Here is a 72,089-nt window from a genome sequence, read left to right as displayed (position 1 = left end):
TACATTATTCATTCTGGGGATGTGGGCTTCTCTCACAAGGCCAGCATTTATTATCCATCCCTAGTTGTCCTTGAGGCAGTGGTGATGTGCATTTTTGTGCGCAAGCAGTAAATTACAATAAAAAATCGTTCATTTTCCAAAACAGAGGAAAATATAACCCTTGTTAAGACTCCAATGTTCAGTCATTTTTGCTTTCTTGTACCTGCTAATAAGTATTAAAACTCATGGAAGGATGACACTGCTACTTATTTCCTGATATATATATAACAATCCATTAGAGTCGCTTTGTGTTATTCTGCTCTGCTGCGTAATGCTGTTTACAGGGATTCAGGTATTATTTCCAGCTTACTTGTGCTTCATGTTTAAAAAAAAGTTCCCAGTATTTTGAAGCTTTCAGTTCTTTTGATGCTGCAAAGAGAGGCAGGCTGGTGAGCTGTCCCAAACTGCTCTGTGTCTGACCGGACTCTCAAACAAACTCAAGAGAGAGTTGTTTGGTAGTACAGCACTTGAGTATTGCTGAAAAAAGAGACATGTCTAAGCTTTTCGTCTTGCACTCATCAGGACACTCGCAAAAATACCAATATAACGGGTGAAACACCAATTTACACTGTATCTAAAGAGAGTGCTGGTTTGTTGGCAAGTGCTGTTGCCATGAAGAATGCACTGCTGATGGTGACTGGCAGTTAACTGCCAGGCATTGTTTGAAATTTAAACTAGTCAGCTTGTTCCTGATTGACCAAACCATTGCGCTGAGGAATGAGTCAGCGAATGGCTAGTCACTTACCTTGTTTAGCTGAAAGAGGCATAGTGTGAGTACACTAAGATAAAAGCAAAAAATTGCCGATGCTGGAAATCCAAAGCAAAAACAAAAATAGCTGGAAAAATTCAGCAGGTTTGACAGCATCTGCAGAGAGGAACACAGTTAACGTTTCGAGTCTGTATGACTCTTAGTGTGTGTACATGTTCTTTCCGTCTGCAAGGAACAGGGCCCCTGTGTATTAATATACGTAGCTTTCAGAACACACAAATGTGTCACACTGTGAGCCCGAGTGACAATCTTAAATTGGTTGTCAGTGTAATTCTTACCGCACTGAGGATTATTTAGCAAACATTGTCCAATCGCAGAATCACATCTAATGTTGGACACTGTGTTTTACAAGCACAGGCTGGTTGGGTGCAGTCTGTACTCTGCCCGTTGCGATCAGCGACTGGGACATGCTGTTTGATATGATCTTTGGGACGTATGGGCCTACATACCTTGCATCCCACTGACAGTGACATCCAACATTAGACGTGATTCCACGATTGGACAACATTGGCTAAATAATCCTCAGGGTGCTAAGAATTACACTGACAACCAATTTAAGATTGTCAGTTGGGCTCGCAGTGTGGCACATTTCCGTGTTCTGGAAACTACATATATTAATACACAGGACCCTGGTCTTTGCAAACAAAAAGAACATATACATACGCTGCACTCATTTCAGCTAAACAAAGTAAGTGACAGCCATTTGCTGACTCATTTCTCAGGGCAATGCCTTGACCAATCAGGGCCAAGCTGCCTGGTTTAAATTTCAAATAATGCTTGGCACCATCAATGTTGCATTCTCCATGGCAACACCACTTGTCAACCAATCAGCACTCTCTTCACACAAAGTATAAATTGTTGTTTCCCCTTATATTGGTATTCTTGTGAGTATTCTGATGATTGTAAGAGGAAAAGATTAGACATGCCTCTTCTTTCAGCAATACTCAAGAGAAATCATTCAGTTTACAAGATTATCTATATCGCTTTATTCAGTGCCATGTAGCTTCCAACCAATAATTCTACAGATCAACTTGCATTGTTACTGGGTAGCTAATTCCATGGACATTTCAATAATTTTAATCAATTTGTTTTTGTGAATGGTAAAAAGACAAACAGAATATTTAGTTTACCATGGAGTGGAAGGTTATGAATGGGCAAGATTTGCCCCATTCACTATGAGGTAGAATTTCGGATGGGGGAGAGGTGTGGTTGCTTCCCTGATTTTTCACCATGACGTCAGTGGAAGGCAGATTGGGAGAAATAGCGGCAATCGCCATTTCGCCGGATATCCAATTGTCTTCCACCAAAGTTGCGAAGGAAGAGAAGCCAGTCCCCGCAGGAACGTTTCCCCTTATGTGTAACCAGCTGACACCAGAGTTACCATTGCAAATCAGGACCTGACCCGTCCCTGGAGCGGAACAGTGAGATTCCCTCCTTCCACGGAGTCACTTTGCTTCACTTGCGATTCTGCTGCAGGCACTGCCTCTGCTATTTGCTGCACTTGTAACATATGCATGGCCTTGTGCTGTCACCGGTATGGTGCCGAGATTTCCCTGTTTGTGATTAATGCTTTCCAAAAGACAGTTTAATGATTTTATCAGGACAAGCAATCAGGGAACATCCTCCAGCTTCTATACCTCTTTTGAAGAGCCCAAAAACAATTAAGTGCCCCCCACTGTGACAAAAAAGGAATGAAACTTTAAAGCAAACCTAACAACTCGAATTTAAATAACATTTCCAGCGCTGATGATGCACTGGAGTCCCCAGCCCCACCCCGATCCCCATTGCAACTAGAAGACCTCAAGTGTACCAGTGGACACGAGGTTCTCCCTCTCCAGGGACACTAGTTAGGCCTCATCTGGAGCACTGCGCCCAGTTCTGGGTGCCATCCTTGAGGAAGGATGTGAAGACATTGGAGAGAGTACAGAGGAGATTCACAAGAATGCTTCCTGGGATGTACAACTGTAGCCATGAGCATAGATTGGAGAGGTCTGGGCTGTTTCTCTTACAGAAAAGAAGGCTGAGAGGAGACTTGAAAGAGACCTTCAAGGTCCTGAGGGATATGGACAGGGTAAATAGTGAGAAACTGTTCCCACTCAAGAGAGCATCAAGAACTAGTGGGCACACATTCAAAATAATTGGCGAAAGGATTAAATGTGATGTGAGGAAAAATGTTTTCACCCAGAGGGTGGTTGGAGTCTGGAACAAACTTCCTGAAAGGGTGGGGGAGGCAGGTTTGATCAAGGTATTCAAAAGGGAATAGGATTGCTTTCTGAAAAGAAAGAATGTGCAAGGTTATGGGGATAAGACAGGGGAGTGGGGCTAGGTGGAACGCTCTTTCAGAGCAGACTCAATGGGCCGAATGGCCTCCTTCTGCACTGTAAAGATACTGTGATTCTGTGATACCAGGACGTGGGTATAGATGCAGAAGAGAGACAGGCAGTCAGGCCAAATGACCCCCTTGACCATCTACTGCCGGGAGCTGTTAGTAGTCACCTTTCCAGGCCCAGGAGCAGACCTCCAAAACGGTCCTCCACCCTGCCTATCATCCCCCTGAACTGGGTGGCCAAAGACCGGGAGCATGGGGCTGAAGTGCAGCCAGAAATTGAGGAGCAGCCCCCTCAGATAATGTCCTCCAGCCTACTGGAACACAGGAAAAGGAAGAGGCCATTTAGCCTTTCGAGCCTCTTCCACTATTCAACTGGATCATGGCTGATCTGTCACCTTTGCCACCATATGTGAAGTTGATGACATAGTGACAACATCACTCATTATTGAGAGCTCTAGGGACAGGAATTCAAATCCCACTGTGGTAGCTAGGGAAATTTAAATGCAATTAATAATGCCTGGAATTGAAAGCTAGTCTTAGTAATAGTAACTGTGAAGCTACCATCAATTTTTGTAAAAACACATCTGGTTTACTAATGTCTGTTAGCAAAGAATATCTGCTGTCCTTATCTGGCCTGGCTGTCATATGATTCCTGATGCATAGCAATGGGGCTGATTCTTAATTTCCCTTTGAAATGGCTGAGAAAGCCACTCAGTTCAAGGGCAATTAGGGATGGCTAATAAGTGATGTCCTTGTCAGTGACACCCACGTTCCTTTTTTATTTATTCATTCATGGGATGCAGGCATCGCTGGCTAGACCAGCATTTATTGCCCTGACATAAATGCCCTTGAGAAACAAAGAAAAGAGAACATGAAAGAATAATAAAAAAACTACCTTTGCCCCACTATTCCTTAATATCTGGATAACAAAAACCTTTCAATTTCAGTTTTAAAATTAACAATCGATCTAACAACAATCGCCATTTGTGAAAGAGATTCCCAAAGTGCTATCACCCTTTGTGTGTAGAAATGTTTTCTATATTCACTCCTGAAAGGTCAGCCTCTAACTTTTAACCCATACCCCTGGTTCTGAGGATATTGTTTCTCGCTATCTACTCTATCTGTTCTCTAATGCTGTATCTGAAAATCTTCAGTCAAATTAGACTTGCGAGGGACACTCTTCTGAAAGTGGATTTTTTTTAAAAAGCAGCTGATTGGTGAGTAAATCCTGGTGAGTTTTTTTTTCAATCTATTAAAGCAATTCATTGCTTAATACTGATTTAAGAGCTAAAAAAAAGTATAGAGTATTACTGTAGTAGTATAATTAGTCAAGAAACAAGGTTCCTAGCTAACATAAATAAGGCCCCGAGCTAGCCTATTTTTCAAGGGAGTAACTAGCTTAATCAAGAGGGACATCATGGCAGGAGAACTCAGACCTGTGATATGCTCCTCCTGCAGGATGTGGGAAATGAGGGACGCTTCCCGCGTCCCTGGTAACCATGTGTGCGGAAGGTGTGTCCAAATGAAGCTTCTAGCTAACCAGATTTCAGAGCTGGAGCTGCAGGTGGACTCTTTGTTGAGCAAGTCATGGATAGCACGTTTAGTGAGGTGGTCACACCGCAGGTTTAGATTACACAGGCGGAAAGTGAATGGGTGACCATCAGGAACAGTGCAATACTCAGGAAGGTAATGCAGGAGTCCCCTGTGGTCATCCCCCTCTCTAACAGATATACCGCTTTGGATACTGTTGGGGGGATGGACTCTCAGGGGAAAGCAACAACAGCCAAGTTTACGGCACCGTGGGTGGCTCTGCTGCTCAGAGGGGCGGGAGGAAAACAAGTGGCAGGCCTATAGTGATAGGGAATTCAATAGTTAGGGGCACAGACAGACGTTTCTGTGACCGCAAACGTGAATCAAGGATGGTATGTTACCTCCCTGGTGCCAGGGTCCAGGATGTCACGGAGCGGCTGCAGGACATTCTAGGGAGGGAAGGTAAACAGCCAGTGGTCGTGGTACACATTGGTACCATCGATATAGGTAAACTAAGGGATGAGGACCTGCAAGCTCGGTACAGGGAGTTAGGAGATAAATTTAAATGCAGGACCTCAAATGTAGTAATCTTAGGATTACTCCCAGTTCCATGTGCTAGCGAGAGCAGGAATAAGAGGATAGATAATGAACATGTGGCTGGAGAGATGGTGTAGCCAGGAGGGATTCAGATTCTTGAAGCACTGGGACCGGTTCTGGGGAAGGTGGGACCTGTACAAACCGGACGGGCTGCACACAGGCAGAGCTGGGACCAGTGTCCTTGCAGGGGCTTTTGCTGGTTCTGTTGGGGGGTATTTAAACTAGTGTGGCTGGGGGATGGGATCCCAGGAGTAGGATCAGATAGGTCAGATTCAGATCAGAAAAATGGAGGTAGAACATTAGCCAGGGACGTTGTGATTGACATGGAGTTACAGGAGAAGCAAAGTTTACTAAGTGTCCAGCAAGGGATTGACGGGGTTAAACTGTTTATACTTCAATGCAAGGAGTATTACAAACAAGGTAGAGGAGTTAAGGACACAGGCAGACACACGGCAGCAGGATGTCATTGCTATAATGGAGACCTGGCTAAAAGAGGGACATAACTGGCAACTAAACATCCCTGGTTATAGAGTCTTCAGACATGATAGAGTAGGAGATAAAAAAGGAGGGGGGTTACACTAATGGTTAAAGAATCAATTCCAGTTATGAGAAGGGATGATATACTAAATGGGTCAACAAACAAGGCTTTATGGATTGAGCTTAGAAATAAAACAGGGGCAGTCACGCTACTGGGAGTATACTACAGACTCCCAAATAGTGAAAGGGAGATAGAAGAACAAATATGTAGGCAACTTTCTGCTTGTAAGAACAAGAGGGCAATAATAGTAGGAGACTTCAACTATCCTAATATCAGCTGGGATTCAAACAATATAAGGGGCACTGAGGGAGAAAAATTCATGCAGTGTGTCCAGGAAAATTTTTTCAATCAATTAATGACAAACCCAACAAGAGGAGATGCAACTCTAGACCTAGTCTTGGGGAAAGAAGAAGGGCAAATGGGTGAAGTGACAGTTGGCAACCATATCGGGGAAACAGTTATCACAATTCAGTTAGATTTAGCATCACCATGGAAAAGGACAGAGACACAGCAGGAGTAAAATTCTTGAACTGGGAGAAGGCAAATTTTGCAGAAATGAGAAGGAACTTGGCTGAGGTGGACTGGATAGCACTGCTGGAGGATAAAACAGTGGGAAGCACTAAAAAGCGAGATCCTAACTGTACAAAGTAGACATGTCCCCACAAAAATAAGAGTGGTACTGCCAAATCTAGACCCCACTGGTTGTCTCGAGGAATATAGGGGAAGATCAAACGGAAAAAGAAAGCGTACGATAGGCACAAAGAACTGAGAACTGCAGATGGCCTAGACGGATATAGGAAGTGCAGGGATGAAGTAAAAAAGGAAATAAGGAAATCAAAGAGAGGGCATGAAAACAGAGCAGCAAGTAAAGTTAAAGATAACTCAAAGATGTTTTACCAATACATTAATGCTAAAAGGTTAGTTAAGGAAAAAGTGGGACCTATCAGAGATGAAGATGGAAACTTGTGTGTAGATGCAGAGGCTGTGGGAAGGGTTCTGAATGAATATTTTGTCTCCATGTTTGGAAAGGAAAGGGACGATGTAGATATAGTAGTCCAGGAGGAACACTGCAAGATATTAGATGGGATAGTCATAAAGAGAGAGAGGAAGTACTCGAAGGGTTGAAATCCTTGAAAGTTGATAAGTCTCCAGGACCAGATGGATTGTTTCCGAGGCTGCTGAAGGAAGCCAGGGAGGAGATAGCAGATGCTCTGAGGATGATTTTCCAATCTTCACTAGATACAGGGGAGGTACCGGAGGACTGGAGAAATGCAAAAGTAGTCCCATTGTTTAAAAGGGATCAATGGAAATGCCAAACAATTATAGGCCAGTTAGTCTTACATCGGTGGTGAGCAAGTTAATAGAATCAATCCCGAGAGATAGGATTAACTGTCATGTGGAAAGGCATGGACTAGTCAGGGATGGTCAGCATGGATTTGTTAAAGGAAGGACTTGCCTCACAAATTTGATTGAATTCTTTGAGGAAGTGACAAGAAGGGTTGATGAAGGTAGTGCAGTGGATGCTGTATACATGGATTTTAGCAAGGCATTTGACAAGGTCCCACATGGCAAATTGATCAGGAAAGTAAAAGCCCATGGGATTCAGGATAATGTGGCAAACTGGATAAAAGGTTGGCTTTGTGACAAGAAACAAAGGGTAATGCTTGATGGATGCCCTTGCGAATGGAAAGTTGTCTCAAGTGGTGTTCCACAGGGCTCAGTGTTGGGACCCTTGCTGTTTGTGTTATATATTAATGATTTGGACATGAATGTGGGGGGCTTGTTTGGGAAATTTGCAGATGACACAAAGATTGGCCGAGTAGTGGATAGTGTAGAGGATAGCCATAATCTCCAAAACAATGTAGATGGGTCGGTGGAGTGGGTGGTAAAGTGGCAGATGGATTTTAACATAGAGAACTGTGAGGTCATATATTGAGGGAGGTCAAACAGTTACAGGGATTACACAATAAATGGGAGTTTACTAAGAAGGTTAGATGAAGTGAGAGATCTTGGCGTACAAGTACACAGGTCCCTGAAGGCAGCAGTTCAAGTAGAGAAGGTTGTAAAGAAGGCATATGGAATGCTCTCCTTCATTGACAGAGGTATACAATATAAAAGTAAGGATATAATGTTGGAATTGTATAAAACACTGGTGAGGCCACAACTGGAGAATTGTGTGCAGTTCCGGTCACCACATTACAGGAAGGATGTAATAGCTCTGGAAAGAGTGCTGTGGAGGTTTATAAGAATGTTGCCAGGATTAGAAAAGTGTAGCTATGAGGAGAGATTGGATAGGGATTGTATAATAGAGAGTGGATACAGCTAATAGAAGTGAAAAAGCTGTGTCAAATCAGTGGGAGGCATTCAAAGGCAATATTCTACAGGCACAGTGTAGACGTGTCCCCACAAAGAAAAAGGGTGGCGTGGCCAAATCTAGAGCCCCCTGGTTACCCAGAAGCATAAAGGCCAATATAAGACAGAAAAAGAAAGCTTATGAGAGTCACAAAAGACTTAATACTGTAGAAAGCATAGAGGAGTATAAAAAGTACAGGGGTGAAGTAAAAATGGAAATTAGGAAAGCAAAGAGACCATATGAAAAATATTGGCAGGTAAAGTCAAAGAAAATCTAAGGAAAAGCTATAGCCTATCAGAGATGTACAAGGTCACTTGTGTCCTAATGCAGAATGTGGGCAGGATTCTCAATGAGTACTCTGTCTTATTCTTCACTAAGGAGAGGTGCAGGCATTCTAGTTAAAGAGGAGGAGTATGAAATATTAGTTACAATAAGCATAGTGAGAGAGGAAGTACTGGAGGGATTGACATCCTTGAAAGTGATTAAGCCACCAGGGCTGGATTAATTGTATCCTAGGCTATTGAAGGAACCCAGGGAGGAAATGATGGATGCTCTAAGGATCATTTTCCAATCCTCACTAGATACAGGCAAGGGCCCAGAGGATTGGACGTCTGTGAACATTGTACCATCATTCAGAACATGTGCAAGGCCTGACTTCAGTGGTGGCCAAGTTATTGGAAATAATTCTGAGAGACAGGATAAACTGTCACTTAGAAAGGCACAGACTGATCAAGGATAATCAGCATGGTTTTATTAGGAGAAGATTGTGTCTTACTGAGTTGATAGTTTTCTGAGGAAGCAACAAGGAGGAATAGTGGGGGTAATTCAATGGATGTTATCTCCATGGATTTCAGTAAGATGTAAACGAAATGTCGTGTTTTCCATAATATTACTGTGGGATACTCAAGCAGGCTTGTGTGTGTATGTCTGTACATGTGACTAATTTAATTAAACTAAAGATAGGCACATTGCAAGGTTTAACTCATCCACAAGGTTAAGTGTAAAACAGGTATTTTGAAATGGAGATGGATGAACTAAAATGAGATTTCAGCAGGTGCAGTCTGAATGGAATTTGCATTTGTAAGTTAAGAGGGATCTGATTTTCAAAGGGACACGATAAGATGTTTGCAACTGGCAAGATAAATAAGACAAAGTTATTAAGTTTATTTTTCCTGAAAGTGCTGGCCATAAGGACAACATGAAAGGTTTTTATATTCTTGGAAATGTAACTTCCAAAGCAAGGGTGAAACAATGGGATTTGCAGATCAGAAGGGAGGAAATATATTCAAAGAAGGATGGAAAGCTGCTTGGGGAGTGGCCCTGTGCAATCTTGAGAGGTGGACTGTGTGAAATAGACCTGTGAAAAAGCAGCCTCTAACCACCCCAGAGAAGATACTGGTTTGATCCAGAGTGCAAGTTTTTGTTATAAGTTCCATTGTCGAGTGAAAGGAAGAGAGAAGATGTGAAATATCTTCCTTATGGCAACAGTGGGTGCTTGTCGTAATAGTGCTGGATGTTTTATAGATTAAGGGCAGAATTTTGACCTTGTCGGGCAGGCTCAGCGGGGGGGCCTTGCCCACGATCGAAAGGCAATTTCGCACTAGTGGGCAAATTAAGGCCCGCCCAGCGTGAAACACGGACAGCAACGCTCAGCGCTGCCTGTACAGGCGGGGGTTGGAATGCGAGCGGGGCAAGGATGAAATTCGCACATGTACACGTGTGCACATTTGATAATCTCCCTGAGGCACAGAGCTACCTCAGGGAGATGAAGAATTTTAAAAATAATACTAAAGAAATAGAAAATGTTATGAAATATGTCTCCTCGTGTGACTCTGTCATATGAGCAGGGACATGTTATTAATTACATTTTAAAATTTTTATTTTATTTTTATTTGCTTTAGGAAACCTCATTCCACCTGTGAATGGGGTTTCCTAAAAAGTGCAAAGGCCTCTTGGCCTTTTTGTCTTTTTGCCAGCCCGTTAAACATAAAATTGGATGGGCAGCGAGAAATTTCTTTTAATAACCTTGTTGATGGCCTTAATAGGCCTGTTAATTGTCGGTGGTGTGCTGCCAACTCCGGCATGCACCCACCACCAAAATATCGCATGACTGCGCGTTGATGTGGGGACGCTCACCTGACATCAACTTGCATCATCTTACGCTCGAGCGTGTCGGGCTCCGCATCCGCCAAGGTAAAATTTTGCCCTAAGATCCATTTGGACTGTTGCCTGAAAGGGGAATGTGATTGGGAGTCTAGTTAAGTGGAAATCTTTTGGAAACTGTTATAAGACTAAGTCTAATTGTGTAACTGTAATCTTGTCTGTGTGGCTTTTCTTTTCTTTTGTTAATAAATGTTTTCATTTAATCTTTAAAATCTCCAAAGGTGGTAGCGGATTCTTCTGACTTCAGTATACATAGCTTCTCATAATAAATGCAAATTGCAAAATCGCTGTGATAGCTTGATCAAGTTTCCCTTTGGGATTTGGTCAACCTGGCAATTACCATCTGTCATGTTATAACAAAGGCAGTTGACAAGATCTCATGTGGCAGACTGGTCAGGAAAGTGAGATCTCATGGGATAGAGGGACGGTGGATGGTTGGATCCAAAATTGGCTTAGTGATAGGTAACAAAAGGTAATGCTCGATTGATGTTTACGCGAATGGAAAGCCGCTTCCAGTGGGGTCCCACAGGGCTCAGCGCTGGGGCCCTTGCTGTTTGTTGTATATATTAATGATTAGACTTAAAAATGGGAGGCATGATTGGGATATTTGTAGAAAACACTGAAATTGGCCTTGGAGATGTTAATAAAGAGGATAGCTGTCGGCTCCAGAATGATATCAATGGTTTGGTTGAGTAGGAGAACTGGAAAATGGAATTCAGTTCAGAAAAGTGTGAGGTAATGCATTTGGGGAATGCAAACAAAGCAAGGGAATAGTCCATAAACGGGAAGTTATTGAGAGGGGCTGAGGAAGTGAGAGACCTTGGAGTGCATGTCCACAGATCCTTGAAGCTGGTAGGAGAGGTAGACAAGGTGGTCAAGAAAGCATATGGAATGCTTTCCATATTGAATACAAAAGCAGAGATGTAATGATGTAACTGTATAAAATGGTGGTTAGGCCACAGCTGGAATTTTGTGTACAGTTCTGGTCAACACGTTACAGTAAGGACATAAAAGCAAAATACCACGGATGCTGGAAATCTGAAACAAAAACAGAAAATGCTAGAAAAACTCAGCAGGTCTAACAGCATCTGTGGAGAGAAGAAAAGTAGTTAATGTTTTGAGTCTGTCTGACTCTTCTTCAGAGACTCTTCTTCAGAGACTCTTCTTCAGGAAGGACATAATTGTTCTGGAGGGTACAGAGGAGATTTACAAGAATGTTGCCAGGGCTTGAGAATTGCAGCTATGAGGAGAGATTGGATAAGCTGGGGTTGTTTTCCTTAGAACAGCGGAGGCTGAGGGGTGGTCTAATAGAAGGGTACAAGATTGTGAGGGGCCTAGATAGGATAGACAGGAAAGACCTGTTTCCCCTACCTGAATGGTCAATTACCAGTGGGAATAGATTTAAGGTGATTAGTAGAAGGATTAGAGGAGACATGAGGAAAAACTTTTTCACCCAGTGGGTGGTGGGTGTCTGGAATTCACGGTCTAAGTTGGTGGTTGAGACTGAAACACTCCACTCATTTAAAAGGTACTTGGATCTGCATCTGAAGTGCTGGAACCTGCAAGGCTCAGGTGCTGGAAAGTGAGATTAAAATGAGTGGCTAGTACTTTTTTTCACTTTTTGACCGGCACAGCCACAATGGGCTGAATGGCCTCTTTCTGCACCGTAACTTTTTTATGGTTCCATGAAACCTTCCACTTGGATTAACACTAAGAACTCTTACTCACCCAACAGTGGCCTAAATCTTCTGAAGAGCGGTATGCACCGTCAGAGTGCCACTCTGCTCCTCCTGGTCTGCACCACACCTGATCTTCACATTTCTGGCTGGGACCCCTGATCCTGACTTCACCGTAAACGTAGAGTGTACCTGAAGTTGAACTGCTTTCTCACCGCGCTGGATCATTGGGGCGAAATCAAGCCATGCTCCCTTTTTATGGACTAGCTGCCATTTCCTGGTAAGTGTTCACGAACGCACTGAAACCTTGAGATACTTAAAGAGTTTTTCAGCATGTTAATGAATGGGTGAGTGAATGGGTGAGTGGGTGAATGTGTAGGGTGGGTGAGGTAAGGGGGTAGGATGGCAGTTGGAGAGGGTGGTGGCGTGTAGGGTGGCAGAGTGACAGGTGGATAGGGTGGTAGCTGGGTGGGGTAGTAGGGGCCATGTGAGTACGGCAGTGAGATCAGGTCAGCTCAGGTCGGTGGCGGGGGGGCAGTCAGGTAGTCAGAAGGGAGTCGGGGGTTAGGGAGTGGGGGTCGTGGAGGGGGGTGTTCCGTGTGAGCAATTAGAGGGTCAGTTGTATAGCTACCCATGAGTTAGGCAAGAACTTTTCTAACTTTCCCTCGGTACCTATTCAGGTAAATATGTTGGAACTGTCTGAAGTCTTCGACTCTAACTCAGATGTGGAGACTTCTTTGGAGGATCCCAGGAGCATGGGGAACTGCCCATCGGAAGTTCAAACTTCCGGGTAATTTCCATGGAGTCAGCACATTGGAGATTCCGAGTGGTCCCGTGGCGTTTCTTGGGAAATAAATAGAGGAGGCAGTGGTGTTATCGTATTGTCATTGGACAAGGACCTCAGAGACCCAGGGTAATGCTCTGTTCAAATTCAATTAAAATTTGAAATTAAAAGTCTGATGATGACCATGAAACAGTTGTTGTAAAAACCCATTTGGTTCACTAATGTCCTTTAGGGAGGGAAATCTGCCATCCTTATCTGGTCTGGCCTACATGTGACTCCAGACCTGCATTAATGTGGGTGACTCTGAAATGGCCGAGCAAGACAATCAGTTGTAATAAACCTCCAGAAAATCAATAAAAGGGAATGAAACCGGTCTGAACACCCAGCATTGACTTGGGCATCAGAAACGACAATGGTAAATTGAGCCCTGTCAACCCTGTAAAGTCCACCTTACTAACAACTGGGGTCTTGTGCCAAAATTGGGAGAGCTGTCTCGCAGACTAGTCAAGTAACAGCCTGACATAGTCATCCTCACGGAATCATATCTTACAGATTATGTTCCAGACTCCACCATCACCATCCCTGGGTATGTCCTGTTCCAGCGACAGGACAGACCAAGCAGAGGTGGCAGCACAGGGTATACAGCCGGGAGGGAGTTGCCCTTAGAGTCCTCAACATTGACTGCAGACCCCATGGAGTCTCGTGGCATCAGTCCAAACATGGGCAAGGGAACCTCCTGCTGATTACCATGTACCACCCTCCCTCAGCTGATGAATCAGTGCTCCTCCATGTTGAACACCAATTGGAGGAAGCACTGAGGGTGGCAAGGGCACAGAATGTACTCTGGGTGGGGGACTTCAATGTCCACCACCAAGAGTGGCTGGTAGCACCACCACTGACCGAGCCCTAAATGCTAGACTGGGTCTGCGGCAGGTGGTGAGGGAACCAACAAGAGGGAAAAACATACTTGACCTTATCCTCACCAACCTGCCTGCTGCAGATGCATCTGTCCATGACAGTATTGGTAGGAGTGACCACCGCACAGTCACTGTGGAGACGAAGTCCTGCCTTCACATTGAAGATACCCTCCATCATGTTGTGTGGCACTACAACCCATGCTAAATGTGAAAGATTTGGAACAGATTTAGCAACTCAAGGGTGGACATCCATAATGCGCTGTGGGCCATCTGTAGCAGCAGAATTGTACTCACTTACAATCTGTAACCTCATGACCGAGCATGTACCCGACTCTACCATTACCATCAAGCCAGAAAATCAACCCTGGTTCAATGAAGAGTGCAGGAGGGCAAGGCAGGAGCAGCACCAGGCATATCTAAAAATGAGGTGTCAACCTGGTGAAGCTATAACACAGGACTACTTGCGTGCCAAACAGCATAAGCAGCAAGTGATAAACAGAGCTAAGCAATTCCACAACTAAAGGATCAGACCTAGGCTCTGCAGGCCTGCCACATCCAGTCATGAATGGTGTTGGACAATTAAACAACTCACTGGAGTTGGAGGCTCCACAAATATCCCCATCCTCAATGATGGAGGAGCCCAGCACATCAGTGCAGAAGACAAAGCTGAAACATTCGCTACAATCTTCAGCTAGAAGTGCCGAGTGGATGATCCATCTCGGCCCTGTTCAGAAGTCCCCAGCATCCTGGATGCCAGACTACAGTCAATTTGATTCACTCCACGTGATATGAAGAAATGGCTGAAGGTCCGGGATACTGCAAAGGCATCTAGGCCTGTGTTTACTAGTGTTTGAAAGAAGGATAAAGACATCGGACTTGTTTCAGTCCTAGTTGGTTATTAAACCATTTTCTGTGCCAGTGGCGTTGCTGATGTAACTGCTTGCTTAAATTGTGACCTTTCAGCCCACTTGGACCATTTCTAATATCAGTAGCTGAGAATCAGCCGGGTGGAGAGTTATTTATGTGCTGGTTTATCTCTGGGCTGAGCGTACAAGTAATCTGATGTGTGTCATTTACATTCTCTACATGTCCTCAGCTGCTGAGATAATAGACCATTTTAAAACTGTGTTGTACTCTAACTCATTCTTTCCCATGACCATCAAAGCATGGAAATACTTATCTCCCTCAGCGTTCCTAGAATTTAAATGCTTTAAAACTTAACTTTAAAACCACCTAACCCAACTTAATCTCATCTACTTTCCCCTTCTCTGTCTTGGTGACATCATCAACAACAACAATATCCACTTATATAGCACCCTCAATGCAGCCAAATGTCCAAAGTGTTTCACAGGAGTACTAACAAACTAAATTTGGCAATGAGCCATGTGATGAGGCATTAGGACAGATGACCAAAAGCTTGGTCAAAGAGGTTTAAGAAGTGTCTCAAAAATGAAGAGGGAGATAAGCGAAGCAGAGAAGTTTAAAGAGGAAATTCCACAGCCTAGAGCCCAGGTAACTGAAGGCTGCAAGCAAAGGGTAATGGTTGACAGGTGCTTTTGTGACTGGAAGGCTGAGGGCTTCCAGAGGGCTCAGTATAACTCTCTTGTTTTTTGTGGTTTATATCAATAATTGAGACATTAATGAATGAAAATTGACCATGTGGTTGATAGCCAGGATGACTGTAAAAACTGATCAGGACTGGACAGGTGGGTGGAAAAGTAACAAATAGGATTCAATCTGGAGAAGTGCCAAGTAAAGTATTTTTGCAAAGACAAACAAGACAATGGGAATATACAGTAAACGGTCAGATTCTGAAAAGTGTAGAGAAACAGAGGGACCTTGGAATGCACGTGCACAGATCCCTGAAGGTAGCAAAACAGTTCGATAGGGTAGGTAATAAGATATATGGGATACTTTCTTATCAAAGACATAGAATGCAGGAGCAGAGAGGTAATGTTACAACTGGATGAAACAAAGGAGGCTGAGGAGAGGTTTAATTCACATGCACAAAATTATGAGGGATCTAAATAGATTGGATAGGAAGTATCTATTTCTGTCAGCAGAGTGGTCAAAACCAAGCGCGGATAGTTTTAAAGTTACCAGCAGAAAGATTAGAGGGAAATTCTGGAACTCACCGCCTGAAAGTTTTGTAGAAACCAAAATCCTCATTACATTAAAAAAAGACACTTGGGTATGCAGTCCAGTATCCTACAGGGCTACAGACCCAGAGCTAAAAGTAGTGATTAGGTGGGATAACACTTTTTTGGCCAGCACGGATCTGATGAGTCAAATGGTCTTCGTCTTTGCCAAAAACTTTCTATGAGATGAATTATATGTTGAGGGCAAGCTCAGTGGAAGTTTTTTTTTAATTCTTGGCTAGGCCAGCATTAATTCTCCATCCCTAATAGCCCTTGTTCAGAGGGCATTTAAAGAGCCAACCACCTTGCTGTGGGTCTGGAGTCACATGTCGGCCAGACCAGGTAAGGACAACAGATTTCCTTCTCTCAAGGGCATTAGTGAACGAAATGGGTTTCTTTAACAACAATGGTTTCATGGTCACCATCAGCCTTTTAATGAATTCAGATTCCATCATCTGCTGTGGTGGGATTTGAACCTGGGTCCCCAAAGTATTATCCTGGGTCCCTGGATTACTAGTCCAGCAACAATACCACTATGCCATCACCTCCCCAAAGGGGTGAGACCATCTCCGCTTGGCTGGAACATCATGCTTTAATTTTTCACCAGCGGGACTTTAATTAGCATGAGGCGAGACACCCAGCCGTCTTCAGTAGGAAGTCCCGCCTCATAGACTTGTCAACCAATCAGAGGACAATGACTCTGCACTGCTGGCAGTGCCATCAGGAGCGTTGGTGGGGGCCTGTCAGACAGGGCAGGGGTGGTGGATGGAAAAGGGGATGGGGAATTGTCAGGGGTCTTTGACTGGCAGTGGTGGGGGGGCCAGAAAGGTGACATTCCCCACCTTTCACTGACGAGCAGCCCCAACGGGCAAACCTGCCGGGATGGGCTCCATATTAAGTGCAGGGCTTTCCCGCTTCCCCGTGAGGCTCCTAAGTGGGCAATACCACCTGACGCTGTCCCGGCCACTCCGAACATTGTGGCAGGGACAGCGGCCGGCAAGCCAACAATGGCACGGCACTCTAGTTTCTGGGTCCACTCCCATACTTTCCCAGCCATGGAGAGACTTGGGAGGGTAATCAAAGGGGTGGGGGATGGGGGTTAGTAGAGGGAGCGAGAGTGTAGTTGGGGGTTTGGGATGGTAGTTGGGGGATAGTTGGGGAGGCAGGAGGGTAGCTGGGGGGTGGGAATTCATGGGGGGGGTTGTTGGTGGGTGATAGTGGGGGAATGAGGGGGTAGTCGAGGGGTGAGGGGATAGTCAGGGGAATTGTCGGTGCGGTGGGGGGTGGTGGGGTTGCGGGGGAGTGAACGGGGAGTTGTCAGGGGTCTAGTGAAAGATAGGTGATGTTGGGTGGGGGCATCAGTCCTATAGTTCAAACCCAGGAGTTAGAAAAGGGTTTAATTATTTTAACATCTCCTGGGTAACTATTCTGCTAAGAGAGTCTGAAGCATCTGAAGTCTCCGATTTAAATCTGAGTAATTGTATGGTTCCAGGTGAAGTGTAATTGCCCATTGGAAGTTTGAACTTCCCAGGCAATTTCCATGTAGTCCTTGCGTGGAGACATCTGGGGGGGGTGGGTGGGGGGGAGTAGGGGGGGGAGTCCCCCAACACATCTTCTGGGGTACCTCCCGAGTACGACCCTCTGGAGATCAGAAGTTATGGACCATTCATGTATATTATTAAACAGGTGTCTTTTGTGTGATTTATCATTGAAAGACAGGCTCATAGAGAATTGGGAGGCTGGTTTTACATCCCATCTGATTTTCGATTCGATTGAAGGGAAGGGAAAGTGAGCTGCTGGGTTTACTGTGAGATTGTTTCACGCTAGTGGCAAAGATCAATTTCACCCCTGTTAATATGTTTGCATTCAGTGTATTTTCTGCTTATTTGAATGCCTTTAATAAACTGTACATACAGCTGAGACTGCTATCAAATTAACCTAAATGGAAATAAATCATCCCAACAACTTTAAAAGATGGAGCTGCCTCCCTCATACATTGTCTGTATTACAAAGATCCTCCAATCCACTTAAGGTTATATTTCCTCTGAACATTTTTAGTATTTTAATATTGTCATTCCAGCTGATCTTTGGGGAGATCTATCTATCAACATCCTGGGGGTTACCTTTGACCAGAAACTGAACTGGACTAGCCATATAAATACTGTAGCTAAAAGAACAGGTCAGAGTCCAGGAATAGTGTGATGAGTAACTCACCTCCTGATTCCCCAAAGCCTGTCCACCATCTACAAGTCACAAGTCAGGAGTGTGATGGAATACTCCCCACTTGCCTGGATGAGTGCAGCTCCCACAACACTCAAGAAGCTTGACACTGTCCAGGATAAAGCGGCCCACTTGATTCGCTCCACATCCACAAACGTGGCCAAGGAAAATCGTCATTGACCCCCTGTCCATATGAGATTAATTCATAGGGTAATATAGCACAGAGGAGACCATTCAGCCCATTGTGTTTGTGAACATTCTTTCACATGCACTTAATCTCATTCTCCAGATCCTTTCCCAAATCCATGAAAATTGGAAAATTTCTCTCCTTAATGTATTAATGCATTTCCCCCTTGGAGCCAATACTGAATCTGTATCCATCGCCCTATCACCTGGCATATTCCAAGTCTTATCCAGTCTTTGCCAGTCACCTTAAATCTGTGATAAAAGCAAAATACTGCAGACGGTGGAAATCTGCAGTAAAAACAGAAAATGCTTGAAAAACTCAGCAGGTCTGGCAGCACAGAGTTAACATTTCAAATTCAATGCGACTCTTATTTGGAACATACAAGTGCCAAGCAATGATCATCTCCAACAAGAGAGAATCCAAACATCACCCCCTTGACATTCAATGGTAATACCATCACTGAATCCCCCACTATCAACATCCTGGGGGTTACCTTTGACCAGAAACTGAACTGGAATAGCCATATAAATACTGTGGCTAAAAGAACAGGTCAGAGTCCAGGAATAGTGTGATGAGTAACTCACCTCCTGATTCCCCAAAGCCTGTCCACCATCTACAAGGCACAAGTCAGGAGTGTGATGGAATGCTCCCCACTTGCCTGGATGAGTGCAGCTCCCACAACACTCAAGAAGCTTGACACTGTCCAGGATAAAGCGGCCCACTTGATTCGCTCCACATCCACAAACGTTCACTCGCTCCACCACCGACTCAGTAGCAGCAGTGCGTGTACCATCTACAAGATGCAATGCAGGAATTCACCAAGTCTCCTTTGACAGCACCTTCCAAACCCACGACCATTAGCATCTACAAGGACAAGGGCAGCAGATAGACAAGGACACCATTACCTGGTAGTTCCCCTCCAAGTCACTCACTATCCTGACTTGGAAATATATCACCGTTCCTTCACTGGCGCTGGGTCAAAGTCCTGGAACTCCCTCCCTAACAGCACTGTGGGTGTACCTACACCACATGGACTGCAGCGGTTCAAGAAACAGCTCACCACCACCTTCTCAAGGGGAACTAGGAATGAGCCATAAATGCAGGCCCAGCCAGCGAAGCCCACATCCTCCTGAATGAATAATAAAAAAAAACGTCTTCAGTTCTGAAGAAGTGTCTTATCGGACTTGAAACGTTAACTCTTTGTCTCTCCACAGGTGCTGCCGGACCTGCTGAGTTTTTTCAGCATTTTTCTGTTTGTATTACCTTAAATCTGCGCTTTTCAAATTCTTCAAGATTTTGAATGACTCTATTAGTCTCCCTTTTGCCTTTTCTGTTCTAGGGATTCCACTTTTATCATTTATCCATTTTTACCTTTCCACCCAACTGAGGCCTTTCATCTCAGGTACCAATTTAATAAATCTCCTTAACTCTTTCTCCTGCTGAGCTTAGTATTTTAGTGCCAGTTAGTTGGGTTGTCAGAGTCATCACCACTAGCACCTAAGTAACTTGCCATGTGCCACAAGAAATGGAGTTTTCACCACCTTCGCAGTGTTGTTACCAGCAACAGAAATTTCAGATCAGAAAGATGTGAGCTTACCTGTGGATAATTATGAGGAGTTTTGAATGAGTAGATTGAGAGAACCTGTCTCTATAATTGATTTAAGATCATTGGCAAAAGAGCGTGAAGGGGAGAGGAGGAGGATTTTATTTTTATGTGGTGAATTATTAAATGGATTGTTCTGCCTGAAAGGTTGAGGGAAGCTGGTTGAATGGTAACTTTAATGTTCAAAAAGGGAATATTTTTCTGGGCTATGGGAAAAGGCTGGGATTAACTGGATACCTCTTTCAAAGAGTCAGCGCAGGTAGGATAGGTTGATTGGCCACTTCCTCTGCTGTAGGATATCTTGATTTTATGTGTGTTCATACTATTCTGTACAGAGGAAGGAGATGTCAGGCACACTGTCTGAGTGCTGAGTTGCCAGATCTCAATATGGGCAGCGGTGTCGAAACTAGAGCTGGCCATGGTGTCCCTGAACTAGAGAGGGACTTGAGATCAGATAGAACTGCTCCTCCTGGCCATTATCCAGGAATCCCTTTGGGAAGGTACAAACACCTTATGTAGACCTTGGGTAAGAATGGAGTTGGACTGGACTATGATGTCCGCCTTGGTGACCCCCTGATTGGCTTTGAAGACCAGACATGAAGGGTGACCATTTGAGTGAGGCACTGGCAGGTTGTCAGAAACTAGGAGAGAATAGAAGAAAATGAATAAGACTTAACAGGAACATTAACATAAATAGATTATAACCCTTTGTGATTAATTTTTAAGAGTATTTTCTGGGTGAGAATCATTCTTATGTGGCTTGTTGGTTTTGAAGGTGAACCTGTTCATCCAAGTGTCATCAAATAACTAAAGGCAAAATCAGTTCATTTATTTGCTTTGCCACAGAAAATGCTAAACCATCTCAAAATAGGTGAAAGCTAATTGGCTTAAGCCACAAGTGTAATATTTTAGACAGGGGTTGTGCATATGCACTTTTAGACAATGTCACATTGTATTTGACCAGACAAGGTATCTAAAGCTCAGGGACCAGCTCAGCACTAAGCAAGCAAAAGGGGAAATACTGTACTGCAAAAAATATGCTTGGGTAGGTTAAAAACAGAACAATGAAATCACAAGCCCATTTATGTGTTTGACCTTCACTATGAAAACATCCTCTGATGCTCTCAGCTCCTTAAGTTGTTCTGTATGCTAAATGCAAAAGGTAACATGAAACGCCAGGATAATCTTACCATCTAAATTCACAAGGTAGCATCACAGAATCACAGACTGGTTACAGATCAGGAGGAGGCTGTTGGCCCATTGTGTCTGCATTGGCTCTCCAAATGAACAATTCACCTTGTGCCATTCTTCCGCCTTCCCCCCCATAACCCTGCACATTCTTCCTTTTCAGATAATAATCCAGTCCCCCCTTGAATGCCTCGATTGAACCGGCCTCCACCACACTCTCAGGCAGGACAGTGGAGTTGAGGCCACATTCAGATCAAGCATATGTTCTTATTGAATGGTAGAGCAGGCTCAACAGGCTGAATGGCCCCCTCCTGCTCCTAATTCTTGTGCTCTTGTATAGCTATAACTTTGATTAGGGTCACTTCAATACAATGGCAGGAAAAGAAATCTAATTTTAGAGACACAAGCATGGAATTGGTGAGATGGGAATGGATTTGGATGGCAACAGCATGCTCAAGTTCTCTGTAGATGACATGGAAGTTGGAAATGGGAGCAATAGTTTGCAAGATTAAATGGGGTCAAAATTTTATTTTGAGGAGGTGCTGATGATGTTGGTTTTGAAAATGATTGGGGACAGCACCTGAAGAAATGGAAACGTTGGCAATATCAGTTTGTATGGGGGGCAGAAAAGATTGGCCAGCAATATAATGGAAGCAAGGTCAAGATATCAGGAAAAAGTTCACTGTAGTAAAGTGGAGTGCTATGTACCTTTAAGAGAATGTAGTTAACTGACCATGTGACTGTATCAACCAATCGTTACACAGCAGGGGCTACATGAGTAACTGGAAGTCGAGAGCTGGAGGTGATTGAAGAAGCATACGTTGTGCTGTGTCCTTTTCTTAGCTCCAATAAACCACCAGTGTTTGTTCAGTTAACTGATCTCTCTGCTTGTATTGTTTCAAGCACCAACTAATGTGTGAATATCAAGGACACAGCTCACATTCGCTGTACAAAGCAAACCAGATAACCTAAAACATAAAACTCGCCTAGACAAGGGTAATGGGAGATCACAGGCAGAGAGAAACATGGTGGGATGCGCAAGGAGAATAGGGAAATCAGCAGAGACAGCTGAAAGAATGGTCTCAATCTTGGGGATAAAGATATACATGAGATCCTCAAACGTATAGCTGAACAGAACAAAGATGAAGAATTGAAGAAAACAGTGGTATTTGAGAAAAGAAACCAGAGGTTATCTTTGTCTTTGGATGATGCAAGGACAATGGACTGGTTTGACACAGCAATGCTCAGTTTGGACTCTGCCAAGTCCACTCAGCTCCAGACTTAATTACAACCTTGGGCAAAAGAGCTGAACTCCAGAGGTGAGGTGAGAGTGACTGCCCTTGACATCAAGGCAGCATTTGTCCGAGTGTGGCATCAAGGAGCCCGAGCAAATCTGGAGTCAATGAGAGGCAGGGGTAAAATCTCCACTGGTTGGAGTCATAACTAGCACAAAGGAAGATGGTTGTGGTTGTTGGAGATCAATCATTTCAGTTCCAGCACATCACTGCAGGAGTTATTCAGTGTAGTGTTTTTCAGCTGCTTCATCAATGAACTTCCTTCCATGGTAAGGTCAGAAGTGTAGATATTCGCTGATGATCGCACAACATGCAATTCCTCAGATACTGAAGCAGTCCATGTCCATATGCAGCAAGACCTGGACAGCATTCAGGCTTGAACTGATAAGTGGCAAGTAACATTGGCGCCACACGGGTGCCAGGTAAGTACCATCTCCAATAAGGGAGAATCCAACCCACGTGACATTCAATGGCATTACCATCAGTGAATTACCCACTATTAACAATCTGAGGGTTACCATTGACCAGAAACTGAACTGGATCAACCATGGAAAGACTATGGCTACAAGAGCAGGTGAGAGGCCACAAATTCTCTGGTGAGTAACTCACCTCCTGACTCCCCAAAGCATGTCCACCATCTATAAGGCACAAGTCAAGAGTGTGATGAAATACTCTCCATTGCTTGGATGAGTGTGGCTCAAGCAACACCCTGGAATGTTTACACCATCCAGGACAAAGCAGCCCATTTGACTGGTACCCCCTCCACAAACTTACACTCTCTCCACCACCGACACATAGCAGTAGCAGTGTGTAACATCTATAAGATGCACTGCAGCAGCTCACCAAGTCTCCTTTGACAACACCTTTCAAACCTGCAACCTCTACCACTTAGAAGGACAAAGGCAGCAGATGCTTGGGAACACCACCACCTGCAAGTTTCCCTCCAGGTTACACGCCATCCTGACTTGGAAATATATCACCATTCCTTCTTCATTGTCACTTGGGAAAATCCTGAAAATCCCTTCCTATCAGCACTTACATCAAATGGACTGCAGTGGTTCAAGAACGCAGCTCACCACCACCTTCTGTAGGGCAATTAGGGATGGGCAATAAATGCTGACCCGAACATCAATGTCCATATCTTATGAAAGATTTTTTTTTAAATCAAGAAATGACTGGCAACGGAGCTGGATATAGCAAAGGCTATGGAACCTGACAACATTCCAACAATTGTGCGGAGAACTTGTGCTCCAGCACTTGCCGTACCCCTAGGCAAGCTGCTCCAGTACAGCTACAAACTCCACCTTCCCGGCAATGTGGAAAATTGCCCAGGTATGTCTTTCCACAAAAAAAAGTGCAATTCAACCAGTCAGTCTAGTCTGAAACATCAGCAAAGTGATGGAAGGTGTTGCCAACAGTGCTATCAAGCAGCTCTTACGTACCAATAACCTGCTCACTGATGCTCAGTTTGGGTTCTGCTAGGGCCACTCAGTTGCTGACCTCATTACAGCCTTGGTTCAAACATGGACAAAAGAACTTAACTCCAGCGGTGAGGTGAGAGTGACTGCCCTTGACATCAAGCCTCATTTGAGCTGCCTCGCTCAAGGCATCAAGGAGCCCCAGCAAAATTGGTGTAATTAGGGGAGAAACTCCTCACTGGTTGGAGCCACACCTAGCACAAAGGAAGCTGGTCATGGTTGTTGGAGATTAATCATTTCAATCCAGCTCATCACTGCAGGAGTTCCTTAGGGTAGTGTCCTTGGCCTAACCATCTTCAGCTGCTTCAATAATGACCTTCCTTCCATCATATGGTCAGAAGTGGGGATGTTCGCTGATGGTTCCACAATGTTCAGCACCATTTGTGACTCCTCAGATACTGAAGCAGTCCATGTCCAAATGCAGCAAAAGCTGGACAATAATCAGGCTTGGGTTGGTAAGTGTCGAGTAACATTTGCACCACACAAGTGTCAGGCAATGACCATCTCCAACAAGAGAGAGTCTCCCCTGATTTTCAACATTACCATCACTAAAGCTCCGACTATTAACATATTGAGAGTTAACATTGACCAGAAACTGAAATAAACCATTCATATAAATACTGTGGCAGATTAGAGACTGGGAATCCTGCTACGAGTAACTGACTTCCTGATTCTCCAAAGCCTGTCCACCATCTACAAGACACAATTCAGTTCACTTGATCAACACCCCATCCACCACTGGCACACACTAGCAGCAGGTTGTACTATAAACAGGCTGCACTGCAGCAACTCACCAAGCCTTCTTCAACAACAGCTTCCCAACCCATGGCCTCTCACTGCTAGAAGGACAAGGGAGGCAGATACATGGGAACATCACCACATGCAAGTTCCACTCTAGGCCACAAGCCACCCTTGGAACGATATCACTGCCGTTCCTTCGCTATCACTGAAACTGTCTCCCTAACAGCACTGTGGACATACCTACACCACATGGACTGAAGCAGTTCAAGAAGATGGCTCTTTCACATCCTGATCCCTATCTTTAAAATCTGGCACTATCTAATTTCTAGCCCACTGTATAAAGGACAGTTGTCCTTTCAAATGAGACAGTACAAGGATCGGGCACAATTGAGCTGGCTCTTTTCTCTAGAAAGAGAAGGTGGGGGGGTGGCTTGTTAGAGGTCTTTAAAATCATTAAGGGGTTCGATAGGGTAGACACACAGAAGATGTTTCCACTAGTTGGGAAACCGAAACTAGGTGCCATGCATAAATGTAAGATAATCACTAATAAATCAAACAAAGAATTAAGGAGAAAAAAGAGTTGCAGAGCGGTTAGAGCCTGAACTCATTACCACATGGAGTGGTTGAGGTGAATATTTAAGGGAAAGTTAAGTAAGCACTAAGGAAGAAAGGAATGGAAGGATATGCTGATAGGCAAGATGGACTAAGTCGGGAGGAGACTCTTGTGAAGCATAAACTACAGCAAAGGACAGTTGGGCTGAAAGACCTGTTGTAAAATTCTATCCTGGTATTACATAGATGATAGGTTTATTAGAAGATTGAGAAGTTTTCCTAGTACCTGCTGTTGACCCATTAGCTTGATATGTGGAACAGTGGTTGCAATTTGTATCGATTTAACTGGAGTCAACATTAGCAACATTTATGATTTTCTACTCAACGCTCTGACACTTGTCCATTTTTGAACTTAGAAATTTGACCTCACAGCGCACACCTTATCAATATTGTGTCAAAGTCAGGATGTTAAATGCTTTAGAATTTATTCCTGGAAGCTTTGTGTATGATTTTCTGCCAGATCTCTCCAGCAGATGCCCAGTGCCAACATATAGACCTCTCTCCCAGTCCTGTGCAGTTTCTGTTCCCCAGTGAGCTATAGCTTTTTCACATCCAAGCATATCTCCTGATATATTACTTACATTTCTTAAATGCATGTCAAACAAGCAAGTACTTTTGCAAAGTATTCCGACTAGCAATTACTGATGCTTTATCATTATTATAAACCAAATACCTCTCATACTAGCCCAATGCTTTTACATATCCCAGGACAAATTCTATCTCTGCCAGGACAAAAACAGAATTACCTGGAAAAACTCAGCAGGTCTGGCAGCATCGGCAGAGAAGAAAAGAGTTGACGTTGCGAGTCCTCATGACCCTTCAACAGAACAGAGTGAATCTTAGGAAAGGGGTGAAATATAAGCTGGTTTAAGGTGGGGGGGGGGGTTGCAGAGAGAAGTGGAGGGGGTGGTGGTGTGGTTGTAGAGACAAGCAAGCAGTGGACCACCCCCACCCCCCCACTTCTCTCCGCCACCCCCCACCTTAAACCAGCTTATATTTCACCCCTTTCCTAAGATTCACTCAGTTCTGTTGAAGGGTCATGAGGACTCGAAACATTATCTCTTTTCTTTTCCGCTGATGCTGCCAGACCTGCTGAGTTTTTCCAGGTAATTCTGTTTTTGTTTTGGATTTCCAGCATCTGCAATTTTTTGTTTCTATCTCTGCCAATGTGGGCACTGAAGCACAAACCTCCTTTTAGTTTGATGTGTGTTCTTGAATAATATATTAATTAAGTAATTTTAATATTTTTTCTAGTGTACCTACATGTTCATGTTTTGGTATTCTAGAGAGAAATCAGAGGGGGAGAAAGGGCACAGGTTAAGTACTGCAACTAGCTCTTCCCAAATCAAAATACCTAAAGAAGTAGCATTTTGCCTACATATTTAATTGAAATCCAAAAGAAACCTAAAAAGTGTCACGGTGACATGTCAAAGCATCCTGGAAAAACATGCTCAGAGTGCAGAAGGCATAGAATCACAGAATGGTTACAGCACAGAAGAAGGCCATTTGGCCCATTGTGTCCATGCTGGCCCTCTACAAGAGCAATTCACCAGCACCAGTCCCCCACCTTCCTCCCGTACTCCTACAATAGTTTTCTTTTCAGTTAACGATCCAATTCCCTTTCAAAAGCCACAATTGAACCTGCCTCCACCACACTCTTAGGCAGTACATTCCCGATCGCAACCACTCACGGCTTCTTTTGCCAATTACCTTAAACTTGTGCCCTTGGCTTCTCAATCCTTCCAACAATGGAAACTGTTTCTATATACACCCTCCAGACCCATCATGATTTTGAAAAACAATTCATTCTTTGCCCTTGATTCAGTAGCTGTGACATCCTATTTGATCTAGAGTTGAACCTCTGACACGCAATTCCTCTCCAATGCCAAGGCCCGCTGCTTCCACCTCACTGCCTCACTACCTCACTATCTCACTGCCTCACTACCTCACTACCTCACTGCCTCACTACCTCACTACCTCACTGCCTCACTATCTCACTGGCTCACTACCTCACTACCTCACTGCCTCACTACCTCACTGCCTCACTACCTCACAACCTCACTGCCTCACTACCTCACTGCCTCACTACCTCACTGCCTCACTACCTCACTTTCTCACTGTCTCACTACCTCACTGCCTCACTATCTCACTACCTCACTACCTCACTGCCTCACTATCTCACTGCCTCACTACCTCACTGTCTATCTCAGTGCCTCGCTGCCTTGTTAGCTCATTATTTTACTGCCTTTACTATCTCACTGCCTCGTTTCCTCACTGCCTCACTACCTCACTGCCCCACCACCTCACTACCCCACTCCTTCACTGCCTCAATACCTCACTGCCCCACCACCTCACTACCCCACTCCTTCACTGAATCACTACCTCACTGCCTCATTACCCCACTCCTTCACTGACTCAATGCCTCACTCCTCACTAACTCATTACTTCACTGCCTCAGTACCTCAGTGGCTCACCATGACACTCCCTCATTGCCTCACTAACCCACTACCTCACTACCCCACTCCTTCACTGAATCACTACCTCACTGTCTCACTACCTCACTGCCTCACTGCCTCACTAACTCACTACCTCACTGCCTCACTAACTCATTACCTCACTGCCTCACTGCCTCACTGCCCCACCACCTCACTACCCCACTCCTTCACTGAATCACTACCGCACTGCCTCATTACCCCACAGCCTCACTGCCTCAATGCCTCACTCCTCACCACTCATTACTTCACTGTCTCACTGTCTCACTGTCTCAGTACCTCACTGTCTCACTGTCTCACTGTCTCACTACCTCACTGTCTCACTGTCTCACTGTCTCACTACCTCACTGCCTCACTATCTCAATGTCTCACTACCTCACTGCCTCACTAACTCACTGTCTCAATGCATCACTACCTCACTGTCTCACTACCTCACTGTCTCACTACCTCACTGCCTCACTACCTCACTACCTCACTGTCTCACTACCTCAATGCATCACTACCTCACTACCTCACTGCCTCACTACCTCACTACCTCACTGTCTCACTACCTCACTACCTCACTGTCTCACTACCTCAATGCATCACTACCTCACTACCTCACTGCCTCACTACCTCACTACCTAACTGCCTCACTACCTCACTGCCTCACTACCTCACTGCCTCACTACCTCACTGTCTCAATGTATCACTACCTCACTGCCTCACTACCTCACTGTCTCACTACCTCACTGCCTCACTACCTCACTGTCTCACTACCTCAATGCATCACTACCTCACTACCTCACTGTCTCACTACCTCACTACCTCACTGTCTCACTACCTCAATGCATCACTACCTCACTACCTCACTGCCTCACTACCTCACTACCTCACTGCCTCACTACCTCTGCCTCACTACCTCACTACTTCACTACCTCACTGTCTCACTACCTCAATGCATCACTACCTCACTACCTCACTGCCTCACTACCTCACTGTCTCACTACCTCAATGCATCACTACCTCACTGCCTCACTGCCTCACTACCTCACTACCTCACTGCCTCACTACCTCACTGCCTCACTACCTCAATGCATCACTACCTCACTGCCTCACTGCCTCACTACCTCACTACCTCAATGCATCACTCCCTCAGTGCCTCACTACCTCACTGCCTCACTGTCTCACTGCCTCACTGTCTCACTGCCTCACTGCCTCACTGCCTCACTACCTCACTGTCTCACTACCTCAATGCATCACTACCTCAATGCATCACTACCTCACTGTCTCACTACCTCACTGTCTCACTACCTCAATGCATCACTACCTCACTGCCTCACTGTCTCACTGCCTCACTACCTCACTACCTCACTGCCTCACTACCTCACTGCCTCACTACCTCACTTTCTCAATGTCTCACTACCTCACTATCTCACTACCTCACTACCTCACTGCCTCACTATTTCACTGCCTCACTACCTCACTGTCTATCTCAGTGCCTCACTGCCTCGTTAGCTCATTATTTTACTGTCTTTACTATCTCACTGCCTCGTTTCCTCACTGCCTCACTACCTCACTGCCCCACCACCTCACTACCCCACTCCTTCACTGCCTCACTACCTCACTGCCCCACCACCTCACTACCCCACTCCTTCACTGAATCACTACCTCACTGCCTCATTACCGCACTCCCTCACTACCTCAATGCCTCACTCCTCACTAACTCATTACTTCACTGCCTCAGTACCTCAGTGGCTCACCATGACACTCCCTCATTGCCTCACTAACCCACTACCTCACTACCCCACTCCTTCACTGAATCACTACCTCACTGTCTCACTACCTCACTGCCTCATTACCCCACTCCTTCACTGACTCAATGCCTCACTCCTCACTAACTCATTACTTCACTGCCTCAGTACCTCAGTGGCTCACCATGACACTCCCTCATTGCCTCACTAACCCACTACCTCACTACCCCACTCCTTCACTGAATCACTACCTCACTGTCTCACTACCTCACTGCCTCACTGCCTCACTAACTCACTACCTCACTGCCTCACTAACTCATTACCTCACTGCCTCACTGCCTCACTGCCCCACCACCTCACTACCCCACTCCTTCACTGAATCACTACCGCACTGCCTCATTACCCCACACCCTCACTGCCTCAATGCCTCACTCCTCACCACTCATTACTTCACTGTCTCACTGTCTCACTGTCTCACTACCTCACTGCCTCACTATCTCACTGTCTCACTACCTCACTGCCTCACTAACTCACTGTCTCAATGCATCACTACCTCACTGTCTCACTACCTCACTGTCTCACTACCTCACTGCCTCACTACCTCACTACCTCACTGTCTCACTACCTCAATGCATCACTACCTCACTACCTCACTGCCTCACTACCTCACTACGTCACTGTCTCACTACCTCACTACCTCACTGTCTCACTACCTCAATGCATCACTACCTCACTACCTCACTACCTCACTGCCTCACTACCTCACTACCTAACTGCCTCACTACCTCACTGCCTCACTACCTCACTGCCTCACTACCTCACTGTCTCAATGTATCACTACCTCACTGCCTCACTACCTCACTGTCTCACTACCTCACTGCCTCACTACCTCACTGTCTCACTACCTCAATGCATCACTACCTCACTACCTCACTGTCTCACTACCTCAATGCATCACTACCTCACTACCTCACTACCTCACTGTCTCACTACCTCACTACCTCACTGTCTCACTACCTCAATGCATCACTACCTCACTACCTCACTGCCTCACTACCTCACTACCTCACTGCCTCACTACCTCACTGTCTCACTACCTCAAAGCATCACTACCTCAGTGCCTCACTACCTCACTGCCTCACTTTCTCACTGCCTCACTGTCTCACTGCCTCACTGCCTCACTGCCTCACTACCTCACTGTCTCGCTACCTCAATGCATCACTACCTCAATGCATCACTACCTCACTGTCTCACTACCTCACTGTCTCACTACCTCAATGCATCACTACCTCACTGCCTCACTGTCTCACTGCCTCACTACCTCACTACCTCACTGCCTCACTACCTCACTGCCTCACTACCTCACTTTCTCAATGTCTCACTACCTCACTATCTCACTACCTCACTATTTCACTGCCTCACTACCTCACTGTCTATCTCAGTGCCTCACTGCCTCGTTAGCTCATTATTTTACTGTCTTTACTATCTCACTGCCTCGTTTCCTCACTGCCTCACTACCTCACTGCCCCACCACCTCACTACCAAACTCCTTCACTGCCTCAATACCTCACTGCCCCACCACCTCACTACCCCACTCCTTCACTGAATCACTACCTCACTGCCTCATTACCGCACTCCCTCACTACCTCAATGCCTCACTCCTCACTAACTCATTACTTCACTGCCTCAGTACCTCAGTGGCTCACCATGACACTCCCTCATTGCCTCACTAACCCACTACCTCACTACCCCACTCCTTCACTGAATCACTACCTCACTGTCTCACTACCTCACTGCCTCACTGCCTCACTACCTCACTGCCTCACTGCCTCACTACCTCACTACCTCACTGCCTCACTGCCCCTCCAACTCACTACCCCACTCCTTCACTGAATCACTACCTCACTGCCTCATTACCCCACACCCTCACTGCCTCAATGCCTCACTCCTCACTAACTCATTACTTAACTGTCTCACTGTCTCACTGCCTCACTGCCTCACTACCTCACTACCTCACTACCTCACTGTCTCACTACCTCACTGCCTCACTACCTCACTGTCTCACTACCTCACTGCCTCAATACCTCATTGTCTCACTGCATTATTCCCTCACTGCCTCAGTACCTCACTAGATCACTGCTTCACTACCTCACTGCCTCACTGTCTCACTGCCTCACTGTCTCACTGCCTCACTGCCTCACTGCCTCACTGTCTCACTGCCTCACTGTCTCACTACCTCACTGTCTCACTACCTCAATGCATCACTACCTCACTGCCTCACTACCTCACTGTCTCACTACCTCAATGCATCACTACCTCACTGCCTCACTACCTCACTGTCTCACTACCTCACTGTCTCACTACCTCACTGCCTCACTACCTCACTGTCTCACTACCTCAATGCATCACTACCTCACTACCTCACTACCTCACTGTCTCACTACCTCACTGTCTCACTACCTCAATGCATCACTACCTCACTACCTCACTGCCTCACTACCTCACTACCTCACTGCCTCACTACATCACTACCTCACTGTCTCACTACCTCAATGCATCACTACCTCACTACCTCACTACCTTACTACATCACTGCCTCACTACCTCACTGCCTCACTAACTCACTACCTCACTACCTCACTGTCTAACTACCTCAATGCATCACTACCTCACTACCTCACTGCCTCGCAACCTCACTGTCTCGCTACCTCACTGTCTCGCTACCTCAGTGTCTCACTACCTCACTGCCTCACTACCTCACTGTCTCACTACCTTATTGTCTCACTACCTCATTGTCTCACTACCTCACTACCTCACTGCCTCACTGTTTCACTACCTCACTGTCTCACTACCTCACTGCCTCACTACCTCGCTGACTCGCTACCTCACTACCTCACCACCTCATTAGCTCATCACCTCACTACCTCACCACCTCACTACCTCACTGCCTCACTACCTCACTACCTTGCTGTCTAACTACATCACTGCCTCACTACCTCACTACCTCGCTGTCTCACTACATCACTGCCTCACTACCTACTACCTGGCTGTCTCACTACATCAATACCTCGCTGTCTCACTACATCACTACCTCACTAACTCACTACCTCACTGTCTCACTGCCTCACTGTCTCACTGCCTCACTGCCTCACTACCTCACTGCCTCATTACCTCACTGCCTCACTGTCTCACTACCTCACTACCTCACTGTCTCACTACCTCACTGCCTCACTACCCCACTACTTCACTACCTCACTGTCTCACTAGCTCAATGCATCACTACCTCACTACCTCACTGCCTCACAACCTCACTGTCTCACTACCTCAATGCATCACTACCTCACTGCCTCACTACCTCACTGCCTCACTACCTCACTGCCTCACTGTCTCACTGCCTCACTGTCTCACTACCTCAATGCATGACTACCTCACTGTCTCACTACCTCATTGTCTCACTACCTCACTGCCTCACTACCTCACTGTCTCACTGCCTCACGACCTCACTACCTCACTACCTCACTGCCTCGCTACCTCACTGTCTCGCTACCTCACTGTCTCGCTACCTCACTGTCTCACTACCTCAGTATCTCACTACCTCATTGTCTCACTACTTCACTGCGTCACTACCTCACTGTCTCACTACCTCATTGTCTCACTACCTCATTGTCTCACTACCTCACTACCTCACTGTCTCACTACCTCACTGTCTCACTATCTCACTGTCTCACTACCTCACTGCCTCACTACCTCGCTGTATCACTAACTCATTGTCTCACTACCTCGCTGACTCACTACCTCACTACCTCACCACCTCACTACCTCACTGCCTCACCACCTCACTACCTCGCTGTCTCACTACATCACTGCCTCACTACCTCACTACCTGGCTGTCTCACTACCTCACTACCTCGCTGTCTCACTACATCACTACTTCACTACCTCACTGCCTCACTGCCTCACTGTCTCACTACCTCAAAATCTCACTGCCTCACTACCTCACTGCCTCACTGCCTCACTGCCTCACTACCTCACTACCTCACTGCCTCACTACCTCACTACCTCACTACTTCACTACCTCACTGTCTCACTACCTCAATGCATCACTACCTCACTACCTCACTGCCTCACTACCTCACTGTCTCACTACCTCAATGCATCACTACCTAACTGCCTCACTACCTCACTGCCTCACTACCTCACTGCCTCACTGTCTCACTGACTCACTGCCTCACTACCTCACTGTCTCACTACCTCAATGCATCACTACCTCACTGTCTCACTACCTCACTGTCTCACTACCTCAATGCATCACTACCTCACTGCCTCACTACCTCACTGTCTCACTACCTCACTACCTCACTGCCTCACTACCTCACTGTCTCACTACCTCAATGCATCACTACCTCACTACCTCACTGTCTCACTACCTCACTGCCTCACTACCTCACTGTCTCACTACCTCACTGCCTCACTACCTCATTGTCTCACTGCATTACTCCCTCACTGCCTCAGTACCTCACTAGATCACTGCTTCACTACCTCACTACCTCAATGCCTCACTACCTCACTGCCTCACTGTCTCACTGCCTCACTGCCTCACTGCCTCACTACCTCACTGTCTCACTACCTCAATGCATCACTACCTCACTGCCTCACTACCTCACTGTCTCACTACCTAAATGCATCACTACCTCACTGCATCACTACCTCAATACCTCACTACCTCACTGTCTCACTACCTCACTGTCTCACTACCTCAATGCATCACTACCTCACTACCTCACTGCCTCACTACCTCACTGCCTCACTACCTCACTGCCTCACTAACTCACTACCTCACTACCTCACTACCTCACTGTCTCACTACCTCACTGTCTCACTACCTCACTACCTCACTACCTCACTGTCTCACTACCTCAATGCATCACTACCTCACTACCTCACTGTCTCACTACCTCACTGTCTCACTACCTCACTGCCTCACTACCTCACTGTCTCACTGCCTCACTGTCTCACTACCTCACTGTCTCACTACCTCAATGCATCACTACCTCACTACCTCACTGTCTCCCTACCTCACTGTCTCACTACCTCACTGCCTCACTACCTCACTGCCTCACTACCTCACTGCCTCACTACCTCACTGTCTCACTGCCTCACTAACTCACTGTCTCACTACCTCACTACCTCACTGCCTCACTACCTCACTACCTCACTGTCTCACTACCTCACTATCTCACTACCTCACTGCCTCACTACCTCACTGCATCACTACCTCACTACCTCACTACCTCACTGTCTCACTACCTCACTGTCTCACTACCTCAATGCATCACTACCTCACTGCCTCACTACATCACTACCTCACTGTCTCACTACCTCACTACCTCACTGCCTCACTACCTCACTGTCTCACTACCTCAATGCATCACTACCTCACTACCTCACTGCCTCACTACCTCACTACCTCACTGCCTCACTACCTCACTGCCTCACTAACTCACTACCTCACTACCTCACTGTCTCACTACCTCACTACCTCACTACCTCACTGTCTCTCTACCTCAATGCATCACTACCTCACTACCTCACTGTCTCACTACCTCACTGCCTCACTACCTCACTGTCTCACTGCCTCACTACCTCGCTACCTCCCTGTCTCGCTACCTCACTGTCTCGCTACCTCACTGTCTCACTACCTCATTGTCTCACTACCTCACTACCTCACTGTCTCATTACCTCGCTGTCTCACTATCTCACTGTCTCACTACCTCACTGCCTCACTACCTCACTGTGTCACTACCTCATTGTCTCACTACCTCGCTGACTCACTACCTCACTACCTCACCACCTCATTACCTCATCACCTCACTACCTCACCACCTCACTACCTCACTGCCTCACCACCTCACTAACTCGCTGTCTCACTACATCACTGCCTCACTACCTCACTACCTCGCTGTCTCACTACATCACTGCCTCACTACCTCACTACCTGGCTGTCTCACTACCTCACTACCTCGCTGTCTCACTACATCACTACCTCACTACCTCACTACCTCACTACCTCACTGCCTCACTGTCTCACTGTCTCACTACCTCACTGTCTCACTGCCTCACTGACTCACCACCTCACTGCCTCACTACCTCACTGCCTCACTGCCTCACTACCTCACTACCTCACTGCCTCACTACCTCACTACCTCACTGTCTCACTACCTCACTACTTCACTGTCTCACTACCTCAAGCATCACTACCTCAATGCATCACTATCTCACAACCTCACTGCCTCACTAACTTACTGCCTAACTACCTCACTGTCTCACTACCTCAATGCATCACTACCTCACTACCTCACTGTCTCACTGCCTCACTATCTCACTGTCTCACTACCTCACTGTCTCACTACCTCACTGCCTCACTGCCTCACTACCTCACTGTCTCACTACCTCACTGCCTCACTACCTCACTGCCTCACTACCTCACTGTCTCACTACCTCACTGTCTCACTACCTCACTGCCTCACTACCTCACTGCCTCACTACCTCACTGTCTCACTACCTCAATGCATCACTACCTCACTACCTCACTACCTCACTGTCTCACTACCTCACTGTCTCACTTCTTCAATGCATCACTACCTCACTACCTCACTGCCTCACTACCTCACTACCTCACTGCCTCACTACCTCACTACCTCACTGTCTAACCACCTCAATGCATCACTACCTCACTACTTCACTGCCTCGCTACCTCACTGTCTCGCTACCTCACTGTCTCACTACCTCACAACCTCACTGCCTCATTGTCTCACTACCTCACTGTCTCACTACCTTATTGTCTCACTACCTCATTGTCTCACTACCTCACTACCTCACTGCCTCACTGTCTCACTACCTCACTGTCTCACTACCTCACTGCCTCACAACCTCGCTGACTCGCTACCTCACTACCTCACCACCTCATTAGCTCATCACCTCACTACCTCACCACCTCACTACCTCACTGCCTCACTACCTCACTACCTCGCTGTCTCACTACATCACTGCCTCACTACCTACTACCTGGCTGTCTCACTACCTCACTACCTCGCTGTCTCACTACATCACTACCTCACTACCTCACTGCCTCACTGTCTCACTGCCTCACTGCCTCACTACCTCACTGCCTCATTACCTCACTACCTCACTGTCTCACTACCTCACTACCTCACTGGCTCACTACCTCACTGCCTCACTACCTCACTACTTCACTACCTCACTGTCTCACTACCTCAATGCATCACTACCTCACTACCTCACTGCCTCAAAACCTCACTGTCTCACTACCTCAATGCATCACTACCTCACTGCCTCACTACCTCACTGCCTCACTGTCTCACTGCCTCACTGCCTCACTGTCTCACTACCTCAATGCATCACTACCTCACTGTCTCACTACCTCAATGTCTCACTACCTCACTGCCTCACTACCTCACTGTCTCACTGCCTCACTACCTCACTACCTCACTACCTCACTGCCTCGCTACCTCACTGTCTCGCTACCTCACTGTCTCGCTACCTCACTGTCTCACTACCTCAGTATCTCACTACCTCATTGTCTCACTACTTCACTGCCTCACTACCTCGCTGTATCACTACCTCATTGTCTCACTACCTCGCTGACTCACTACCTCACTACCTCACCACCTCACTACCTCACTGCCTCACCACCTCACTACCTCGCTGTCTCACTATATCACTGCCTCACTACCTCACTACCTGGCTGTCTCACTACCTCACTACCTCGCTGTCTCACTACATCACTACCTCACTACCTCACTACCTCACTACCTCACTGCCTCACTGTCTCACTGTCTCACTACCTCACTGTCTCACTGCCTCACTGACTCACCACCTCACTGCCTCACTACCTCACTGCCTCACTGCCTCACTACCTCACTACCTCACTACCTCACTGCCTCACTACCTCACTACCTCACTGTCTCACTACCTCACTACTTCACTGTCTCACTACCTCAAGCATCACTACCTCAATGCATCACTATCTCACAACCTCACTGCCTCACTAACTTACTGCCTAACTACCTCACTGTCTCACTACCTCAATGCATCACTACCTCACTACCTCACTGTCTCACTGCCTCACTACCTCACTGTCTCACTACCTCACTGTCTCACTACCTCACTGCCTCACTGCCTCACTGCCTCACTACCTCACTGTCTCACTACCTCACTGCCTCACTACCTCACTGCCTCACTACCTCACTGTCTCACTACCTCACTGTCTCACTACCTCACTGCCTCACTACCTCACTGCCTCACTAACTCACTGTCTCACTACCTCAATGCATCACTACCTCACTACCTCACTACCTCACTGTCTCACTACCTCACTGTCTCACTTCTTCAATGCATCACTACCTCACTACCTCACTGCCTCACTACCTCACTACCTCACTGCCTCACTACCTCACTACCTCACTGTCTAACCACCTCAATGCATCACTACCTCACTACTTCACTGCCTCGCTACCTCACTGTCTCGCTACCTCACTGTCTCACTACCTCACTACCTCACTACCTCACTGTCTCACTACCTCACTGTCTCACTACCTTATTGTCTCACTACCTCATTGTCTCACTACCTCACTACCTCACTGCCTCACTGTCTCACTACCTCACTGTCTCACTACCTCACTGCCTCACAACCTCGCTGACTCGCTACCTCACTACCTCACCACCTCATTAGCTCATCACCTCACTACCTCACCACCTCACTACCTCACTGCCTCACTACCTCACTACCTCGCTGTCTCACTACATCACTGCCTCACTACCTACTACCTGGCTGTCTCACTACCTCACTACCTCGCTGTCTCACTACATCACTACCTCACTACCTCACTGCCTCACTGTCTCACTGCCTCACTGCCTCACTACCTCACTGCCTCATTACCTCACTACCTCACTGTCTCACTACCTCACTACCTCACTGGCTCACTACCTCACTGCCTCACTACCTCACTACTTCACTACCTCACTGTCTCACTACCTCAATGCATCACTACCTCACTACCTCACTGCCTCAAAACCTCACTGTCTCACTACCTCAATGCATCACTACCTCACTGCCTCACTACCTCACTGCCTCACTGTCTCACTGCCTCACTGCCTCACTGTCTCACTACCTCAATGCATCACTACCTCACTGTCTCACTACCTCAATGTCTCACTACCTCACTGCCTCACTACCTCACTGTCTCACTGCCTCACTACCTCACTACCTCACTACCTCACTGCCTCGCTACCTCACTGTCTCGCTACCTCACTGTCTCGCTACCTCACTGTCTCACTACCTCAGTATCTCACTACCTCATTGTCTCACTACTTCACTGCCTCACTACCTCACTGTCTCACTACCTCATTGTCTCACTACCTCATTGTCTCACTACCTCACTACCTCACTGTCTCACTACCTCACTGCCTCACTACCTCGCTGTATCACTACCTCATTGTCTCACTACCTCGCTGACTCACTACCTCACTACCTCACCACCTCACTACCTCACTGCCTCACCACCTCACTACCTCGCTGTCTCACTATATCACTGCCTCACTACCTCACTACCTGGCTGTCTCACTACCTCACTACCTCGCTGTCTCACTACATCACTACTTCACTACCTCACTGTCTCACTGCCTCACTGTCTCACTACCTCACTGTCTCACTGCCTCACTACCTCACTGACTCACTGCCTCACTGCCTCACTGCCTCACTACCTCACTACCTCACTGCCTCACTACCTCACTGCCTCACTACCTCACTACCTCACTACCTCACTGTCTCACTACCTCAATGCATCACTACCTCACTACCTCACTGCCTCACTACCTCACTGCCTCAATGTCTCACTGCCTTACTGCCTCACTACCTCACTGTCTCACTACCTCAATGCATCACTACCTCACTGTCTCACTACCTCACTGTCTCACTACCTCAATGCATCACTACCTCACTGCCTCACTACCTCACTGTCTCACTACCTCACTGCCTCACTACCTCACTGCCTCACTGTCTCACTACCTGACTACCTGACTGTCTCACTACCTCAATGCATCACTACCTCAATGCATCACTACCTCAATGCATCACTACCTCACTACCTCACTGCCTCACTACATCACTGCCTCAGTGCCTCACTACCTCACTACCTCACTGTCTCACTACCTCAATGCATCACTACCTCACTACCTCACTGTCTCACTACCTCACTGCCTCACTACCTCATTGTCTCACTGCATTACTCCCTCACTGCCTCAGTACCTCACTAGATCACTGCTTCACTACCTCACTACCTCAATGCCTCACTAGCTCTCTGCCTCACTGTCTCACTGCCTCACTGCCTCACTGCCTCACTGTCTCACTACCTCACTGTCTCACTACCTCAATGCATCACTACCTCACTACCTCACTGCCTCACTACCTCACTACCTCACTGCCTCACTACCTCACTGCCTCACTACCTCACTGTCTCACTAACTCAATGCATCACTACCTCACTACCTCACTGCCTCACTACCTCACTACCTCACTGCCTCACTACCTCATTGCCTCACTGTCTCACTACCTCACTACCTCACTACCTCACTGTCTCTCTACCTCAATGCATCACTACCTCACTACCTCACTGTCTCACTACCTCACTGCCTCACTACCTCACTGCCTCACTACCTCACTGTCTCACTACCTCACTACCTCGCTACCTCCCTGTCTCGCTACCTCACTGTCTCGCTACCTCACTGTCTCACTACCTCATTGTCTCACTACCTCACTACCTCACTGTCTCGTTACCTCACTGTCTCACTATCTCACTGTCTCACTACCTCACTGCCTCACTACCTCACTGTATCACTACCTCATTGTCTCACTACCTCGCTGACTCACTACCTCACTACCTCACCACCTCATTACCTCATCACCTCACTACCTCACCACTTAACTACCTCACTGCTTCACCACCTCACTAACTCACTGTCTCACTACCTCACTGCCTCACAACCTCGCTGACTCGCTACCTCACTACCTCACCACCTCATTAGCTCATCACCTCACTACCTCACCACCTCACTACCTCACTGCCTCACTACCTCACTACCTCGCTGTCTCACTACATCACTGCCTCACTACCTACTACCTGGCTGTCTCACTACCTCACTACCTCACTGTCTCACTACATCACTACCTCACTACCTCACTGCCTCACTGTCTCACTGCCTCACTGCCTCACTACCTCACTGCCTCATTACCTCACTGCCTCACTGTCTCACTACCTCACTACCTCACTGGCTCACTACCTCACTGCCTCACTACCTCACTACTTCACTACCTCACTGTCTCACTACCTCAATGCATCACTACCTCACTACCTCACTGCCTCAAAACCTCACTGTCTCACTACCTCAATGCATCACTACCTCACTGCCTCACTACCTCACTGCCTCACTGTCTCACTGCCTCACTGTCTCACTACCTCAATGCATCACTACCTCACTGTCTCACTACCTCAATGTCTCACTACCTCACTGCCTCACTACCTCACTGTCTCACTGCCTCACTACCTCACTACCTCACTACCTCACTGCCTCGCTACCTCACTGTCTCGCTACCTCACTGTCTCACTACCTCAGTATCTCACTACCTCATTGTCTCACTACTTCACTGCCTCACTACCTCACTGTCTCACTACCTCATTGTCTCACTACCTCATTGTCTCACTACCTCACTACCTCACTGTCTCACTACCTCACTGCCTCACTACCTCGCTGTATCACTACCTCATTGTCTCACTACCTCGCTGACTCACTACCTCACTACCTCACCACCTCACTACCTCACTGCCTCACCACCTCACTACCTCGCTGTCTCACTATATCACTGCCTCACTACCTCACTACCTGGCTGTCTCACTACCTCACTACCTCGCTGTCTCACTACATCACTACTTCACTACCTCACTGTCTCACTGCCTCACTGTCTCACTACCTCACTGTCTCACTGCCTCACTACCTCACTGACTCACTGCCTCACTGCCTCACTGCCTCTCTACCTCACTACCTCACTGCCTCACTACCTCACTGCCTCACTACCTCACTACTTCACTACCTCATTGTCTCACTACCTCAATGCATCACTACCTCACTACCTCACTGCCTCACTACCTCACTGCCTCAATGTCTCACTGCCTTACTGCCTCACTACCTCACTGTCTCACTACCTCAATGCATCACTACCTCACTGTCTCACTACCTCACTGTCTCACTACCTCAATGCATCACTACCTCACTGCCTCACTACCTCACTGTCTCACTACCTCACTGCCTCACTACCTCACTGCCTCACTGTCTCACTACCTGACTACCTGACTGTCTCACTACCTCAATGCATCACTACCTCAATGCATCACTACCTCAATGCATCACTACCTCACTACCTCACTGCCTCACTACCTCACTGCCTCAGTGCCTCACTACCTCACTACCTCACTGTCTCACTACCTCAATGCATCACTACCTCACTACCTCACTGTCTCACTACCTCACTGCCTCACTACCTCATTGTCTCACTGCATTACTCCCTCACTGCCTCAGTACCTCACTAGATCACTGCTTCACTACCTCACTACCTCAATGCCTCACTAGCTCTCTGCCTCACTGTCTCACTGCCTCACTGCCTCACTGCCTCACTGTCTCACTACCTCACTGTCTCACTACCTCAATGCATCACTACCTCACTGCCTCACTACCTCACTGTCTCACTACCTCAATGCATCACTACCTCACTGCATCACTACCTCACTACCTCACTACCTCACTGTCTCACTACCTCACTGTCTCACTACCTCACTGCCTCACTGTCTCACTGCCTCACTGTCTCACTACCTCAATGCATCACTACCTCACTGTCTCACTACCTCAATGTCTCACTACCTCACTGCCTCACTACCTCACTGTCTCACTGCCTCACTACCTCACTACCTCACTACCTCACTGCCTCGCTACCTCACTGTCTCGCTACCTCACTGTCTCACTACCTCAGTATCTCACTACCTCATTGTCTCACTACTTCACTGCCTCACTACCTCACTGTCTCACTACCTCATTGTCTCACTACCTCATTGTCTCACTACCTCACTACCTCACTGTCTCACTACCTCACTGCCTCACTACCTCGCTGTATCACTACCTCATTGTCTCACTACCTCGCTGACTCACTACCTCACTACCTCACCACCTCACTACCTCACTGCCTCACCACCTCACTACCTCGCTGTCTCACTATATCACTGCCTCACTACCTCACTACCTGGCTGTCTCACTACCTCACTACCTCGCTGTCTCACTACATCACTACTTCACTACCTCACTGTCTCACTGCCTCACTGTCTCACTACCTCACTGTCTCACTGCCTCACTACCTCACTGACTCACTGCCTCACTGCCTCACTGCCTCACTACCTCACTACCTCACTGCCTCACTACCTCACTGCCTCACTACCTCACTACTTCACTACCTCACTGACTCACTACCTCAATGCATCACTACCTCACTACCTCACTGCCTCACTACCTCACTGCCTCAATGTCTCACTGCCTTACTGCCTCACTACCTCACTGTCTCACTACCTCAATGCATCACTACCTCACTGTCTCACTACCTCACTGTCTCACTACCTCAATGCATCACTACCTCACTGCCTCACTACCTCACTGTCTCACTACCTCACTGCCTCACTACCTCACTGCCTCACTGTCTCACTACCTGACTACCTGACTGTCTCACTACCTCAATGCATCACTACCTCAATGCATCACTACCTCAATGCATCACTACCTCACTACCTCACTGCCTCACTACCTCACTGCCTCAGTGCCTCACTACCTCACTACCTCACTGTCTCACTACCTCAATGCATCACTACCTCACTACCTCACTGTCTCACTACCTCACTGCCTCACTACCTCATTGTCTCACTGCATTACTCCCTCACTGCCTCAGTACCTCACTAGATCACTGCTTCACTACCTCACTACCTCAATGCCTCACTAGCTCTCTGCCTCACTGTCTCACTGCCTCACTGCCTCACTGTCTCACTACCTCACTGTCTCACTACCTCAATGCATCACTACCTCACTGCCTCACTACCTCACTGTCTCACTACCTCAATGCATCACTACCTCACTGCATCACTACCTCACTACCTCACTACCTCACTGTCTCACTACCTCACTGTCTCACTACCTCAATGCATCACTACCTCACTACCTCACTGCCTCACTACCTCACTACCTCACTGCCTCACTACCTCACTGCCTCACTACCTCACTGTCTCACTAACTCAATGCATCACTACCTCACTACCTCACTGCCTCACTACCTCACTACCTCACTGCCTCACTACCTCATTGCCTCACTGTCTCACTACCTCACTACCTCACTACCTCACTGTCTCTCTACCTCAATGCATCACTACCTCACTACCTCACTGTCTCACTACCTCACTGCCTCACTACCTCACTGCCTCACTACCTCACTGTCTCACTGCCTCACTACCTCGCTACCTCCCTGTCTCGCTACCTCACTGTCTCGCTACCTCACTGTCTCACTACCTCATTGTCTCACTACCTCACTACCTCACTGTCTCATTACCTCGCTGTCTCACTATCTCACTGTCTCACTACCTCACTGCCTCACTACCTCACTGTATCACTACCTCATTGTCTCACTACCTCGCTGACTCACTACCTCACTACCTCACCACCTCATTACCTCATCACCTCACTACCTCACCACCTCACTACCTCACTGCTTCACCACCTCACTAACTCACTGTCTCACTACATCACTGCCTTACTACCTCACTACCTCGCTGTCTCACTACATCACTGCCTCACTACCTCACTACCTGGCTGTCTCACTACCTCACTACCTCGCTGTCTCACTACATCACTACCTCACTACCTCACTACCTCACTACCTCACTACCTCACTGCCTCACTGTCTCACTGTCTCACTACCTCACTGTCTCACTGCCTCACTGACTCACTACCTCACTGCCTCACTACCTCACTGCCTCACTACCTCACTACCTCACTGCCTCACTACCTCACTACCTCACTGTCTCACTACCTCACTACCTCACTGTCTCACTACCTCAAGCATCACTACCTCAATGCATCACTATCTCACAACCTCACTGCCTCACTAACTTACTGCCTAACTACCTCACTGTCTCACTACCTCAATGCATCACTACCTCACTGTCTCACTGCCTCACTACCTCACTGTCTCACTACCTCACTGTCTCACTACCTCACTGCCTCACTGCCTCACTGCCTCACTACCTCACTGTCTCACTACCTCACTGCCTCACTACCTCACTGCCTCACTACCTCACTGTCTCACTACCTCACTGCCTCACTACCTCAATGCATCACTACCTCACTACCTCACTACCTCACTGTCTCACTACCTCACTGTCTCACTACTTCAATGCATCACTACCTCACTGCCTCACTACCTCACTACCTCACTGCCTCACTACCTCACTACCTCACTGTCTCACTACCTCAATGCATCACAACCTCACTACCTCACTACCTTACTACCTCACTGCCTCACTACCTCACTGCCTCACTAACTCACTACCTCACTACCTCACTGTCTAACCACCTCAATGCATCACTACCTCACTACCTCACTGCCTCGCTACCTCACTGTCTCGCTACCTCACTGTCTCGCTACCTCAGTGTCTCACTACCTCACTACCTCACTGTCTCACTACCTTATTGTCTCACTACCTCATTGTCTCACTACCTCACTACCTCACTGCCTCACTGTCTCACTACCTCACTGTCTCACTACCTCACTGCCTCACTACCTCGCTGACTCGCTACCTCACTACCTCACCACCTCATTAGCTCATCACCTCACTACCTCACCACCTCACTGCCTCACTACCTCACTACCTTGCTGTCTAACTACATCACTGCCTCACTACCTCACTACCTAGCTGTCTCACTACATCACTGCCTCGCTACCTCACTGTATCACTACCTCATTGTCTCACTACCTCACTATCTCACTATCTCACTGCCTCACCACCTCACTACCTCACTACCTCGCTGTCTCACTACATCCCTACCTCACTACCTCGCTGTCTCACCACATCACTGCCTCACTAACTCACTACCTCGCTGTCTCACTACCTCACTACCTCACTGCCTCACTACCTCACTGTCTCACTACCTCACTGTCTCATTACATCACTACCTCACTGCCTCACTGCCTCACTACCTCACTACCTCACTACCTCACCACCTCGCTGCCTCACTACCTCACTACCTCACTGCCTCACTACCTCACTACCTCACTGCCTCACTACCTCACTGCCTCACTACCTCACTACCTCACCACCTCACTACCTCACTGCCTCACTGCCTCACTACCTCACCACCTCACTACCTCACTGCCTCACTGCCTCACTACCTCACCACCTCACTACCTCACTGCCTCACTACCTCACTACCTCACTGCCTCACTGCCTCACTGCCTCACTACCTCACTACCTCACTACCTTTCTCTGCTGCTTTAAGTTTTGGTTTAAATCCTGTCTCTCTCGGCAAGGTTTTAGTCACCTGTCTGATATGACCTTTATGTGTTCAATTCATTAAAGGTGCTATAAAAAGCTAAGTTGTTGTTATAACATCCTATGTATCAGGAGCCTTTCTGAATGTCAGTGTATTTATATCTGTCGGTGTGTATCAATTATTGTTTCTGCAAAAATTTCATCTTTTCTTTCATGTGGCCTGTACCCACTGTGCTGAGGAAGGTGTGAGCTATGGGATAGAAAATAAAGAAGTGCTGGCATTTTTACAGTGCCCGTTACAATCTCGGGATGTCCCAAAGCACTTTACAGCCAATGAAGTAGTTTGGAAGTATAGCCACTGTTGCACTGTGGGGAACCCAGCAGCCAATTTGTGCACAGCAAGCTCCCACAAAAAGCAATGATCATCTGTTTTAGGTGTTTGTCGGGGGATAATTATCGGCCAGGACACCAGGGAGAACATCCCTGCTCTTTATCAAATAGACCACCTCAGAGGGCAGACGGGGCACCGGCAACAGCACTTGGAAAATCGGAGGTCAGTGCTGGAATAGTGGTCAGCAGAAGTTTGCTGAGATAGAACGGTTCCATTAACTTAATGAGGAACTGTGCCCAGCGGGATTTCCAAGAGAATTTTTTTCAGCCATGCCCCCTGGCCATGGAAGTTGGAACTGCACCCAATCCTCCGAAAGCTGCTACCACATCGCTCCATCCCATGTTCTGGATGAGGTCAGGCAATCCACCCAGATTCGACCCTAGCTCGGAGCGGAATTTCAGGTTAACACCTCTTTCCATTATTGACATTCTTGGAACTAAAACGATAAGCTCAGACTTCCTTCAACTTGACTCCCTCCGGAGGAAAATTTTGACATTTTACTTCTTCTGAGTTCGGTAGAATGACTTAGATTTTTTTTTATTAATTAGCAGGATGTGGGCTTCGCTGGCTGGGCCTGCATTTACTGCCCATCTCTAGTCACCCTTGAGAAGGTGGTGGTGAGCTGCCTTTTTGAACCGCTGCAGTCCATGTGGTGTAGGTACACCCACAGTGCTGTTAGGAAGGGAGTTCCAGGATTTTGACCCAGCGACAGTGAAGGAACGGCGATATATTTCCAAGTCAGGATGGTGAGAGGCTTGAAGGGGGAACCAGTCAATGTGCAGAATTGCAGAATTAAAGTTGACAATCCATTAGATAGTTAGAAGGGTAGATCACCGCTTAGTACTTCACAATGCACTTAGAAAGCATAGCATGATCAGAACAAGTCAACATGGTTTTGCTAAATGGAAATCTAGTTTGACAAATTTATCAGAGTTTTTTGAGGATACAATATTAGAATCATATCTTTCAAAATTATATTTTTATTTTAAAGTCATTGCGTGATCTTATCATTTAGTTGCTGACCTGGAGCTTTGTATTTGAAGAAAGTTCATTAGTTCACCTTGGAACTGTTTCCAAGAAATCACCTGACCTACATGGTACTTGAAGGGGAAGCACTGTTTGTTCGTTTTGAACTGCAATCACTTTCATTGATGGGGAAAGAAACTGGTAAAGACAAAGGCGAGTGATTTACCAGAAATCACATGGCAGAGGCAAGCTTTACGTTTTGAACCTGTTGTTTGTAAATTCAGTCTTTTGGGGAATAAACTAAGAAGGAAGTCTACCCAAACTGTCTCTCTCCCTGCCTTGCCTTTAATTCTGTGTGGTTATCAACCCAGAGCCAGAAAATTCTCAGCTGTGTATAACCCTGTCTGCATCTGTCTGCATTTGGACCTGAAAGGCTGGGACAAGGAGGGTTGGTCCAACCCCATTTACATCCATGTCGTGGCTCCTTTGGAAAGAATGTCTCAACATCTACAGTGACCAGCAAATGGTTTTCACAGTTTGATTAACAGTGATAACCCTTCACCTTTACTTAGTTTCCTATTCTTCTTAAATGTCATGTACTCTTCAATATAAAGGACCCAGTCTTTGCAATCCTGCAGTCACGTCTATGTAATTGCTTTCAGATCACATTTATTTACTTCAGTGTGGGCCATCAGTTCATCTACTTTGTTATAAATGCTATGTACTTTCAGACAAAGAGCCTTCATTTTTGTCTTTTTGTTATCTTTGTAACATCTAACCTTGACTGTTGATGTATTTGTAGGTTTTTCTCTCTCTGTCCCTTCCTGCCATTCTCTGACGTTCATTTCTTATATTACTATTTTGCTCTCCTATCTTGACTCTACATCTTGAATTGAATTGCTACCTCTACCCAAGCTTGATCCCTCACCCCTTTTGTTCAGCTTAAAGTCCTCCCTACTTCCCTAGTTATGTGATTTGCGAGGACACTCACCCCAGCACGGTTCATGTGTAAATCGTCCCAAAGTTACAGCCCCCATTTTCCCCAGTATTGATGTCAGTGCCCCACAAACCAGAACCCACTTCTCCCACACCAGTCTTTGAACCATGCATTTGTCTCTCTAATCTGTTTGACAATTGCAAAGTCTGAGGATCCTCTCCTATTGTCTGCTCGGTCCCATTACCTGCCTCACTGAGAGCCACATCCTCCTGTCCCTCACTGCTGACCAAAACAGACAACACTATTCTAAGAGGTGTGACTGTCTTCTGGAACAAAGTATCCAGGCATTTCTCCCCCTCACTTATGCTGTGCAGCATCTGCATTTCAGATTCCAGATCAATAATCCTGATCGGGAATTCCTCAAGCTGCTTAAACTTCCTGCAGACGTGTTTGTCATGGATCACCTTAGCATCCATAACCCCACATCCCACAGCTGCAACATAACACCTGTCCCACCATTTTAACTTATGTTATTTAGCTAATTTAATTTAATTACTTTCTTCCTATGTATGCTACAATTTACTGTGTTTATTGAATGCTTGTACCTCTGACAGCTAAAGATTACGTGGTTCTTAACTACAAGATGTATGTTTTAGATGTTTTTTAAATTACTTTACTTTTATTGGTTTATTGTTTGATTTTAATTTTAAAGTTTTCAAATTTTGATTTATTATTTTAAAGTTTTAGTTCTTTTTATTTATAGATCTACCTGAACTCGCCTGTCCTGAGCTGGTTTCTCACACGCTGTCCCTTAGACTGAGCACTTATTGGCCAATCAAATTACTAGATTCCTGTGACCTCACAGTTGCTTTTTTCTCCTTTTTCCCAGACAGCAGCTGAAACAGTGAAACAGGGAAACAGTGAAACAGGGAAACAGGGAAACAGTGAAACAGGGAAACAGCGAAACAGTGAAACAGGGAAACAGTGAAACAGGGAAACAGCGAAACAGTGAAACAGGGAAACAGTGAAACAGGGAAACAGTAAAACAGGGAAACAGCGAAACAGCGAAACAGGGAAACAGGGAAACAGTGAAACAGGGAAACAGGGAAACAGCGAAACAGTGAAACAGGGAAACAGCGAAACAGTGAAACAGGGAAACAGTGAAACAGGGAAACAGTAAAACAGGGAAACAGGGAAACAGTGAAACAGGGAAACAGTAAAACAGGGAAACAGGGAAACAGTGAAACAGGGAAACAGGGAAACAGTAAAACAGGGAAACAGTGAAACAGTGAAACAGGGAAACAGCAAAACAGCGAAACAGGGAAACAGTGAAACAGGGAAACAGTAAAACAGGGAAACAGGGAAACAGTGAAACAGGGAAACAGTAAAACAGGGAAACAGGGAAACAGGGAAACAGGGAAACAGCACGTTTCTCAGCTCCTGACTGCATCCCGCAGGTCCGCTCCGACTCCCAGCAAGGTAGGCCTCAGTCAAATCCCCGGTCTGTATTTATAGGTGCTCTTCAGCTCCCAATTGACTCCTGCAGGTCCATACCTACTCCCAGCAAGGTAAAATACAAATTGCAAAACAGTTGGGGCAGCTGTTTCAAGTTTTCCTCTGGGATTTGAGCAGTTCAGCCTTTAACATCTGTTTTGCCGTAACACAACCCACAGCAAGATGGTTGATGCTAATTACATTAATACATACTTTTCATATTCAAAACCTACGTAGAGGAGACAGCAAGCAAAACTTACCAAAGAAAAAGACTCCCCTGAGGATTGTAAGCGACCTTCTCCCTGCCTTATCAAAGATGTCTATGAAAGCACCTGCAATATTCAAGCATTGAAAACAAGTCACTCAAAGGCCGATTGCTTTTGCTAACAGGACCTGGTTTGGAGGTAACTCCCACATTGGTTTCAATCAAGTCATAATTAGAATATACAATTATTGTTTGAATTACTGGCTGGTGGAGAGATAAACCACAGAATCACAGAAGAGGCCTTCGGCCTATCAAGTCTGCACTGACACATGAGAAACACCTGACCTACCTACCTAATCCCATTTACCAGAACTTGGCCCATAGCCTTGGAATGGCGGGACTTACCTGAAGAAGGCCTGGGGAAGCCTGCGGAGATCAGAAAATGGAGGTCTCCAACCACCATGGATCCTGGGGCACCATGTGCCGCAATGACTGGGTGGAGCATCAATCGTGTCGATCTTCAAGGAGCAGGTGGTTGGCTGCAGGAGGTCCTGTCGGGCAGTGATGGTCTGTGCTGGGAGGTGGGGGTGGAATTAGACAAGGAGATAAGGAATGAAGAGGTGGGCATGCGCATGGAGGTCTAGAGGGGAGCAGGGTAGATTGGGGTTGGTAGGAGAAAGAGAGAGAGATGCTGCAGGAGTTGTGGAATGGGTGAGCTGGTCTGGAGTGAGAGGGTGGGAAGGGCTGTGCTGGAGTATGGGCGGCTGCTGAGGGAGGGGATTTGTGCAGGTGTGAATGGACATGGGGGGTAAAGAGGGGAAAAAGGCTCACAGAGTCAATAAATGAGCCCTGGGGGTAGTACTCAGGGAATCCTGGAATGCACCTGGAATGTAACGAGAACCATGACTATGCAAATGTGATCTAGAGATGCTGCATGGGAGTTGGGTCTTCGGGGGTGAGTGGAGCAGCAGGTCAGCACAACTGGACAACTGAAGGGGAACCCCAGCAGCTGGTAGTTACAATGCTAGGGCATTGCAATAGATAAGAGTGTGTACATGGCTCGCAAGGGCTCTTGCCTCTCTGCACATGCCTGATTCATAGACCCAGCCTGGGGTGTCCCCTGAAGATGATGAGGAGTGGGGGTGGGGACTCGCAGTTTTAACAACAATGAATCGCAATTAAACCACATCAGACCTCGTTAAAGTAAAGTGTAGCCTATTTACAAAACTGTAAGGACATAAACAATTATAGTGTACTGTGCAGCTACATGTGAAATCAAACCTTCTTAATCTTACATACCCCACCAACTCTTCTAGGTTCTCCCCTGACATCCGCAGCAGGGATGGGGGCAGCCTGCTGACCAGTGTGTCCTGTTGTCTTGGATGACCTTGGCAGCCGTCCTCTGGAGACCTGAGGCCTGGAGGGCCCCAGTGTACTTTGGCTGTCCTGCTGTGGGGCAGCTGCTCCCTCTACGGTCACTGGGGACAAAGGTGAAGGGGTGGCAGGCAAAGGGGATTCCGGAGGGCCGGACATCCTCAGAGAGTCCTGAGTGGAGGTCCCAGGGGAGTCCAACAGTTGCCCCTCCTCCCTTTCGATGCCCAAGAGACCCTGCCTGATTCCTTGAGGAGAAGGGGCACATGGAGGGAGGTCAAAGTGCCCCATCCCCCTCTTGTATAGCCACAGTAAAAGTTCACCCATAGCTACAGTTATGGATTGCAGGCCTGTGCGCATCTCTGACAGAAACTGGGTGTTCTGCTGGACTGGGTTCTCCATGGCATCCGCCACCCTCCCCATGGAGACCTCGATGCATGAACATGTCAACACAGCTTCATCATAGAGCACGTGCCACCTCTGACACCTCTGCCAGATGTTCCCCTGCCTCCCGCAGCATCTCGGGCAAGGCCCACGCAAAGACTTGTCATCTGACTTGGACATCTTCGCCAGTAGTCCTCCAAGTGCCAGTGACCTTAGCTGACCCTGCCTCCTCCTACTGTGGACATGTGTCCATACTGTGACCACCGGAGTGTGAGACCCTGCCTGGATTAGATCTAGTACTTACCGAGGTGTGTGTCTCTGCGCTGGTGGAGGGCGCAGGTGACTGCTCTGATAGCTCTACAGGTGCACCTTCTTCCTCCTCCCCAGAGCCCTCAGTCCTCTGTGGGTTTGAGATGCTGCTCATTAGGGCTCGCTCGTCTAAGAAGCAACAACAGGTGGAAAACTTTAGTGGGAGTTGTCTATAGGCCCCCTAACAGCAGTAGTAAGATAGGAGACGATATTAAACAGGAAATTAGAGATGCATGTAACAAGGGTGCTACAATAATCATGGGTGACCTTAATTTGCCAATAGACCAGGAAAACCAAATTAGCAATAATACCGTGGTGGATGAATTCCTGCAGTGCGTTTTTTTTAGAACAATATGTCGAGGAACCAACTAGGGAGCAGGCTATCATAGTTTTGGTTTTGTGCAATGAGAAGGGGTTAATTAATAATCTTGTTGTGCGAGGTCCTTTTGGGAACAATGATTATAACATGATAGAATTCTTCTTCAGGTTGGAAAGTGACGTAGTCCAATCTGAAACTAAGGTGCTAAATCTAAACAAAGGAAACTATGAAGGTATGAGGCAAGAGTTGGCTAAGATCGATTGGGGAACTTCATTAAAAGGCATGACAATGGAAAGACAATGGCTAATATTTTAAAAATGGATGCATGTATTGCAACAGTTATACATTCCTTTCTGATGTAAAAACATAACAGGAAAAGTGGCCTGAACATAGCTAACAAAATAAATTAAGGATAGTATTAGATCCAAAGAGGAGTCATATAAAGTTGCTAGAAAAAGTAGCAAGCTTGAGGATTGGGAGCAGTTTAGAATTCAGCGAATGAGGACCAAGAGATTGATTAAGAGGGGAAAAATAGAGTATGAGAGTGAACTTGCAAGGAACATAAAAGAGTGCTGTAAAAACTTCTATGAGTATGCAAAAAGAAAATGATTGGTGAAGACAAAGGTAGGTCCCTTACAGTCCGAAATGGGAGAATTTATAATAAAGAACAAGGAAATGGCAGAGCAATTAAACAACTACTTTAGTTCTGCCTTCACAGAGGAAGACACAAAGAACTTCCCAGAAATACTAGGGAATTGAGGGTCGAGTGAGGAGGAGAAATTGAAGGTAATTAGTATTACTAAAAAAAGTGCTGCAATTAATGGGGCTAAAAGCCGATGGATCCCCAGGGCCTGATCATCTACATCCCAGGGTACTAAGAGAGGTAGCCATGGAAATGTGGGTGCATTAGTTGTCATCTTCCAAAATTATGGAGATTCTGGAATAGTCCCGGCTGATTGGAGGGTGGCAAATGTAATTCCCCTATTTTAAAAAAAAGGGAGGGAAAAAACAAGGAATTACAGACTGGTTAGCCTAACACCAGTGGTAGGGAAAATGCTAGAGCCTGTTATAAAGGATGTGATAACAGGACACTTAGAAAATATCAACAGGATTAGACAAATTCAGCATGGATTTATGAAAGGGAAATCATGTTTGACAAACCTACTGGAGTTTTTTGAAGACATTACTAGCAGAATTGATAAGGGAGAACCAGTTGATGTGGTGAATTTGGATTTTTAGGAAGCTTTTGATAAAGTGTTACATAAGAAGTCAGTGTGTAAAATTAAAGTACATGGAATTGGGGGTAATATATTGGCATGGATTGATAATTGGTTAGAAGGCAGGAAACAGGGAGTAGGAATAAATGGGTCTTTTTCAGACTGGCTGTGACTAGTAGGGTTCCACAGAGATCAGTGTTTGGGCCCCAGCTATTCACTATATAAATCAATGATTTGGATGAGGGAACAAATGAATTTCCAAGTTTGCTGATGACAAAAATCTAGGTGGAAATGTGAGTGGTGAGGAGGATGTTAAGAGGCTTTAAGGCAATTTAGACAGGTTGTGTGAGTGGGCAAATACGTGGTAGATGCAGTATAACGTGGATAAGTGTGGAGTTAGACCATAAGACATAGGAGCAGAAATTAGGCTATTCGGCCCATTGAGTCTGTTCCGCCATTCAATCATGGCTGATAAGTTTCTCAACCCCATTCTCTCGCCTTCTCCCCGTAACCTTTGATCCCCTTACCAATCAAGAACCTATCTATCTCGGTCTTAAATACACTCAATGACCTGGCCTCCACAGCTTTCTGTGGCAATGAATTCCATAGATTCACCACTCTCTGGCTAAAGAAGTTTCTCCTCATCTCTGTTCTAAAAGGTCTTCCCTTTATTCTGAGGCTGTGCCCTCGGGTCCTAGTCTCTCCTACTAATGGAAACATTTTCCCCACATCCACTCTATCCAGGCCTCTCAGTATTCTGTAAGTTTCAATCAGATCCCCCCTCATCCTTCTAAACTCCATCGTGTATAGACCCAGAGTCCTCAAATGTTCCTCATATGTTAAGCCTTTCATTCCTGGGATCATTCTCGTGAACCTCCTCTGGAACCTCTCCAGGGCCAGCACACCCTTCCTGAGATACGGGGCCCAAAATTGCTCACAATATTCTAAATGTGGTCTGACCAGAGCCTAATAAAGCCTCAGCAGCACATCCCTGCTTTTATCCACTTTGGTAGGAAAAACAGAATGTCAGAGTATTATTTAAATGGTGATAGATTGGAAAATGTTGATATACAAAGGGACCTGGGTGTCCTTGTACACCAATCACTGAAAGCAAGCATGCAGGTGCAGCAAGCAGTTAAGAAGGCAAATGGTATGTTGGCCTTCATTGCGAAAGGACTTGAGTACAGGAGCAAGGATGTCTTACTGCAGCTGGACAGGGCCTTGGTGAGACCATACCTGGAGTATTGTGTGCAGTTTTGGTCTCCTTACCTAAGAAAGATATATTTGCCATAGAGGGAGTGCAGCAAAAGTTCACCAGACTGATTCCTGGGATGACAGGATTGTCATAAGAGGAGAGATTGGGCCAACTAGGCCTGTATTCACTGGAGTTTAGAAGAATGAAAGGGGATCTCATTAAAATGTATAAAATTCTGATAGGGATGAACAGACTCGAGGCAGAGATGATGTTTCCTCTGTCTGGGGGGCGAGGTGGGGGGGTCTATAACAAGGGGTCACAGTCTCAGGATATGGGGTTGGCCATTTCAGACTGAGATGAGGAGTAACTTCTTCGCTCAGAGGGTGGGGAACTTATGGAATTCTCCACCACAGAAGCTGTGGAGGGCAAATCACTGAATATATTTAGGAAGGAAATTGATAGGTTTCTAGACTCTAAAGGTGTCCAGGGATGTGGGGAGAGAGCAGGATTATGGTGTTGAGATAAAGGATCAACCATGATCATATTGAATGGCAGAGCTGGCTTGTACTCCTGCTTCTACGTTTCCCTTGCTCTCTTCGTGCTGGTAGCCGTAAGTGTGAGAGGAGAGAGTGAGTGGCTGCATGAGCTGCCTCCAACATGGAGGTGCACATGACCCTTAGGTTTCTATGTGACTACATTACGCATGGATCCTTACTGGGTGAAGGCTGCCTGCTGACTTCTACATTGCCGCAGACTCGGTCCGGTTCCCCCCCAGCCAGTTGGGCTGCCTGGTCTTCACAGTCAGTGAGGGTCTTAAGGTCAGGCCCACCTCGTCCAGTCTTCTCTCTCTCCTGTTGTGCCTGAACTTTTCTTGCGCAAGGAGAGAAGATGGGGTTGAGAGCAATTGGGTTTCACATATCTTTCTCACTCTTCCAGTCTTACAAATAACCCACTGGATTGTGTGCCATGGGATTGATGTACTGTAGGTTGTGAACAAGGGCTCTGGGGCAGTACCCTCCAGATCGGTGAGCCCACACAGGTAGAAGGATGAGGCTCACAGAGGCATGTCATTAACGATGCTCACTGGTGCCCTCAACATCTAGCCTCCTCCCCAAACCATGCCCACCGCTCCGTCACCCCTCCAGACAGGGCATCTGAGTTCTCTGTGTGGAAAGGTCAGGGACCCACAGTGGCTCTTCACCTGCAGACCAGATGGACTGCAGTGGGGCTATGAGGCAGTAGCTCTTTTATGCCTGGGCTGCAAAGATGGTGCCCTTGCCACTGAGACCCATGTCCACTCTACCATTCAGTGAGGTGAGTGTGAGCAGTTGAGTGTTCACGTACCCTGGCAGCATGGGTGAGGTCATTCATCTGTTTCCGGTGCAGGGCTGTTGCCTGGTGCAGCCCTGGGTACAAACCTCCCTGGAGACTTGCTCCCATGCCGGGTTGGTGTGATGGCTCAGCCTCCTCCTTCCATCCTCTGGATAGAAAACGAGCTGTTGAACAAAGTGGAAGCTCCTGCCTAAATCTCTGTCTCCACCCAACTGAATGCTTGGACCCTGTCTACTAATATGATTGTGTCTCCATTCTGCAGTAGACAGAGATTTTTAAAGAAATAGTTCAATTTCACAGCAATGACTCCAGAGAGGGAGAAATACCTTAAAGCGCCTTAGCTCTTGAAGCAAAACCATTGGATTCTACATGCAGCCACTGAGGATCAAGCTACAAACTGTGAATTTTTATTTTTACAAACTTTAATTTTACCATGAGAAAGATACGTGAACCCTAACACCAGATGAATAAACTTGCACAGAGGGACTTTTCCTTTCTTTACTCACATCTTTTCTGCCTTATCGAAGAGAAGTTCTACAATCTTCTGCACATGTCTATATACTTCCTGTTGACATTTCAAAAGTGGAACTTTCATTTCCACTTCTTTCACAACTTTATTCAAGTATGTGTTTATTCTTTTATTTTCCAATTCTTTACCAAGGTTATTAATAATTTCATTCAGCTCAGCAACTGCTCTTTAGGCTCTTTCAATTTACTTGTTAGATCCTCAATCTGTTTCTTAAAATTTCCTTATCAGTTTTTAAAAAATTCTGGATCTGCTCTTCCATTCCATATATCTCATCTTTCATATTCCCCACATTGCATCAGAGTTCGGGAATCTAGTTGCTCTTTTCATGACAAATGTCTAACAGATCATCAGTCTTGGTTTTTAATTCTGCCTTCAACCAACAGCTCTCATTCACCAGAATTCCTTTTGCTGTTCAAGGTGTCTTTCATGTTACATCATAGAGACTTTCTGCTGCTTGATATTCATCAAGTTTTAACTGAATATTTTTCTATGTTGAGTTTGCTTTTACAAGTTTATCATTTAGACATTTCAAGTCCTCAGCCAAGTGTTGTACTTCCTGTGACTGATGCTCAATTGTTCTCATCAATCCTTGCTTTTCATTAGCAAGGTTATCGTTCGTGCATGAAAGTTGCTTTTCCAGACTGATCAGATTTTCTTTCCATTGCTCATTATTGGCACTAAGCTTCTCGTATTTGGCCACAGTAATATTTTGGAATTTGGTAAGATCAGCATGATCAAATGTCTGCTGCAATTCAGTCATCGCCATGTTACTGCCTTCGCCAATCATTAGCCAGAATAAATTCTATCCCTTCAATAGTTGACTGCAGAATAATTCCCACTGAAACAACTTATTTTACTAAGCTCCTTCGTAAATTTAATTCACACAAAGGAACAGGTTTGTAAATTTCATGAATACCTCCTATTAATACCTTTTCATTAGGTAGTGCAGAACTTGAGTATTGCTGAAAAAGGATTCATGTCAAAGCTTTTTGTCTTGCACTCACCAGGACACTTTGCAAGAATACCAATATATGGTGAAACAACAATTTGTACTGCATGTGAAGAGAGTGCTGATTGGTTGGCAAGTTAACCGTGATTGAAAGAGGCATTGACATGGAGAATGCACCAGTTAATGGTGACTGACAGTTAACTGCCAAGCATTGTTCAAAATTTAAACCAGATAGCTTGACCCTGATTGGTCAAGCCATGTCCCTGAGGAATGAGTCAGCAAATGGCCATCACTTATTTTGTTTAGCTGAAATAGGTGCAATGTGTGTATATGTTCTTTCTGTCTGCAAAGAACAGGCCCGTGTGTATTAATATATGTAGCTTCCAGTACATGTGCCACACTGTGAGCCCAACTGACAGCCTTAAGTTTATTGTTGGGGGGAGGTTGGGGTGGGGATGTCACTTTTAAGGTTTCATAACACTACACACTTCTCAAATTCTCTTTTGAACTTAAACCAGCATATAAATAATGATCTAAATTTTCATTATGCCCTAAAGTAGACACAATTCTGATGATATGCTGTTTTATGTTCCAGAGAGTTGAGAATCTTGTGCTTAATCAAACTAAATGTAAAAAACTAAAACCAAAAGTGATGCAAAACAGGATGTTGACTCACGATCGTTTTATTACTCTTGCAAAGCCTGGGAATGAAATCCCTATTTGTCACTAAGAGATTGCTTAAAGGAAGGTTTTACAAATCCCTACTCCACCCTGGGTTCACCCCACTCTGCACCATCCTGTTTAAAATCTAGCAGAAGGTGGTCTCACTGTGGAACCAAAATTTCCCTCGGAGAAGGATTCTCGATCATCCATTATAACTTCTGTTATGAGGATGTGGTTTTTTTTGAAGATGCAATTTCTAATTTTTCTTTCCTGGCTGAATTTTTAACAAGCAAACTGAAACCCCCTAAAGACAATGGAAGCTACCGAGGCGGCTACGATATACAGCTTGCATTCCACCCAGTGGGATGGAAAGAAAAAACATATTCAACTGCCTGTGGAGTGTGGAAGACCCCTATCTCCTGTTGGCTCTACGCTATCCTGAAGCTTGTCAAACATTTCTGAGATGAGACATCAAAATGCAATTAACTATTCCAAAGCAATGTCTTCAGCAAACATGGACTAATAGAATTTATCTGTAATACACAGACAGCAGAGTAGTTTAAGGGACTGTTACCAAACAGGAAGAGGTCAGAATGCTGTACCGAAAACAGGCTGCAAAAGCTGTTTGCTTTCTCTTTCTCCCTCTCTCTCTCTCTCTCTCTCTCTGATGTATTGTGTCTGGATTTATAAAGTAACCATCCTGAAAAGTGAAATATACTGCAAACTTTGGGAATAAAATATGGAAATCTGATCTGTACAAATACAGCCAGGAAAATAACTGAACAAAATGGCCACAATGTAGAATCACCACATTGAGAGCAGCCAAAGACCAGCTAACCATATACTCCTTTGTTTTATCTTCTTTATGCACTGTAAAAAATCTTTAAGCCTATGCTCTTATCCTGCCATCTATACTTGTGTGTGTTGTGTGTGGATGGGCCCAGGGGGTGTGTGTGACGTATGAATGGTGATTGTGATTCACGTAGTTTTTTTTTAAATTGGGGAAATAGTTACAATAAATTTACCTTGTTCTTATATTTCAACCCTTCCTGGGATTCACCTAGTTTTGTTGAAGGGTCATGAGGACTCGAAACGTCAACTCTTTACTTGTCTGCCGATGCTGCCAGACCTGCTGAGTTTTTCCAGGTAATTCTGTTTTTGTTTTTTTTTACCTTGTTCTTTGATTAACCCAAAAAAAAACATATGACTAATTCCTTACAATCTGAAAGCGTAAATAGTGGGATTCCTGCCGCATTGGTAAAGCTCACCCTCTCTAAATTCACAAAAGAAAACCCTGTTATGGTCGGTCCTGGAGTAGTAAAATAGGGGAGTCATTTGTACCTCCTCATGTGATCATAAGACCTTGACAAAAAAAATCCATTGGAATTGCAGAGAATCAATTTAGAGGGCTTTTACCATAAAGTGTACTTAGAGGAACCCAATCCTATGGATTAAATGCTTCTAGAAATGATTTTTCTCAAGATATTGCTGTCACCCTCTTTTTTGCTGTTAGAGTTTTTATTTATTTATTTTCCATTTAGGCTGTAAATTCACAGTGTGCAACACAATTTGTATGACAGATTCCAGGGGAAGGGAAACAATCCAGATCTTGAGTTAAGTCTGCACTGAATTTTTATATACCATGTATCTTTCTTATCTGTAAAATTCTATCTATATGTTTCCTGACTTACTGGTAGATGTCTGACTGACAAATCCTAGGGATAATGTTGTTAATGTAAAAGGGACAGATATCATTTATATTGTGGGTTGGCACCAGAGAAGTCAGAATCGTAAGGCTGTATTAGCTACAGAGTTGAATTGTTTTTTAATTGTTATGATTTCTCTGTAGCCACTTTCTTAACGTCAGATCATTGCTCTGTGATTAATTACCCTTAGAGAATCAACAATGAGCCTGCAATTTCGGCTTGCTATAGTCGCTCAGTCAACTGCATTTATGTATAATGAAAGAAAGACAAAAGCTATGTTTATATGGCACCTTTCCCAATGTCCCAAATTGCTTTATACCCAATTAATGACTTTTGAGTTGTAGTCACTGGTATAATATCAGCAATGTTATCAAATGGCAGAGCAGGCTTGAGGGGTGCAATGGCTTACTCCTGCTTAAATACGCATGTTTGTATGTCATTCTGTGTAGGTGAGATGAGCTGGACTAGATGGACTTTGTCATCCATAATTATCTTGCAATCAGTGGATGGAATCATGGGTGATGTTCTGTTTATTTTGTTGCTAATGTAAGTTTACTATGAGCAGGCAAAATAGGATGAAATTGCTAGGACAGGAGTGTGTAATGGGCTCATAGTGAATCAGTGACCTGTTTTATCCTGCACATGATTTTCAAGAGTCTTTCCCATTGACTTCAATCTTGTCCTTTTGTCTACTTACCTATTATCCAACTCTATTTGGTGGATTTATGAGTTTTTTTGAGGAACGATATATCGTGATAAAGTAGCATTACACAGTAAATATTGAAAGTATATTGTAGTGAGGAGCAGCAATCAAGAAAATACCGATACAATTGTGAACCACGCAGTCTTTTTCCTCTGGACTCTTAAAAATTGTGTCACACAGAGACACCTGAGGGCTCCAATGTTTCTCACAGACAGTGAAGACCTATGTTGTTCAATAAATCCACTTTCTTGCTCAAGAATCACTTGATCTTTCCACCCTTTCAGATTACTGATAAAAGAGGATCAAATTGCACTCCTAGTATGAAATGATTATATTGAATAATATCACACATCCAGACAGGAGAAATTCTTCCAATTCTTCTACAGAATGGAAAAGGTCTTTTGTAGTTTATCTGAGTTGTAAGTATTAACTATTTCCCGTAAATATGAATTTATTATCACCATGTCCATATGATGCAATTGCAGAACATATTAATGAGGCTGAGGCAGTCACTGAAATTGCTGCTATCATCTACACAGTGTTATAAATAACTAATGGGATATTTTCCTGTCATATTAACAATATTGCACAATGCTGTTAAAGTCAAATTTGTACTCTCTGGTGTGTTTAATAGTCATGGTGGGATCACCTTTAGGGCACACACAAACTAACACAGCATTATATTGCTGCTGCTCATAATATTAATGACCCATGCTGCATATATGTCCAATGACATTTGTAATGAGATGCTGAAATGGGCTTTACTATTTTACTCGGAGCTTTCTGTGATTGTTGAATTGATTGGTGAATCCTAAAAAGAGAAAAAATATAATGCATGATTGAGAGGGAGGATTAAGTGCATGTTGAGGATTGGGGGTGAGAGGACAGGGAGATGGTGGGGAATAATGGGTTGGAAAAGAGGAGAAGCACCAGAGCCCAAGATTTCTCTCCCTGGAATTTCTGGCTAGCTCAAGATTACCATGGGAATAGAAGGCAGAGTGGGAGGACTTTTACCTTCTACTTCAAGTTCCACCTCTGCCACATCGCAGCTAGTGATCAAATTCCAGCCGAACTCCAGGGTAAAATTGGCTTCCTAAGTTTTGTGAGGAACTATTTATTGAACTCTTGTGGCAAAGTAAATTATTTTAGTAAGTTAGTCTATATTTCTGTAATTTTAAAAACCATTTTATCTGATAAATACATTGGTGAGGTGTGATCATTGCTATACTTCACTTTTATGATGAGGTATGCTGTAACTCTTCATATTTTACTGAATTCAAGTTCTAACAAATACTGTTCAGTTATATCAAACTAGGGAAATGTGGTTCTAAAACACAGGCATGTCCTTATACTGCTTTCTACTTTCCCTAAATGTGCTTTCTGTGCTTGAGTGTAGGAAAAGTAACCCTAAATCTTCTTTGCATTCTGCTCTGTGACATGAATAATACATTCTGTAATAGCTCCATCTTCAAAGAAGAAATGACTTACATTTTTATGGAACTTTAATACATCTCTCAGGAACAACACATAGCATTTAACAATAAATTACTCTGAAATGCAATGATACACCGGAGCCATTTTTTACATGGCAGCACTTCACAAACAACCTGCAATGTATGACGATTAATCTACTTTGTGGGGTCATTGGAGAATGGAACGTGGGAAAAATTGTTCAGACAACTCCCTGCTCTTCAAATGACACAATAAGGAGAGAACATCCACTGAGTTTCTGTCTTCAATGTCAAATCATTAGCAAGAGTGCTGCAGAAAGTAGGGTCATTTTATTAGAGTCTCTCTCAACAAAGTTACAGGATTACAGGAGGAATGCCCGCAGGAATTCACACTCATAAGAAATTTTAATAACAACAGCTAGAGGGAGGTGGTGATGTAGTGGTAATGTCACCAGACGAGTAATACAGAGATCCAGGATATTGCTCTGGGAACATGGGTTTGAAACTGACCACAGCAGCTGGTGGAATTTAATTAATAGATCTGGAAGTATAAAGCTAGTCTTGGTCATAGTGACCATGAAACAATTGTTGTAATAACCCATCTGGTTTACTACTGCCCTTTGGGGAAGGAAATCGCCTAGCATTCTACTCAATGGCATCATACTGCTACAAAGCCTACAAAAAGGAATGAAACCACACGGACCACCCAGCATTGACCTGGGCACTGGAAAGGACAATGGCAAACCTGGCACTATCAACCCTGCAAAGTCCTCCTACTAACATCTGGTGCCAAAATTGGGAGAGCTGTCTGACAGACAACAGCCTGACATACTCATAGTCATGGAATCATGCCTTACAGTAATTGTCCCAGACATCGCCCTTAGAGGTGGCGGCACAGTGGTATACAGGCAGCAAGGTGGAGTCCTCAACATCGAATCTGGGCTCCATGAGGTCTCAGGCCAAACATGGGCAAGGAGCAATTCAGCTGATTATCACCCACCACCCCCCAGCTGATGAATCAGTTGAAGCACTGAGGATGGCAAAATCACAGAATGTACTCTGGGTGGGGGACTTCAATGTCCATCACCAAGAGTGGCTCGGTAGCTCCACTACTGACTGCAAAATTGGGTCTGTGGCTGTTGGTGAGGAAACCAACAAAGGGAAAAAACCTACTTGACCTCATCTTCACCAAACACCCAGCGTGGATGTAGTATTGATTGGAGTTACCATTGCGCTGTCCTTGTGGAGACAAAGTCCTGCCTTCACATTGAAGATACCATCTGTTGTGTGGTACTACCACTGTACTAAATGGGATAGATTTCAAGCAAATCTAGCAACTCAAAACTGGTCATTCATGAGGTGCTGGGAACCATCAGCAGCTGAATGCATACAACCACAATCTGTAACCTCATGTCCTGGCATATCCCTCACTCTCCTTTTGCCATCAAACCAAGGGGTCAACCGGGGTTCAAGGAAGAGTGCAGGAGGACATGCTAGGAGCAACACCAGGCATACCTAAAGATGAGGTGTCAACCTGGTAAAGCTATAGCAGAGTACTACTTGTGTGCTAAACAGCATAAGCAGCAAATGATTGACAGGGGTAAGTGATCCCACAATCAACAGATCAGATCTAAGCTCTGCAGTCCTGCCATAGCTGGCTGGCAATGGTGGTGGACAATTAAACAACTCAAATATCTCCATCCTCAATGATGGGGGAGCCCAGTATATCAGCGCAAAAGACATTTGCAATAACCTTCAGCCACAAGTGCTGAGTGGATGATCACAGATGCCAGTCTTCAGCCAATTTGATTCACTCCATGTGATATCAAGAAACAGCTCAAGGCATTGGATACTGCAGTGATTGGATACTGCAGTGGCTGCTCACCAGGGCCAGATTTGACCAAGTGTGGCATCAAGGAGCCCTAGCAAAACTGGAGTCAATAGCATCAGGGGAAAAATATCTACCAGAGATAACTCCAGTGGTTAGAGTCAACTCTAGCATAAAGGAAGATGGTTGTGGTTGTTGGAGGTCAATCATATCAGTCCCAGGACATCACTGCAGGAGTTCCTTAGGATAGTGTCCTCAGCCCAACCATCTTCAACTTCTTTATCAATGACCTTCCTTCTATCATAAGTCCAATCCAGTGACAATACAACTATGCCACCGCCTCCCCCTGTGGGGTTGTTTGCTGATAACTGTGTATTGTTTAGCACCATTCATGACAGCTCAGATACTAAAGAGTCGATGTCAAAATGCAACAAGATCTGGACAACATTCAGGCTTAGGGCTGATAAGTAGCAAGAAACATTCACACCACACAAGTGCCAGGTGATGACCATCTCCAACAAGAGAGAATCCAACCATCTCGCCTTGACATTCAATGGCATTACCATCGCTTAATCCCCCACAATCAACATCCTGGGGGTTACCATTGACCAGAAACTGAACTGGACTGGCCATATAAATACTATGACTACAAGAATGGGTCAAGGACTTGGAATTCTGTGGATAGCAACTCACCACCGGACTCCCCAAGGCCTGTCCATCATTTACAAAGCACAAGTCAAGAGTGTGATGGAATCTCTCCACTTGCCTAGACGAGTGCAGCTTCCACAACACTCAAGAAGCTCCACACCATCCAGGACAAACAGCCAACTTGATTGGCACCCCTCCCACCATCTCTAACATCCACTCCCTCCACCACTGATACACAGTGGCAGCAGCATGTGCCATCTACAAGGTACATGACAGCAACTAACCAAGGCTCCTTCGTCAGCACCTTCCAAACCTGCAATCTCTACCACCTATAAGGACAAGGGCAACAAATGCATGAGAACATTGATATGATCCCAGCTAAGGTTGCCACTGAACAAGGCTGATCCCAGGGTGAAATCCAGCTTGGTAAATCCTAACTTTTATATATTTGTTTAGATACACGGAGATGGGGCTACTGAACAGAGTCACCAGAGTCAGCTAATGAACTATTAACAAAAACATGTTATCAATCTCACTGAACTCCATCTATCACACGAGGGCTTCCAATCTCTACTCTTGAAGGGCACACTTTGGAATCTTCCCCCAAGCAGATACTTTCTCTCAGGCACCTTCGACAAGGGTTCACCTCCAGGTTTCACACTCTCCTTGTGATGTTCCTCTCCTCTGGGTCACCACATGCATTCAAGCTTTCTTCTATGCACTCTCTTTCTCACTGACTCAGCTGTTAACAGGACACCACTGCTTCAACTTCCTATCGCAGAGAGTTCCAGAGCTTCAGCCATCTCTTTGGACCTTCTTGCCTCTTGCAAGATGTTCTCGCTTTAAATCTGCTCTCTGCAGCTTTTGTCTCTTTAAATCTGAAGCTCGTACCCTTTCTCCCTGCCCTTTCACTCTTAACTTCATTTAACAGGACTTTTTCCAGGTTCATGTCCTTCCTTTGACTAGAAGGTCTGCTTGGGACTTTTTCCTGTTCCAGTCCACTGGATTTTGAGGTATTTTCTTTAACTTGGGATTGGCTACCTGTCCCTTTTACTCCAGTCTCTCTCTTGAAGCTACTTTCAACCAATTTTAGCTTGGAGATGGCTATCTGTCCCTTCTAGGTGGCTTTGTTTGGTAGCTGTCTTCAAGATGATCTGAAAACTACTGTTTCTTTAGTTTTTCTATGTGTGTCTGTGGGTGGGACCTGTTTCTCTGGACCCCTGTTGCTAGGCAACAGCCTAGTTTCTCTACTCTTGTTTATTTAAATTATCTGTCACAGTCATTAAACTCTCATTTGAAATGCAGTCACCTTATAAAGTGAAACTGAAACTCAATTTGACCTTTCTTAGCACAGACACTGAAATACTAATCAAACTTAAACATTAAAGCTAAAACTCATTCCTAAAACCCACAAATACAAATATAATTTAAACTGTCTATAGTTCCTAACAACATCACCACCTCTAAGTTCCCCTCCAAGTCACACACTTTCCTGACATGGACTTATATCGCCGTTCCTTCACTGTTGCTGGGCCAAAATGCTGGAACATATGAACATATGAACAAGGAGCAGGAGTAGGCCATTCAGCCTCTCGAGCCTGCTACACCATTTAATAAGATCATGGCTGATCTGATAGTAACCTTAAATCTGCATCCATCTACCCCTGATAACATACCACTCCCTCGCCTACCAAGAACCTATCTACTTCTGCCTTAAAAATATTCAAAGTCTCTGCTTCTACCACCTTTCCAGGAAGAGACTTCCAAAGGCTCAAAACCTTCTGAGTGAAAACATTTTGCCTCATCTCTGTTTTAAATGGGTAACCCCTTATTTTTAAACAGTGACGCCTATTTCTAGACTCTTCTACAAGAGGAAACATACTCTCCACATCCACCCTGTCAAGAGCCCTCAGGATATTATATGTTTCAATCAAGTCACCTCTTTCTATTCTAAATTCCAGCAGATACTAGCCTAACCTGTCCAACCTTTCCTCATTAGACCATTCCAGGTATTAGTCTGGTAAACCTTCTATGATCTGCTTCCAACACATTTACATCCTTCCTGAAATAACACTCCAAATGTGGTCTCACTTGTGCCCTGTGCAACTGAAGCATTACCTCCCTACTTTTCTATTCGATTACCCTCGCGATAAACAATAACATTCTATTAGCTTTCCTAATTACTTGCTCTATTTGCATACTAGCCTTTTGAAATTCATGCACTTGGACACCCAGGTCTCCCTGCATCTCAGAGCTCTGCAATCTCTCTCCATTTATATAGTATGCTTCTCTTTTATTCTCCCTACCAAAATGGACAATTTCACATTTTCCCATTTTCCCACATTATACTCCATTTACCAGATCTTTGCCCACTCACTTAGCCTATCTATATCTTTTTGTAGCCTCCTTATATCCTCTTCACGACTTACTTTTCTACTTATCTTTGTGTCATCAGCAAATTTGGCAACCATCCTTTCAATCCTTTCATCCAAGTCAGTTATGTAAATTGTAAACAGATGAGCTCCTAGCACTGATCCCTGTAGAACGTGCTCCTTAACAGCACTGTGGGTGTACCTACATACATGGGTTGTAGCAGTTCAAGAAGGCGGCTCACCTAGCCAGGGACGCCTGCTTCCTGTGAATGAATTTTAAAAAGCATAAATTTAATAAAGTTTCACACTGTCATGACTCAGTGGCTGTTCACCACTCACAGGATGTTGCCCTCGAGTCAAAAAGACATTCTGCCTATCACTCAAATGAGTAATGTGGTAAATGAATTTCAGTGTCAGTGTGATGCTCGGAATGTCGGCTGTATGTCCCAAAGACTGGTGGATCATATCAAACAGCATGTCCCTTTCCACTGTTCATAATGAGCAAGGCACAGACTGTACCCAATTAACCCATGGGTGTAAAACTAAAAACACACTGTCCAACATTAGATGTGAGTCTGCAATTGGATAACATTTGCTAAATAATCCTTAGAATGCTAAATATTACACTGACCACCAATTTAAGATTGTCACTCGGGCTCGCAGTGTGGCACATTTGTATGTACTGGAAGCTACAGACATTAATACACAGGGCCCTGTTCTTTGCAGACAGAAAGAACATGTATACCTATTGTGCCTGTTTCACTGAAACAAAATAAGTGACAGCTATTCACCGGTTCATTCCTCAGGACAATGCCTTGGCTAATCAGAGTCAAACTGCCTGGTTCAAATTTCAAAAAATGCTTGCCAGTTAACTGTCAGTCATCATTAACTGGTGCATTCTCCATGGCAACACCTCTACCAATCAGATTCCACTTGCCAACCAATCAGCACTCTCTTCTCATACAGTATATAATTGTTGCTTCCCTTGACATTGGTATTCCTGCGATTGTCCTGATGGAGTGCAAGACAAAAATCTTTGACAAAATGTCTTTTGTCAGCGATACCTAAGTTCTGTACTACCAAACGATTATTTATATCAGGTAATTATCATACTGCTGTTTGTGGGAACTTGCTATGTGAAAATTGGCTGCCATGATTCCTGTTGAAAGATGTTGGACACTGTTCGCTAGATCTTAATGAATCTTTGTAGCCTTAAGTAGAATAATTGTATGTATTTATGAACTACAAGGACAATGTACATATATACAGGAAAGGGCTCAAGCTATGAGCTGCCTCCATGTTTGCTTTTGCAGATGGCTCAGTCCTACACTGGCCTTTGTTCTCTTCCATTGCTGGGTATATAGTAGTGCATTCAGTCTCACATTAACCCTATATGTGTGTCATGAGAAAGTATAATAATTCTCATAATATTATTGTATAAAGTAGGTTCATAGTGGGGTTTGGATAGTTTTGTGTGTGGGATTTAATTGAATTGGAGACAGCTGGTCTGGAGGCTTTGAGTCATCAAAAGAAGCTAAGTTTGAAATGCTAAATATGTAAACATGGCTGATCTTAGAACGTGAAGTGAGGAGAATTTGCATTTTTAGATAGATCAGGGTGGCTTGAATTTTAAAGAGATGGTAGGATACACCTGGCCAGAGAAGCTAGGCCAAGCAGTGTTTTTATTTTTCCCAAGGTGACTGACAATATTAGCACCGTGAAAAGATTTCTATTATGAGAAAAGTAAAGTTGCAAAGACACATGGGAACAATGAGATTTACATTAAAAGGGAGAATCATGTATAAAGTAGAAGATGTGTCAAGGAAAGCATTCTGACATCTAACAGAAGTATGAAAAGCCTCCAGTATTTTTACATTTAAGAGTTATTATTGTAGTAATTTGTAGACCTATGTGTTTGAAATTTTTTCTTTTCTTAATAAATGTTTTAGTTTTCTAAAAATCTCTAAAGTCTTGGTGGACTTATTCCTTCTCAATTCAGGATATGCATCTCAAAATAAATACACGTTTCAAAAGCATTGTGACTGTGTAATCAAGTGTCCCTCATGGATTTTATCTGCCTGACACACATCATCTGCTGCATCATAACAAGGTGCCAGACATTAGATTACATTTCCTACTTTACAACAGTGGCTACACTACCAGCGTCATAACAAGATGCTCAACCACATTCACTTGAACTTCCTTCAGAAGCTCTGAAAATCAGATGTCAGGGTAAAATATCAGAGAGTGGAGGTGTTCACCTTGCTGGCATGCTAAGCATCCACACCACATTGAGACAGCCACAACTGAGTTGAGCTAGTCTTGAAGCCAGAATACCTGATATTCACTTACCTTGGCGAATCTTCTCTGGAGAGTTTGAACCTGGGGTGCGTTCTCATGACAGTCAAAGGAAGCACTACAAGGATACTCTGAATGTTTCACTATTGGCTTTGAGTCCTGCGAGAAGTTGACCCAGGATTGCTGTATCTGTCACAATCAAATAAAATTTTGCCTCCTTCAAAAGCAAGCACACATCAGAGGAAGAGAAAAAACACAAGGAGCTAAAATCCCAAGCCAGTCACATAATTCTCTGGGATACCTGAGCTGCCCAATTCTGAGTGTGACAATAGTGACACTAAAAACCAATTTAAGATAATCAGTCAAATGTGGAACATGGCTCACTTATGCTTAGGAGAAGTGACAAACATTCAAAAACAGGGAACTTATGCTGCAAAGTAAAGGAATGTGTTCAAACCTTGAGCCTTTTTTGAATTTTGAATTAGCCAAGAGCTGGGGGCCGAGAGTTCCCTGTTGTATTCTCTATGGCAAGACATTGGCCCATTAGAGTCGACTTTTTTCTTATTCATTCATGGATTGTGGGTGTCGCTGGCTGGGTCAGCATTTATTGCCCATCCCTAACTGCCCTTGAGAAGGTGGTGGTGAGCTGCCTTCTTGAACCGCTGCAGTCCATGTGGTGTAGATACACCCACAGTGCTGTTAGGGAGGGAGTTCCAGGATTTGGCCCAGCGACAGTGAAGGAACGGCGATATATTTCCAAGTCAGGATGGTGGGTGACTTGGAGGGGAACTTCCAGGTGGTGGAGTTCCCATCAGTGGGCTGCCCTTATCCTTCTAGATGGTAGTGGTCATGGGTTGGAAGGTGCTGTCTAAGGAGCCTCGGTGAGTTTCTGCAGCGCATCTTGTAGATGGTACACACTGCTGCTACTGTGCAACGGTGGTGGAGGGAGTGAATGTTTGTGGTTGGAGTGCCAATCAAGCAGGCTGCTTTGTGCTGAATGGAGTCAAGCTTCTTGAGTGTTGTTGGAGCTGCGCTTACCCAAGTGCGTGGAGAGTATTCCATCACACTCTGGACTTGTACCTTGTAGATGGTGGACAGGCTTTGGGGAGTCAGGAGATGAGTTGCTCACCACAGGATTCCTCACCTCTGACCTGTTCCTATAGCCACAGTATTTATATGGCTAGTCCAGTTCAGTTTCTGGTCAGTGATAACCCCTGGGATATTGATAGTGCGGAGTTCAGTGATGGTGAAGCCATTGAATGTTAGGGAGAAATGTTTGGATTCAGTCTTGTTGGAGATGGTCATTGTCTGGCACTTGTGTGGCATGAATGTTACTTGCAACTTGTCAGCTCAGTCCAGGTCTTGCTGCATTTGGACATGGACTGTTTCTGTATCTGAGGAGTCACAAATGGTGCTGAACATTTTGCAATCATCAGCGAACATCCCCACTTCTGATGTTTTGATGGAAGGAAGGTCATTGATGAAGCAGTTGAAGATGGTTGGGCCTAGGACACTACCCTAAGAAACTCCTGCAATGATGTTTGGAACTGAGATGATTGACCTGAAACAATCTCAACAACCTTCCTTTGTGCTAGATATGACTCCAACCAGTGCAGGCTTTTCCCCTTGATTCCAAATGACTCCAGTTTTGCTGGGGTTCCTTGATTTCACACTCAGTCAAATGCCACCTCGATGTCAAGGGCAGTCAGTCTCACCTCAGCAAGGCTGTGATGAAGTCAGGAGCTGAGTAATGCTGGGGAACCCAAACTGAGCATCAGCGAGCAGCTTTCTGCTAAGCAAGTGCCGCTTGATAGCACTGTTAATGACCCCTTCCATTACTTTACTGATGATTGAGAGCAGACTGATGGGGTGGTAACTGGCTGGGTTGGATTTGTCCTGTTTTTTGTATACAGGACATACCTGGACAATGGTGAAATGGTGAAAACTTCGAACAGTGGAGGCTCAAAGAGACTTGCAGGTACAGGTACGTAGATCATTACAGTCTCATGAAAAACTACAAAATTAATCAAAATATAAAACTCCTTGAAACAAAGAAAGAGTTCTTCTCAGTTAAAAGCAAAATACTGCGGATGCTGGAAATCTGAAACAAAAACAAAAATAGCTGGAACAACTCAGCAGGTCTGACAGCATCTGCGGAGAGGAACACAGTTAACGTTTCAAGTCCGTATGACCTTTCATCAGAACTAAGGAAATAGAGAAATGAGGTGAAATATAAGCTGGTAGCGGGGGGGTGGGACAAGTAGAGCTGGATATGGGGCCAGTGATAGGTGGAGGCAAAGAAGAGATAACCAAAGATGCCATAGACAAAAGGACAATGGGGTGTTGACGGTGGTGATATTAGCTAAAGGATGTGCTAATGGGGACATTAAGGGTAGCAAGCAGGACAAGCTGGTGGCAGATGGCCCTAGTGGGGGTGGGGTGAGGGGAAGGGATCGAAATAGGCTAAAAGATAGAGATAAAACAATGATGGAAATACATTTAAAAATAATGGAAATAGGTGGGAAAAGAAAAATATATATATAAATTATTGGAAAAATGGGGATCAGAAAGGGGGTGGGGATGGATGAGAGAGTTCATGATCTAAAGTTGTTGAACTCAATATTCAGTCCGGAAGGCTGTAAAGTTCCTAGTCGGAAGATGAGGTGCTGTTCCTCCAGTTTGCATTGAGCTTCACTGAAACAATGCAGCAGGCCAAGGATGGACATGTGGGCATAATAGCAGAGTGGTGTGTTGAAATAGCAAGTGACAGGGAGGTCTGGGTCATGTTTGC

The sequence above is a fragment of the Carcharodon carcharias genome, chromosome 8 (genome assembly GCF_017639515.1).
Source record: "Carcharodon carcharias isolate sCarCar2 chromosome 8, sCarCar2.pri, whole genome shotgun sequence".
Lineage (NCBI taxonomy): Eukaryota > Metazoa > Chordata > Chondrichthyes > Lamniformes > Lamnidae > Carcharodon > Carcharodon carcharias.
This window is presented reverse-complemented; position numbering follows the sequence as displayed.